This window comes from Lathyrus oleraceus, chromosome 1, assembly GCF_024323335.1.
Source record: "Lathyrus oleraceus cultivar Zhongwan6 chromosome 1, CAAS_Psat_ZW6_1.0, whole genome shotgun sequence".
NCBI classification, from domain to species: domain Eukaryota; kingdom Viridiplantae; phylum Streptophyta; class Magnoliopsida; order Fabales; family Fabaceae; genus Lathyrus; species Lathyrus oleraceus.
Genome location: NC_066579.1, coordinates 53,059,651 through 53,131,739, shown reverse-complemented (window position 1 = coordinate 53,131,739; position 72,089 = coordinate 53,059,651).

Here is a 72,089-nt window from a genome sequence, read left to right as displayed (position 1 = left end):
TCTTTGGTTGCAAGTGGGTGAATAGTAGTGGCATACGAATGGATAAGTCTGGATTTTTGCAAGTTGATCTTACTAGGGTGGGGTACAAAGATGAACCTTTTATTCTAGCATCTCAAGCTAAACAAGTGTTCTATGTGAATGACCCGAAGAGTACAAAATGGTTTATAGTGCTTTTCTCTAACAAAGTGACTGATGATAGCGGTGTCGATCAATGTGATATTGATGTTGAGAATGAGTCATGCATTAGACGGAATGAGTTGAATAGAAATGATGAAGTTGAGGATCTTATACCGGATGAGTCATATATAAGAAACGATCATAATGAGGGAATTTGGATCAATTCATCCGTACGCATTGCTAAGAAACAAGTGATTAATATTCCAACAAAGAAAAGAAAGAGATGTTAGTGACTTAGGTAAATTATCCATGGTTTCTTTATTTTATTTTTTTCAATTGTTTTGATTATAAGTTATATGTGATAATGCATGATTTCATTATATTTTTGTTTTCAATTGTTTTGATTATAAGTTATATGTGATAATGTTTGATATCGGCTGAAGAATGGGAAGCTTTCAAATCCAAAAGACAAGACCCGGTTTTTCAAAGAATAAGTGCTACAAATCGGGAAAGAGCATCAAGTCCCGCATATCCGTACCGAAAAGGACGTGTCGGATATGGACGCTTAGAACAATCCATGGTAAGTATTTATAAAATTGCGATAACAAATTTGTTCATCATATATTAGTTTTATCTGATCAAATTGTATGACTTAATGTGTAGCTGCAGAAGGAGGAAAGTTCAGAAACATCTCTTCCTGCACATGTTTTGTGGAAGGAAGCCCGTGTGGGCAAATCTGGAGTTCCTCAAGAAGAAGTTTTACACGTATACCAGAAATGTGTAAGTATAACATTTTTTCATTAATTGAATAACATTTTTATACACAAATATTTGACAAGTATACGGTATTCATCTGATTTTTCAGGAGGAGCTATCTCAGTCTTTATCTCCCGATGATACTAAGGGCATACTTAGTCGGGCATTAGATGTCCCTGAGTATTCTGGTCGGGTGAGGGGTAAGGGATTTGGAGTCACTCCGACCTCCCTGAGTATTAAAAAAGGAAAGGCTCCTAGTAATCGGGAGCTTCATGCAAGATTGGAAGCCATGCAAGCTGAGCTTGATGCATTGAGGAGAGAAAGAGAGGCTAGCGCCTCAACAGTATACAGAGATGCTTCGGACAAAGACAGTATCAATTGTACCTTTCAGCCGAACATTCCAGAGGTAATTACATATAATTGTCTTAAATTGAACTATTTGCTTAAATTATGTATTTGACATATATACACATTAACGATTTCTTGTTATTATTGGTTTTAGGGCATTTCCCATTGTCAGCTGTATTTGTCGTCACCATACTATCGGATGGTTGGCAAGGGAAAAGTGCATAACGTTAGCGGAGTATTACTTCACACTAGAGAGCTCCCTGCTGGATGTTTGAAGGTATCAGTTGATATTGCAGTTGAGCCGAATGCAGCATTACCATATCCTAGCGATGATTCGGATGCAACAACGGTGCACGAAGCAGTAGGTTCGTTTGTTGCATGGCCGACAAACCTCATATGCGTAGGATATGAGGTATGCTTAAAACTTATGTTAACTTTAATGTGTATATTCAAAGTTTAAAATTTATGCTTAAAATTTTACTTAAATATTTTCCTTGGTTATGTTAAATAGACTCCCACAAAATCCAAATCAAAAGATAATGCGATTCCACGGCATACCGAGTCCACGGTTTCAAGAAAAGAGGTAATATACAATTATATGACATATATTCATGGAAGTTGTTACATTCTTAATTTGATCTAACTATTTATATGACATGTAGCTTCAAGAAAATGAGGTTAGCAATGCCTCCGCACAACAAAAAAAGGAGGTTAGCAACGCCTCCGCACGGGTAAAAAGTTCTGGTGCTAAGAAGACCGTAGCTAGGAAAAAACTTACCACCAAGTATAGGTCGTGCCTCAGGACATTTCTAGAGATGACCGATATACCGACCGGAGGTGTTCGGACTGTACATATGGAGGTAGGGATTTTCGGCTTTGATTACGACCAAATGATTGGTAATGAAGACTTCATGCAAGTTTTTAGTCATGAAGAAATCGGCGTCACCGTTGTCAATACATATATTAGGTAAATCCGGTCTACTTTGTTTTATTAATTAAACAACTTATGTTAATGATGTTTACTTTATGTTAATCCGGTTTACTTTATATTTCAAAAGAGGTGTTAATGATGTTTTTATATTAGGTTTTTGTATGACAAATTGATGCGCCCCAATGGTTTGGACGTGTCATTCGGATTCTTAGCACCCGCGACCGTCAACTTAGGTTTAATCTTAAGTAGACCGGATACCGTGACGGAGTACGTTCTTCGGATCCTCATGGACAATAAAGATGCGGAGAAGTTGTTTTTTATACCGTTTAATACCGGGTTAGCATTTCATTCTAAATTCATCTATTATAATTATTTTCCAAGTTACCATCTAACATTTGCCTAATCATTACAGTGGACATTGGTTGTTGCTCGCAATCAATCCTATCCGAGAAATTGTGTATTATCTTGACTCGTTAGGAAATGATTGGACAACATACCCGGATATGAAGGTCCTAATTGACACGTAAGTGAGAATGTTCAAAAAATTTCTTAGTTTATGTGAATTGTTCTAATTGCTTCATTTTTATTTTATTAGCGTCCTACAAGCTTTTCGGGTCCAACGAGATATCCAAACCTCAAGGAGGGGCGCCAACTCCATTACATGGATTAAAGTGGCGGTATATTTTTAATTACCACATTTTTTATTATATTAGTGATGACACTTGATAAAACTTAGGATTTATAATCCATATTTTTTTTTTCATATGTAGTGTCCTCAACAACGTAATCAAATAGATTGCGGGTATTTCATGTTGAGGTTTATGCGAGATACTCTTGCTTTGGGCCGATTAAAGATTCCCACCGATGTATGTATTTCTAACTTATGAGTTATTTTTATATTTACACATATCTCATATAATTAAATAGTTGGAATTAATTCAAAATATGTTATATTATTATGTAGTACTTTGATGAATTCAAGTGTGCATTTTATACAAAGGATCAAGTGGACGAAATCAAAGAGGAGTGGTGTCAATTCATGATAAAGCTCAATGTTTATTCATAAATTTGTGTAATTAATGTGTACATTTGTAGTATATGTTATGACTTGTAAATGTGTACATAAATTTGTATATATTTTGATACATTTAAGGCAAAATTGGTTTGAATTGGTATATATATATATATTTGTTAGCCAAAAATTGGTAGAAAAAAGGCCAAAATGGCATATATAAAATGTGATAATTGTCTGTCAAAATCTGGTTGAAAACAGGTAGAAATTCTGGTTTATAAACCTGGAAAAAATGTGGTTTAAAACAAAAGCTTCAAAAATTTTCGTATACCTTAGACAGCGCTTTTGTAAAAAGCGCTGTCTAAGGGGGGGATTAGAAAGCGCTTTAGGCAAAAGCGCTGTCTAAGGGGGGGCTTAGACAGCGCTTTTTGAAAAGCGCTGTCTAAGGTATACCTAAAAAAATTAAAATAGGAGGGTCTTAGAAAGCGCTTTTGGCCAAAGCGCTGTCTAAGGGGGTGGGGCTTAGACAGCGCTTTTCAAAAGCGCTGTCTAAGGTATACCTAAAAAATTTAAAATAAGAGGGTCTTATAAAGCGCTTTTGGCCAAAGCGCTGTCTAAGGGGGGGGCTTAGACAGCGCTTTTAAGATTTAAAAAAGCGCTGTCTAAACCTTTAGCAGCGGAGGTTTAGACAGCGCTTTAAAGCGCTGTCTAAGGCTAAAAAAAGCGCTGTCTAAGGTCTTGTTTGTTGTAGTGTTTCCTTCAAGAAATTCACCAAAACCTGATGAATTCCAAATCGAATCTTGATGAACAAGATTCAATAAATCGATTGAATTTTCTTCTTGTTCTTCACTTTTCACTCGAGTGAACTAACCAACCTTGGTTTCAAGATTTCGCTACACAATTGATAATGAAAAGAGGCAAAATTGAATTGGGGAAGAAAGAATGATTGAGTTTTTTTGAATGAAGAAAGAAGAATAAGTTTCTGCAGAGTTTCTCTCTGCTCTCAAACTGAGAATTTTTATTCTTTTACAACTGCAAGTATGTGTTATGTTACAATAATAGGAGTTACTCCATGTTTATAGATTTGAGTTTACTTGCCCTCAAGCAAAGGTCAAAATACCTAATTCTATTAACACTACAAAATTGGGCCTAAGTAAAAATCCATGTCGAGGTTAACTCCTCGACACTTTGACAACTAGGTATTTTGACAGCAACATGTTTTGACACCAGTTGTGTCTAAGCTATCTACATTCATTATAGACATTAATTTCTTGAACACTTTGATTTGCACTCCTTTCGTCATGATATCTGCAATATATTCTCAGTTCTATAGTGTTCCAACTTCAGCTTCCCATTAGCTACCTGCTCTCGAAGATAATGAAACCTCATTTCTACGTACTTTCTTCATTCATATGCTATTGGATTCTTCGCCAAATTGATAGAAGACATGTTGTCGATCTTCATGGTAATTGCTCCAACCAAATTCACCATCCATGTTGCTTGACATGCACAAAGATAAGAAATTATGTACTCTGCTTCACACGGTGACAATGTCACTACTGGTTCCTTTCTTGAACTCCAAGCAATTGATGCACCACACAGCATAAACACATAATCAACAGTGGATTTTCTATCTTCAGCATCACTACACCAATTTGAGTCGGTGTATCTCACTAACTTGCATTCTTTTCCTTCATGAGCTACAAGAAACAAAATGTCATAGTCGAGAGTTCCTTTCATACACCTTAGTATCCTCTTCGTCGCTGCTAGGTGTGATACCTTTGGCTTCTGCATGCATCTACTCACTATACCTACATTATATGCTAGATCAGGCCTTGTGTAACAAAGGTATCAAAGTGATCCAATGAGTCTTCTGTACTGCATTAGATATATATCATCTTTATATGTTCCTTTTAAAAGTTGTAATCTGGGCTCAGTTGGAGTCGAAGTTGGGTTGCAATCTTGCATCTCAAATATCTTGAGTACTTTGCCTGCATATCTTTTTCGGTGCATCATCAAGTCTCTACCACTCTTGTAGAATTCGATGTCAAAGAAATATGAGAGATATCCCAAGTTTGACATTTCAAACTCCTCACCTAGGTCATGTTTGAAGTCTTCGATCTCATTCTTGCAACTTCTTGTTATCAATAGGTCATCGATATAGAGACATAGTATAAGTAACTCACTATTACTTCTTCTTACATATACTCCATGCTCAATTGTGCATTTCATAAATTCCTTATCCCTTAGGAAACTATCTATATTCTTATTCCAAGCTCTTGGAGCTTACTTAAGTCCATACAGGGCTTTATGCAGCCTGTATACCTTGCTTTCTTCGCCATGTTTCACAAACCCAACTGGTTGTGCAACATAAACTTATTCATCTAAGGGGTCATTTAGGAATGCATATTTCACATCCATTTGACATGTGTGACAGTTGTTCATATTTGTTAGACCAACAACTAATCTGATTGTTTCGATCCTAGCAACAGGTGCACAAACTTCATCAAAGTCGATTCCTTCCTTCTGAAGAAATCCTTTTACCATAAGTCTTGCCTTGTGTCGAGTTACCTCACCTTTGGGATTCAACTTCACCTTGTATACCCATTTCACACCGACTGCCTTCTTGTCTTGAGGCAATTTGACAAGTGATCGGATGTTGTTGACTCTGATGGACTCCAGTTCCTCATTCATTGATTGCATCCACTTTGAATCCTTCAATGCCTCAACTGCATTGGCTGGTTCAACATCTGCATAGAAAGCATAATGTACCAGCTCACCTTCAGCATCGATCACATCATCGATCACATCATCTGATGTAACCATACATTCTTGAAACCTTGCATGCACATGTCTTGTCCTTTGAGGTCTGCTTGTGCTTGCTTGACCTCTGACTTCTTCTTGTTGAACTTCTCTTTCGACTTCACTTGCTGGTTCTTCACATAAGATTCTCACTAAATCCTTCTTGACATTTTCAATTCAATCCCATTCCTTAAGCTCAAATATGACCACGTCCCTGTTGATCACCACTTGCTTGTTCAGTGGGTTGAACAACTTGTATCCTCTAGTCAAATGATATCCTATTAGGATCATCTGACTCAACTTGTCAACAAGTTTTCTTCTCAATTGTTCCAGCACATGTCTATGTGCTATAGATCCAAACACTTTCAGATGACTCAAGCTAGGCTTGATACCAGACCAACATTCTTCTGGCATAATTCCTTCTAGCTTCTTCGTCGGACATCTATTCAATATGTATGTTGCATTCGACACACCTTCTCCCAATAATTCTTTGGATATATGCTCGCCTTTGAACATACTTTCACCATATTCATGATGGTTTTATTCTTCCTTTCTGCAGTTCCATTTTGATGTGTAGTGTAGGGTGGTATTGCCTCATGCATAATCTGTTTTTTCTCACATAACATGTCGAAGTCTTTCGACACATATTCTCCACGACCATCAGTCCTCAGAATCTTGAGCTTTCAACCACATTGTCTTTCGACTATAGATTTAAACTTAGTAAATACCTCAATCATTTCACTTTTTGTTAGGGACCAATTAGTACTACTTTTTATATCATTTTATTGGTTCCTTTTACCAAGTTTTGATGTAATTACACACTTTTTATTCTTATTAATTCGTATAAATGCAATTACGTTTAATTTATTTTGTTTTGAATAGTTATTTCATATTTCTATTAGTTTTGTAGAATTTTTGGATGAGAAAGCTTTTGGATTGCAACATCATAATATGGAAGATTTTGGATGAAGCGTGCAAAGCAAGGAAGTTGAAGCAGCTTCAGTTCGCCCCGCGAACAAAGTTCGCCCCGCGAACTGAATGAGACAGCTTCAGTTCGCCCCGCGAACCCTGTGAATCCAGCAAGCTGATTTTTGGGTCAAAAGTGTTGTTTTGAAGGCCAACTGGTTTTGCCATTTTGGGGTCTGCCTTGGAATAGCTTTTCTGCTTTGGATGGAAATGATCAATTAAGGAAATGTCAACTCTTTTAGGAGAGAAAAACACATTATTGAGATTCATTCATTACTATTCACACTTTGACATTGAGAGATTTTGTAAGAGAGAAAACAGAGTTTTTCTTCTTTAACATTCTGTTTTGTAACAATGATGAAGAGGAGCTAAACTCCCCTTTTGTCAAGATTGGAGGTAGTAGCTATTCTCATATGTTTATGTATTCCATTTGATTTATATATATGATAAAGATTGTTGATATATTGAATATTGTTTTTGCCCTAAGTTGAAAACCAGATTTGAGTAGTTGTCGAGAGAGATTATTTGAGTCTTGACATAAAATAGATTTTCAAGTAGTGAATAAGTTGTAGAGATAGATTTATTCATTACTCTTCTTTGGTATTAAGCATTAAAGATTGTTATATTGATAGTTAGGTGGAGAGGTCGTCTAAGGATCAATATAGTAATTATCACAATATCATTTAGACATAAATGGCTTTGAGAGGATACTTGAACATCATCAATAATCTTGAATCTATTTATTTATCATAAGGAATCATAAGCATTTGAAATAGTGAACTCCAATCTTGCCAAGCTTTTATATTAGATTAAAACCATTTTACTGTATTTAGTGACATTTACTCACAAGATAACTTTCCAACCGAAACAACCTTGTTACTTTCTAAACTTACAATATTTGGATTATAGAACGGCGGTAATATCAACCAATCTCTGTGGATACGATATAAAAATATTTGCCGAAGATATACTTTTCAACACTTTTATTCTTTATCAGGTAAGTCCATAGTTTTTGACTGAAATCATCTATGAAAGTGACAAAGTATTTGTTACCTCTAATCGAATCCACCTGGATATGACCACATACATCAAAGTATATGATTTTGAGAACTTCCTTCGACATGCTCTCTGCAACCTTACTGAAGTTGTTCTTGTGTTGCTTCGCCTGCACATATTCCTCACACACTTTGTTTGGAATGTCAATCTCTGGTAACCCTGAAACCATATCTCTTATTTTCAGATCTCTGATATCTTTGAAATTGAGGTGGCAAAGTCTATAGTGCCATACCCATTCATCTCTAATAACTATAATTGTAAGGAACTTGTGCTCAATCACATTAAGTTCAATCCTGAAGGTTCTATTTTGAGACATGGGCGCCTTCAAGATTAACCTTACACTTGATTTGAGAACTCATCTTGTCTTTGATCGACACTTTGTAGTTCTTTTCGACCAACTGCCCTATGCTGAGAAAATTACTTTTTATGTCTGGTATGTATAGTACATTGGAAATTACTGACCTTTTGTCATCTTTCCTCATAATCAGAACCTCGCCAATATCTTCAACTGCTAGAGTATTGTCATTTTAAAATTTTACCACATGTTCTTCATTAAGGGTTTCATGTTGACAAACCAATCTTTCATACCAGTCATGTGTGATGAGCATCTTGAATCCAAGTACCATATTCCTGTAATCTTTCTTCATCTCTTGTTGTGACCATTAACAACATCTCTTCTTCTTCATGCTTTGTAAACTTTGCATCATTATCTTGATTCTTTTGTTTATAAGACAATCACTAGAATAGTGACCATACTTCTGACAGTTGAAACACTGATTATGACTTTTGTCAGGTTTTCGACCACCACCTATTCCTTTACCTACAACACCGCCTCTTTGGTTACTTTGGTATTAGGACTTTCTCTGATTCAACCAACCTCCTTCTCGCTGATATCGACCAGTCGAATTATTGTAGCCTCATCTACCTTTGCTATCGAGCCACTTACCTTTACCTTTATTTTCTCTTACTAATTATGCATGCAAATCCATATCACTATTCGACTTACATGCAGCTCTTTCAGCCATTATTTGTTCATGAGATTCAAGCGTCCCTTGAAGCTTTTCCTTTGTCAATGTTGGCAAATCTTTCGAATCTTCTATGGCTACTACGACGTGATCGAACTTTGGAGCTAATGACCTCAAGATCTTTGAAACAACTGATCTTGATATCAATATTTCTCCATATACCTTGATTGGATTCACCAGTTTTGTAACCCTAGTGAAAAAAATCAGTTATGCTTTCATTGTCTTCCATCTAAAGCAATTCATACGTTCTTTTGTGAGTTTGTAACCTCACTTATTTCACTTTTTTTTGCGCCTCCAAACGATTTTTCAAGAATTTTCCATGCTTCTTTCGCTGATTCAACATCATTAACCTTTTCAAAATTGTCTGCATCAACGCATTGATTAATCATAAATAGAGCTTTATAATCTTTCTTTTCCAATTCTTTGTGCATCCTTTTCTTCATTTGTCGTGTTTGGTGCAAGCGGCGTCACTCCCTCATTCCCAAGATCCCAAATATCTTGATAGCAAAAGACAACCTTTATCTGCTTGCACCAATTCTCGTAATTCAAATTCTTCTGAATTAGGAGACTCACCGAAAATGGCCATTCAGATGATTCATCATCATCGTGTTTTGCTTTCCACAAATTGCTCATCCAGTGCTCTAGATAACAGATGTTGGAAACTCACCAAATTCACTTCAAGAAATTCACCAAAACCTGATGAATTCTGAACCGAATATCGATGAACAAGATTGAATCAACCAATTGAATTCTTTTCTTGTTCTTCACTCTTCACTAGAGTGATTCAGCCAACTTTGGTTGCAAGATTTCGTTGCACAATTGATATGAAAAGAAGCAAAATTGAATTGGGAAAAAAAGAAGGATTAAGGTTTTTCAAAGGAAGGAAGAAGAAGAATTTTTTACAGAGTTTCTCTTTGCTTTCAAACTGTGAATTTTTATTCTTTTGCAACTGCAAGTATGTGTTATGCTACAATGATATGAATTACTTCCTATTTATAGATTTGGGTTTGGTTGCTCCTCAAGCAAAACGTAAAATACATAATTATGCTAACACTACAAAATTAGATCTAAGTAAAAAAATTATATCGATAACTTCTCGACAATTAGATGTTTCGACAGCAATATGGTTCGACACCATGAATTGCATTTTCAACAACGAGAACACTTGATAGTAAATATGTGAATTTGATTCATCATACCATATTCTATTTATTTATTTTTTAAAGGTGAAATTTTAGTCCATAGACTAAACACAAAAGAAACAAAACAAAAGAGAAACTCATTAATTAAGATACCATATTATAATTTTACATCCACTCAACAAAGTTCTTCAAAAATATGTACACAAATATCTTTTTAAAAATAAAAATGGCAAAAATGATTTTAGTTAGGAGATAAGGAGAAAGTGAATGGAGAAAGGGTTGTTGCCGAATTAAAGTAAGAAATAGAAAGAAGGTGGAAGTAGGTGAGTGATGAGTTGGTACCAAAGAGAAAGATATAAATAAAGAAACATTGTGTTTGGCATGAAACACTATTTCATGTGATATATGTTATAAGTCCATACTAATTATTCTAGTTACATATTTTTTATTAAGTAATTGTATATTTAATTCTTGTTACGCAATAGTGCATATTTATAAAGTGATGGATTGTATTAGAATAATGTATTGTTGAAGAAATGGCACATGGATGAGAAAAAGATGGGGAATAAAAGAAATGAGAAATGGAAGCATGTGCAAGAGAGGAAGTAAAGACACGCATAATGTGCATGTGATTGGTGAGTTTAATCAGATTGGTCCCCACGTGTCAATTTATTAATAACAACAATAATCTCGTGGTGTGTCCCTCTATTATTTATTTATTTTATGTCAACTTCACCTATTTCTAGCTCTTAAAAACTACTATTGTAAAACTTTTCTAGATTTTGACTCTAGTAAATTTTTGAATATTCATTTTAAATATCTTTAATCGATATCATTTCTTCTTACTCTATGCTATTTAGCTTGAGTTTTCTTACTTAATTTATGAAAGATCTTAATTTTCCTTTTAGTCGCTTATCTTTAGATTCTCCTTACTTGATAAAGTGCCCTCTTTCATCTTAAATTTCACTTATAAAAAAACAAAATTAATCTCACGAAATAGCTAGTTATACTATGGTCATGATTTGCCCTATTTATAACTAATATTTAGAGGATATATTGATTTCTTATGAACATCTACAAAATTAACATGTAATAAATTATTTTCAACATCATGTTTGAGATAATCTTTTATGCTCATTGACTTGAGATCAATTTTAATAAAATAATCTGAAATAATTATTATTTTAATTTTTTTTCAAAATAATCACCTTTCAAAACAGATGTGTCAGATGAATTGGCGCATCCATTTTTCATTAGGAGGAGGCGCCAACATCCCTGGCGCATGCTTTGGGAGCAATGAATGCTGACGCCAAGTGTGTTAGCGCATGCATTTGTCATGTGGTGTATGCGCTAATTCATCTAGCGTATACACCTTTGTGTTAATTTTTTTTAATTTTTATTTTTTTTATTAAATAATGAAATATAATGTTAAAAAAAAAATTTATTCATGATATAATAAATGTTATAGCGATTGACAGAAATTTAATAACCGGTCTGATCGAAACGTCTCCCTGTTCCACATCCAAGTGCGTTAGTTTGTCTTCGAGGTCTCCCACGATTTTCCTGAGGTGTTTGGGGTCTTTGCGTGTTGACCTGATCCAATGATGGCTGGTGTGAAGATCCGGCGGAAGTTCCAGCGATATTTGATAGATGTGTCATCATTTGTTCCTAATAGTCGGGGGGGGCTCTAGTCAACGACGATTCCGTAATGGAGTTCGATGTCCATGTCATCGTAGTTAGGTCGATGTGGTTGGGTGGATTATGAACGGTATAGTTGCCCGAATTGGGACATTGAATCGTTTTGGAAACAAAGTAATGGTTCCTGGGGTGTACTATAGTTAAACAATGGTTGAGTGTTTTGGTGTTGGGATGTTTGAGTGGTCATTGGTGGGGGGCTACGATGAAGTGACCCATATGAATCATCTGGGCTATAGACGGTTATGGTTAATGCATATGGTTGTTGGTGGGTAGGGTTTGATTCTTGGTTTTGTGGTTACATGGCTGGCATGAATGGATTGCGATGTTGGGTGTTTGGTTGTTGGGTGGATGACATTAATGGGTTGCGAAGTTGGGTGTTTGGTTGTTGGGTGTATGTGGTAGGTTGATGGTGTGAGGTTGGTTGTTGGGTTTAGGTGGTTTGACATTGGTGTTGGACGGGGACTTGTTGTTGGGCGTATGATGACGAAGCTAGTTGGCGTGGATCAATCAAATATCGTTGCTCAGACATAAATTATTGCGTTGTTACTGACCTAAACCATGGCATATATTGTTGAGTTGGTCTTGCACCATGGATGACTGGTTCGTTTAAGATGTGTTGTCTTCGATTCCTCCATTGATGACACGTCTCTTTTGCGAAGTCTCTCCAGTCGGAATAATTCCATTGGGTATCAACTCTTTTTTGATGTCAATCTCTCAAACACGTCGAAGGTTCTGGAATCTGTTGATGCATGCCGAACTGCAGTTTTACCCGGTCACTCTGGTGCATCTCCACAGTAGTGAACCGGATAACTGATGTCTTTGTTGTCCAAACTGCAGCATCGTCATGGTTAACCTGATGATCAAGACCCAAATATGGCCTCTAGATAAATTGTACAACAATACGACACGATTAGATGATAAATAATTTGATAAGTATTTTTAAATTAAAATAGAGTTGTGTATGAGTATTACATCGTCTAGACCAATGTGGTCCAATAGATTGCGATAGACTACTATAGCGTGTTTCAGACATCTATTGTAGTTCATCCCTCTAACTGACCACCTAGATCATAAAAAATTGAAAAAAATTATTTACAAATAATTGTAATATAAAGTATAATTAATCAAATGGTAAAGTGTTAAACTTACTTTGTTGCAAAAGGGAACATGAATGAGTTCTCGTTTACCGGGGCAAGTGACGACATTCTTGACCAACCACATGCTTGTAGCAAATATGCACATGAATAAAAAGTACAAGTATTTTTTTTTTGGCATTTTTACACATTGCACTATATAGATGGGCCAACACAGCTGAACCCCAACTATATGTGCTTACCTTATTAATGTTGCGTAGCAACGGTAAATACATAATATTTACTGTATTACCAGTACTTTCTGGAAATAAAAAATTATCAAATAAAATCATAATATAACACCGAGCTTTAATTATTTTTTCGTACTCGACTGATTCTTCGGACAATATTATACTCACATAATATTGTTTAAGATATTTTAAATTTATACCTTTCCCTCTAGCTTGACTGGATGACTCTCCCTCAGTTTGGTCGTCACACAAAGGGGCACCCAATAATTCATTGCAGATAGAGTTGTCTCGATTAACTCTACCATTCACGGCCTTACCATCTATACATAGACCCAATAACATGTATACGTACTCAAGTGTGACAGTACACTCACCGAAAGGAAGGTGAAATGTGTGGGTCTCGGGTCTCCATCTCTCCAACAAAGCAAGAATAAATTTGTAGTCCACCGAGTACGAGACTATGTTGAGGAGATTTCCAAATCCACATCCTCTAATATATGGTTCTACCAAAGGGTCGTGGGGTACATATTCATGTACACGACATCGAAAACGCTTTGGGTCCTAATAAAACATAAGTAAGAAATACAATAAGAATAAGTAATATACAATAGAAACATAGATAAGAAAGATATACGAAATAAATATGAAATAAGTAAAAAGAGAGTGATAACATACAAATGTCAAGATATTCTCAAGTGTTCCTCTGTGTTCATCACCCATAGTTAACAGAGACATAATGCTGCAGAGGTTGAGTGTTGTAGAGCTTGAGTATGACAGAGAAAGAGTGTGGTAAAGAAAGAGTGCAGGTGATTAATGTTGTAGGTGATTAGATGTTATGATTTGAAGCCCTATTTATAGATGAGAAAGTCTTACTAGGTTTGCAACCTACGCAACATGTGATTGGATGCATGCATGGCAAAGTGTAAGAGGAGCCATAGCCTTAGGCGCATGCATGAAATATTCACATACAAGGTCACATGTGCCAAGAGAAGTGAAGCATGCATGTTAATATTCACATGAAATGAAGAGGCGCCCATGCTAATGGCGCCTAGGTTACTTTATGCATGAAGAGGCGCCCATGGTATTGGCGTCTAGGTTGCTTTATGCGCCTAGGGAATGAGCGCATGTTTGGACTATTAGGGCAGAGATTCCTTGTGTGCAGGCGCATGCTTTGTGTGTGCAGAGATTCTACCAGGCGCATGCTTTGTGTGTGCAGGCGCATGCTTTGTGTGTGCAGAGATTCTACCAGGCGCATGTATTGTGTGTTCTTGTCTCTGCATGGATTATTTTCATTGCATTGTCTTGTCTATGCAGATGAATTGTGTGATCAATGCATTCAACGTCTACCCTATTTAAGTGCATGAGAATAACATATCAATGTATTCTATTTCAGTACCCATACAGATCAAAATAAATACTAAAGTTAGATTTAAAAAAATGTCTTCCTCACAACATTACATGATCAGTGCTCATATCGAAGGTAAAATATTTGAGCATCAGTTATTCGATTTTTGTTTTCGCAACATAGAGGTAACTCGGTTTATAATAAATCGACGATCAAATTTTTCACATCTGAAACAAAGAATAGAAAAGAAATTGCAGTGCAGTCCTGTGGGCCAAATCATCTATAAAAATTCGGTTTGGTTTGCTGAAAACCAGGTGAAGTTTTATCAGAAGAAGATTCAAGATGATGACGATGTTCAACATATGTTTGTCAGTCACGAACAATCTGGGTACAACGATATTGAGTTGTATAAATTACCACAACAACAACATGTGTCTTAGTTTATTGATCAATCACAAGTGTTTTGTGAAATTGATGACGACGAACAAGCTGAGGGTAATGTTGTAGATGACGATGAAGAAGAAGCCGAGATCATGGTTGATTCAATGGTGAATGCTGATGAGGAAGAGGAGCCATTACCAACTAGTCATGTATATTGTCCACCTCAACACATGACAAGGTTGAATTTGGGTTCCGATGAACCTTCATCAGATATATGGTACAATCCTTATGTGCAAATGCAAGGATCTTTGAAACAAGGAGACACATTTCACACAAAAGAAGATTGTGTAAAAGTCATTAAAAAGTTCGACATGGAACTATCAGCTGCTTTTAGAGTTGATAGAACTAATGCATTGAGGTACAAAATTTATTGTCCGAATGAGCACTGCCTTTTCAGGTTGTCAGCTTTGTACTGGAAGATGAGCGATTCTTGGGAGATTGGATCCATGGGTCCAATTCACACATGCATGCTGACAAACCCAGTGCAATACCATTGGAAACTAAGCTCTCAGCTAATATGCGATGAAATATTGTCTGTCATTAGCGACAATCTGTCGTTAAAGGTGAGTACAATAATCTCGCATATTGTAGCACAATACCAATATACTCCATCATATAGGAAGGCATGGATAGCTAGGATAAAGGCTGTTGAAAAAGTGTATGACAATTGGGAGGAGTCTTACAAACAACTTCCAAAATACATGTTGGCTCTAAAACAGTATGCTCTAGGGACTATTGTCAAGTTAGAAACGTTGCTCGCGTATACACCAGACGAGACGTGTGCTATTGGAAATGGAATATTCCACCGTCTCTTTTGGGCGTATCAACCAGGCATCATAGGTTTTTCTTTCTGTAAACCTATTATACAAATTGATGGTACATGGTTGTACAGGAAATACAAAGGAACGTTAATGATGGCAGTGGCACAAGATGGCAACAACAACATTTTTCCAATCGCCTTTGCCCTTATTGAAGGGGAGACTGCTGAGGGATGAAGTTTTTTCCTAAGAAATCTCCGATTGCACGTTTCACCTCATCCTAACTTATGTTTGATCTCCGACAGACACCCTTCAATCATCAGTGCATATAATAACATTGATAATGGTTGGCAAGATCCGCATTCGATGCATGTCTTATGTATTAGACATATTGCTCAGAATTTTATGCGGGAGATCAAAGACAAAACATTAATGAAGAAAGTTGCCAACGCAGGTTATGCATTTTCAGAACCTTCTTTCAAACACTACCGCGAAGAAATAAGATTGTCAAACGCAGATGCAGTACGGTGGACCGACAATATTCCATTAGAGAAATGGACTAGGGCATACGAAAACGGTCAACGTTGGGGCCACATGACAACAAATATTGTGGAATCAATGAACTATGTGTTCAAAGGCATTTGTAACCTACCTATATCCGCTCCAAATGGAGTTCAGTGTTGCAATCTGGGAAGTTGTTTAGTGATGCTTCAATGAAATCCATTAGACATGAAGCTGTCAAAGCAAACACACATGTGGTCACGGTATTTGACCATACTAAAGGTTGATATAGTGTATCCGAGTCCATGGATCATAATGAGGGAATGCCAATGGGACAATACAGAGTCGAACTAGATAGAGGTTGGTGCGACTGCAGAAAGTTCCAAACCTTCTGTACGCTTTGCTCCCATGTCATTGCGGCATGTTCAAAGGTTCGAAGGAATCCATCCTACTTGCTCTCTGATGTTTACAAAGTCACCAGCATATCAAATGTTTATAAAATTAGTTTTTCCGTAGTGGCAAAAGAGGATTACTGGCCAAAATATCAAGGGGACATCGTCTGGCACAACAAAGTTATGCGAAGGAAGAAAAAGGGTCGCTCAAACAGCACCTGCATTCGAACCGAAATGGATACGGAGACCAAAATGGTTAGATTATATAGTTCATGCCGTCAGCCAAGTCACAATCGTACTAACTGTCCTAGTGTTGGAACGAGTACAACCAAATAAATTTACATGTACCTCTGTTGCAATATATGAAAAACTAAATTTATTTCATATTATAAGTTTGTGAGGAAATACCATTACATAAACAACAACACAAACAATTAAAACAACTACAATACAATAATTAAGCGATTACAACCATCAAAACAATTTTGAACATGTAATGCATCATCCTATGAACGTCTCGGTCAGTCTTAATATACACTCATTCACACACTTCTCCATTTTGGTTGAACGTGGACACAAGCCATTGGATTCTTCTAATCCTTTCACTATCTCCAATTTCTCCATCTAATCAATTGTTCAACATCCGATTAAGACGTTCAAACAAATCTATATTCCAAATTTGAATCTTTATCGGAGACTCAACGACAGAAAAGATTAAATCGGCATTTCGCTTGTGAATATATTCAGACATGGTTAAAACTCAAAAGCTTGAAGGAGAGTGAAGTTGAATGAAAGAAAATGTGATTGTAGGGTAAGAGTTATGTGAAAAATATTGCATACAGGGCTAGATATTTATAGAGGAGTAAGAAAATGCATGCACCAAAGGGCTAGGCGCCTCACATGTCAAGACATGTAGGCGCCAGAGGCATTAGTGCCTCTTCATGAGTCATAATACATGCGCCAACACACTTGGTGCCAGCATTCATCGCTCCCAAAGCATGCGCCAGTGATGTTGGCGCCTCCTCCTAATGTAAAATGGATGCGCCAGTTCATCTGACGCATCTGTTTTGAAAGGTGGTTGTTTTAGAATTTTTTTTAAAATAATGATTATTTTGGTTTTTTTTTAAATAGTGGTTATTTAAAAAAAATCATATTATTTTATTTTGTCAAAATATTAAAATTAATATTATTTATTTATTGATTAAGTAGAAATTTACTATATTTCTCAAAATAAAATAGATAACTCAGTTATTAACTTCTAAATTGGTTATAACCACTTAAAATTTCTGAGTCTTTATTTTCTCTATACATAGATATATATAGGGTTGGACAACGGGCCGGGTTGGGCGGGTTCGGGCCCAAAACCACCACCCAACCCAAACTGCGGGTAGCTTTTAAAGACCAATTTCCGCCCAAATTTAAATATGGTTTTAACGGGTTTCGGGTTAATACATACGGGTATTTCGGGTTAATAGACTAATCCAATATTTAATCCCAAAAATATTTTTAAATTATTTCTTAAAAAATTCTTTAAATTTTATTTTACCAATGGATATAAGCTAATCTAAAAATTCAATAATTGTTCACATGACCAATGGATATAAACTATCAATGTCTAGTTTAGATGATTAAATATAATATAAATCTAAATTAATACCACATTGAAATATTTTTGTTATGAGTAAATGTTACCAAATACATAAGTTGGTATTGTCATATGTAAATGCTAATTTTTGACAGGGTGTTTGACAAACATTATCATTTCCAAGAACCTTCACACAAGTTGTTGCCAAATCCTGTCAAAATTAAATTACATTTTAGTCACACTAAAAGAAACCACATAACCACATAAACAGAAACATGAAATCGACCACAAAATTCGAACCTGTTAAACCACATAACCACATAAACAGAAACATGAAATGGACCACAAAATTCGAACCTGTTAAACCACATAACCACATAAGAGAAATTGAAATGGACCACAAAATCTGAACTTGTTAAACAAAAATCAAATAAGTATATTAGGACCACTATAAAACAAACATGAAACAAAACAGGGACCACTGTTAAATAATAAAGTTTAAATAGCTTACTTAAATAGAACCAAGAATCACAGCTATATGATAAACACTTATGTTATAAGCTGCAGATTATGTTGCTTATCCAAACAGGGCCATATTCCAAAACTCAAACTTACTTTAACTACTGGAATTGTTGCTTATCCAACTACTGGAACCCAGATTATGTTACTTAAATATTACCACACTCTCTCTTCAGTAAATATATACAGCTGCAAATTACCAGTCCAAAATGATGGTTACAGTAACTTTACACTTCCCTTTCATTTTGCTGTCAACAACTTACTCTAACTACCGTGTATTTTGGGCACACGTCAAAATATCTTATCATCAATTAAAAGTGACCATTAACTAAAGTTTTGAAAGTAACATAAGCTGCAGATTATGTTGCTTATCCAAACAGGACCATATCCAAGGATGAGTTCCAGAGCCTCACTTTTTTATGCAAATCTGAAATTGAATCCATGGGCCGTATAACAGCTGGAATTCTGCGATTGCTTAAGCTAGAATGTTCTGTTGGCCAGTCTGTAATGGATCAGCTAGGCAATCTAGGTATGGCATAAGTTTTTAATGTATGCAATACTTCATATTGACCTATTAAAATGATAACTACAGAAAGCCTAAAAACAAGAATGTTAAATCATAACCCTTACCTTACCTTGCATTTGCTGCAGCCCAAGCTGTTCCTGCACGACCTCTATTGCTGCTCATTTACCAAGTTGATCCTGGCTATATGGCGTATGTTGCTGCTCATTTACCAAGATGTTGCAAAATGTATCAATTGATCCTGGCTATATAGCGTATCGTCACAGTTTTACCAAGTTGTTCCTGCATGGTCTCAAAATGTTCTATTGACACAATTAGCAATACTTCATCTAACTAATGGACAACCGACCATGACATTACCAACTTCAGTTCAGAATTAATTAGTAGTAAATCAAACTAAAAAACCATTAATGATAATTAATACAATAATATATTATTTGATGCATACCAAAATTTGGCTAGCTTGAATATCTTCAAAATCCACAGAACAAAATATATATTGTTTGGCCATTGAGTAGTCACAAAATATAAGTCACATATGACTTCAAAAAACATAGTTGAACTGAAAAATTAAACAAGAAAAATATTAAGCTTTAAAAAGGAATAAAGTAATAAGTAAATCAAATTAATAAAGTAAATATACCTCCATATTTTTCAAGCACAACCAGAAGGTTGTGGCTGAGACGGTAAAGATCCTCTTCTTGTTGTAGAAGAAATTTCTTCAAATTCTGAAATAATGAAATAAATATTTTTTTAGAAAGATATAACAATTATGAAATAAAGATATAACATTTTTAAAAATAATTTTACCTGCTATAATATCTTCAGAAAGCTCAAAATCTTCCATGAGGTTCAAGTCTTTGAAATAGGTAAAAGACGACTTTAACCAATTCTGGGTGCAAATTAATGTCTCTGCCATTTCAGGTTTTAGGGAGCTCCTATAAGTTTCTAAGATTCTCCCTTCCGTACTGAAGACACTTTCTGATGCAACTGTAGACACTGGTGTGGCAAAAATATCTTTAGCTATTGTAGATAAAATAGGATATTGTGTTGAATTGTGTTTCCACCACACAAGAAGGTCAAATTTAGGATCCCTTTGACACACTTACTAGAGTAAAAACCCTCAAGCTCATTTTGTTGATCAATCGAGTCTTGTTCCTCTAAATGTTGCTCAAAAGTATCGGCTCTAGCCATTAGTAAAGGATGGCCAGCTGTTGTTTCATCACTGGAAACATTGTTTTCACCACTACCAAGAGGTTGTCTATTACGATTTTGGTCATAAGCTTGCTTATACCAATCATACAATTTATGTAAGCTCTCTTTTATAGATTTGATCAACCTGGTAGCAAACACAAATCCAACTCCATACATATCCTTAAAAGTCTACTCAATATAACTCAACTTGTATCTTGGATCCAAAATAATTCCAAAATAAATCAACTTGTTCATCTTAGTAGCACACCCCCAATATCTATTATACTTTTCCATCATGTCCCCACCCACACTTGCAAAAACACCATTCAAGTTCATAGTAGCTTGCTTCAGCTCACAATAGATCGCAGACACTTGGTGAAAAGCACTATGCAAACTCACACTTTGAGAGGTGGAAAAACATTAGTTGCTTCATAGAATAACTTTAAAAAAGAGATAAAAGCTCTAACAATGTCCCAATCATCACTACTAGGAGGACTACCTTTTCCAAAGAACTCCCTACAGCTCGACTCTTCATACTCAAGCTTATCAAAAGCAGCTTGAAACTTCTCTACAGCCTCAAGCATCAAATATGTCACGTTCCAACGAGTTGAAACGTCGAGATATACTAGTTTTTTATAAGTTATTCCAGCAAATTCAATGCATTCTTTAAACTTGGCTGCCCTATGAGGTGAGGACTTGACAAATCTAACAGCATCCCTAACACTAGTAATAGACAAATGCTTATCTTTCAAACCCTCATTTACCACCAAGTTCAATATGTGAGCAACGCACCTCATATGAAAACATTTTCCATCCCCCATCATCCCATTCATAGTTGATATTTTTCTATGCAAATATGCTACAGCTACATCATTTGAAGTTGCATTATCAACAGTTATGGTATACATATTCCTAATTCCCCAATCCCTTAACACCTCTTCAATCTTCCTACCTACCGTATCACCCTTGTGGTTTGGAATAACTGTGAAGCTTATAATTCTCTTTTGGTAGTTCCACTCGTTATCCACAAAGTGTGCCGTAAGGGTTAAGTATTTTTGATTTTGGATAGAAGTCCAACAATCAGTAGTAAGTGCTACTCTATTGCAGTCAGACTTAAAGAAGGCTTTTAGTTTTTGTTTCTCATCCAAGTGTAGCTGAAAATAGTCTCTAGCTACTGTACGCCTAGATGGGAGAGTAAATTGGGGCTGCATTACTTTAGAATAGTACTTAAAACCTTCCCCCTCAAATGCACTAAATGGTTGTTCATCTAGAACCACAAAAATTGACAAAGCTTTTCTACAAGCTTGCTTGTCAAATTTGGAGCTAACATGACCCAAACTAGATCCTTCTAGAGAGGGGTATGTAAGAATAGTTTGGGTGGGATCAGTGGTTCTAGGCTTCTTTTCACATTTTAGAATGTGATGGTTCATGTTGGTGGTGCCATGAGTCCTAGGGTCACATAGGTATTTTTTGTGGCAGTGTTTACAAGCTGCAGTTGGTGTATCAACTAAGTCATCTGGTAATCTAATAAAGTGCTTCGAACAAGCAGATGATTGCCTAGAACCACTTGCACTAGCTTTCCTCTTATTTGTAGGTTGGGTATTAACTAATTCTGCTCCAACAACTTCAGTTGTTGCTGTTGAACCAACTTTATTCATGACAAATTGAGTAGGTATAGTTTGATTAGGCTGACCCATCACTGAAAAATGAAGGAGCCATAATCAACAAACCATCACAGGAAGATAATTAAATAGCCATACAATATACATCCAGAGTTTCAGAATCACAAGTTTCAGTGGTACATTTCTCCTTTCAACATACACTCTCTTATTAGACGCTTGCAAGTTTCACGAGTTATAAGAAAAGTTCTTGTAACAATACAATATACATCTCACAAGTCATAACCATAAAGCTAAACTATAACATTACAATACAATAAGGACATGTCATTTTGAATCTGAGTAGAGTAAACAAAATATACTTTATAGAACAAAATTTAGGGAATTATACATGAATTGAAGGAAAAGCAGGTTGCAAAATTTAAAATAGAAATCAAGTAAAAATTGGCTATTTGAAAAAAAGTTATTAACAGATAAAATAACATGAAATAAATGATAGCTATTTGAGTTGAAAATGAAATGTACTTAATTTCTACAATGACTTAAGAATGTTTGGATTAACTTACTTCAGCTTATTAACCAGCATAATTTACTTTTAATTATAAGTTCAACAAGATAATTTATAAAAACAATTTGAAAGGTCCTAAGAAAAGCACTTAAAGTATGAAAAAAAGCAATAAATAGTGCAAGTTGTTACTTGTTTTCTGCTTTAGACTTTTCACTTTCTTCTTTCAACATACACTCTCTTGTTAGACGCTTGCAAATTTCACGAGTTATAAGAAAAGTTCTTGTAACAATACAATATACATCTCACAAGTCATAACCATAAAGCTAAACTATAACATTACAATACAATAAGGACATGTCATTTTGAAACTGAGTAGAGTAAACAAAATATACTCTCTTGTTAGACGCTTGCAAATTTCACGAGTTATAAGAAAAGTTCTTGTAACAATACAATATACATCTCACAAGTCATAACCATAAAGCTAAACTATAACATTACAATACAATAAGGACATGTCATTTTGAAACTGAGTAGAGTAAACAAAATATACTTTATAGAACAAAATTTAGGGAATTATACATGAATTGAAGGAAAAGCAGGTTGCAAAATTTAAAATAGAAATCAAGTAAAAATTGGCTATTTGAAAAAAAAGTCATTAACAGATAAAATAACATGAAAATAGCTGATAGCTATTTGAGTTGAAAATGAAATGTACTGAATTTCTACAATGACTTCAGAATGTTTGTATTAACTTACTTCAGCTTATTAACCAGCATAATTTACTTTTAATTATAAGTTCAACAAGATAATTTATAAAAACAATTTGAAAGGTCCTAAAAAAGCACTTAAAGTATGAAAAAAAGCAATAAATGGTGCAAGCTATTACTTGTTTTCTGCTTTAGACTTTTCACTTTCTTCCCATGCTTTGACTAGTGACAACCTCTTTTCTGTTGCAACTCTTTCAAGCACCGCATCTGAACAAGAATGAAATGTCATAACTTGTAATGTTAACATATGAAGCACATATAAAAGGAAGAATCTAAATCATATATATCATCAATGTAAAAACGTTCGATATTAATCATAACAACTATAAAAGTGACACATATAACTGATCCTGATAGTGAAAAACTATTTACACCAATATCATATATAAAACTAAACTCTAGAAGAAAAGCAGTGCCACAAATAATAAAGGTAGCAAATTCATTCCCGAGAAGGGGCATACCTCTGTTGATAGAGTCATAGAGCCCTCTTGTGGTTTCTCTTCAGCAGCTTCTTCAGTCTCTGTCGGTAGTGCGGTTGTCGTGAATGATGGTGGTGGACTAATGATGGGTGGTGATCGTTAGATCTAGGATTTCATGATGGTGAGAGTTGAAGGTGGTGGGTGGTGAATGATGGTGGTGGAACGATGTTGAGAATTGAAGCTAGAAGATTTTCATGGAGGTGCGGCTGTGAGTGAGAGAACAAGAAAATGCTTACTGGTATTGGGTGTGAGTGAGAGAACAGGAAAAAAAAAGAATGAACTTTGACTGGAAAGAATTATTAACCCTAGAAGGGTATCTCAATTGGGCGGGTTAGGGTATCCGCGGTTCAGAATTTTGAACTCGACCCGCCCATATAAACCCAATTGAAACTGCTAAATTTAATCACTGGCCCGATAGACCATTTGAACCCGCCCATTTCGGTTTTCTTTTTCGGTTACCGGTGGATTTGGCCGGGTGAACGTTTCCTGTCCACCCCTATATATATATATATATATATATATATATATATATATATATATATATATATATATATATATATATATATATATATATATATATATATATATATATATATATATATATATATATATATATATATATATATATATATGTGTGTGAAAAGAATCTCTACTACTCTTGAATATTGATTAAGGTCCTACCACTTCATTATTATAATAGTATTTGTAATTTGGTGGGTTTTGGCATTTGGTTCACATGATTTTACACGACACGAGTGACATCACTATAAAATAAGAAAATGATAAACAAATGCTCTAGAGTACAAGTGCTTTAACCTTCTCTCATTAAATATTTTAATAATAACATACAATCATACATGTCTTGTACTAGTTTTCTACATTTAAAATAATATTAAGACCAAATGAGTCTCATGACCTATTTAGAGGGTTAAGAAAAAGTTGAACACAAATAACAATAATGTTGAATACTAAAATAACAATATAAGAGATGTTTGTCTATTATTCATCAACCAATCCAAACTCAAGTTCTTGATAGATATAAGTTGAATCTTTACCAATTAGAGCTACTATTTTAATTTGGACTTTGAATATGTTTTTTGTTTTTTTTTTTAAATATATAGTCTTCTACAAAAGAAAGTAAGAAGAAAGAAAATGAAAAGAAAGAAAGAGAGTGGAAAGTGAAATGAATTTTTAGCTGTTTGGTATGAGAGAAAATGAAAGGAAAAAATATTAAAAAGTAAGGAAGAGAAAAAATTTATATTTGTAAAATGACGAAAATAATCCAATCAATTTTCATTAACTTTAGAGAGAGTTGTTTATATATTAATTAAACAAAAATTACCGTTTTTTTTAAGTTTATATGCTAAAATTCTAAAAAAAAATTTACAATTTTTAAATTTTTTTATCAATATTTTTAAAATAAAAAAAACTATAAAAATATTTATTAATATTTTTGTTTTAATTTTTAAGAACTAAATAGCAAAAATAAAGTCAATTATACTAAGTGATTCAACATATTTTAGTTTTTTGATATTGTATTTTTATGCTAGTAGTAATATTCTATTTACAAGTTTTTAATATTGATATTAAATGGGACCACTTTTGTCTTTTCACATAAAATTTGGTGCCAGAATGATGTGGGTCTCATATAAAACTTTCTTTCCTCTCTCATTTATAGTGATACCAAATAGTAGAAAGTGAATCTATCCACTCACTTTCTTTCCCTCTGAGCAAACATAGTGTTAATCTCTATAAAAAAAATTATATTTTCATTTCAATTAAATAGTTGGGTTGAAATCGATTCTTCACCCATAATTTGATCACGGACCGTGACTATAAATATTCAAACTTAGTTCACAATTTGGCGGGGATCATTTAATTTTCATAAATTTTAGACATCTAAAACCCTCAGACATTCATACATGTGAGTAATATTCGAATTTTAAAATCAGTTTATTCACAAAATCCTCAGACATTCATACATATAAAACACTTTTATTTAAAATAATTTATCTTAGAAAATAGAGATAAACAAAGATGAAACAATGAAATAATTAAAAAGTTAAGATATAAAGAAATAAGCAGCATACTAAAAATAATAACAAAAATAAAAGAGAAAGGAATAGAAATATTACACAAAATATCTATCCTGATTCGGTCTAATTTGACTTACTCCAATCCTTGAGAATTTTCCCTTAAGATTTCCTCTAAAACAATTTTGAGTTTTTTCACAAAATCAAGCTAAACAACCTTATTTAACAACTCGTGCTTTTGCACATGATCAACCCAACAAACTTTCACAAACAATCTAGATCTTTTAAACATGTTAAACTTAATAATCTTCCACAAACAACTAAAGTTTTTACACAGACTCAACTCAATAACCTCAACATGAGATTTTTACAGATTTATCTTACAACCTTCAAATCTATTACAAAAGAATCACAAAAGAACTCTGCCCTAGAATAAACAATTTTAGCATAACACCAATACACCACAACCCTCATATGAAGCTTTAAAGTGTCTTGGCACTAATACAACTATATTGAAAAGATCTTTATAAAAGAATGAGAGATTGAAGAATAGGAGATAGTTTCTATTCAAAAAAATTAGTGTGTTTTGAAATGAAAAAAAAAACCTCTTTTATACAAGAAAACAATATGACTAATTAAAAAAATGCAACAATCCATGGTTTTTTTATATCTAATTGATTTAAACCATGTATTAACTTATTAGCTTAACCCAAAAAAAACTTTAAATTTTGACGTCACTTATACAATAGAAAACTTTCTTAATAGATTCGTAGGTGTTTCAGTTTGTTTTAATTAATTAGAAACAAGGCTTAATTGGTTAACAAATATACTTTGCCTTCCTAATTGATGAAACAAACTTCTTAATCGTTTAAGCACTTTCCTGGATTGATTTTAAGAAGTTTTATAAAAAATATGAGAGATTTGAAATACTTTTTGTGTGGTGTGTGTATGCATAGACCTACTCTTGATGCATTACAACTAATTGATAAAAAATAATATATATGAGCAAAATTAGACAAGCTTTCACAACTTCACACTTCATGTTCTCATCTTCACAACTTCAACATCACAACTTTATAGCCGGAAGTTCATTTTCTTAATCTAAATTGATCTAACACTTGATTTAAACTTTATTTAACACTTTCAATTGGAAATTGAGACACTTGAACTTGTGTTTGCTTCTTTGATTGACGAGACTTTAGATATATCTTTCTTGCTAATTTATCATCTTCAAAATCAATGGAAGAAATTACTTGCACAATATATAGAACCACATTATGTGGCATGAGTCGCTTGACCCTTACCATTTCATTTGGAACGTGGGTCGCACAACACAATACTCTATGGGTCCCGCATAATGTACATAAAGACATATTTTTCCACATCATAGGAGAAAACCCATCATTTTCATAACTTCATGGAGGAAACCGCTCTTCCTATGAAGGATGGAGGATTGAGTCTTCGTATCCCTACGTTTCAGCCAAGAAATTGGGTTGGAGCCGACTCTTCAACCACACAACTTGGCTCATGTATCTTGGATATAAATATCCCAACCTTTAGGGTTGGTAGTGATCATTCATGTTTCACAAATTGAGCACACCTAAAATCCTTTTGCATTTATACACGGGAGTAAGGTTTCACCTCATTATACTCATCACAAGTACAATTGGCGCTTATTATAGGGCCTCGGTAAAATTGGCATAGTCTATATCTTCACTTAACATTCAATTTCCTTAATCACCTTTACACCATGGTAAGACGAGACACCACCACCACCACCAATAGTAGCGGCGACATCGACAATAAAGTCATAACATTATACTTTTTCTAACTAAACCTTGCAAGGTAACATTATATTTAAATTCACTACGCCAAAAACTGGAATAGACAGCGCACCTTAGAGGGCGCTTTATTACAAAAGCGCACTCTAAAGTGAAGCGAAAAAATAAGGAGCGAACAACTGGAATAGACAGCGCACTTTAGAGGGCGCTTTTGTAATAAAGCGCCCTCTAAGGTGAAGCGAAAAAATAAGGAGGAGATAGAGGGACAATAATACAGGGCGCTTTTTAGAAAGCGCCCTCTAAGGTTACCCTTAGAGGGCGCTTTTAAAAAAGCGCTCTATAAGTCCATGTGCATTTCCAGTTTATAAAGCGCTTTTGGAAAGCCTTAGAGAGCGCTTTCATAAGCGCCCTCTTAGGCCCCCTTTAGAGGGCGCTTTTTTTCCACAAGCGTCCTCTAAGGTCCCCTTTAGTAAACATTAAAATTATAACATACTTCGCGTTTTGTTATTTCACTCTCTGTTATTTTCGTTCTTTTTCACGTTAGGGTTCTCACTGCTACGATTTTCGCTACTTCTAAGGCGTTCTCCTTCCACCTCTGTTAGATCTACGACGTTTCCTCCTTCTATTAATTCGTTGTTAGCTGTTCGATTTTGACACCATAGGTATTTTTCTAATCTTCATATTACTTGGTTTCTCTTCTGACGTTCGCTATTGTTCATTTTTTGTTTCATTTTTCTTGGTTCATACATTTATTGAGTATTCTCAACAATAATTATTGTGTTGCAATGCTAGCAATGGAGACTAGGCATTATGGGTTAAATTTCACCAACTGTTCCATTTGTTTCTCGATGTAGAAAAAGGAGGCAGCAATATCTAAAACACCTTCTACCAATCAAAGGTACACTATGCAGCTTATGAGTGTATTTATTCTAGCATACATAGCGTAGCTAGTAACTTAAGAAGTTTAGGTATGGATGTTATTTGATAGAGTAAATTAGAGTCGACTATTCTTCTGTTAGCTTTCAGTTAGACCATTATACAATTCTACATATATATTTTCTAGTCAATGTTTATCTTTTGTAAAAACTATATGATGATATATAACTATGCTACAAATTAGTGCATACCACTAATGCTTAATGCATGGTTCATACATTCTCATGCTATTGAAGTCAGAGATATCTGAAAATGTTGAGAAACTAACTCAATAAACCAAAATTGTTTTGGTTTTGGGTTGTTGTTGGAGACATGAATGCCCTGCACAGAGACTAACTCAATAAAGCGAAATTGTTTTGTCTCATCCCATTTTTGGTTTCTCTTCTGAAATTGTTTTTTGTTTATTCTAATTAGTAATGGATAATACATGGATGTCTTCCAATCGATTGTCGAGAGAGTACGAGAATGGGGTATCAGAATTCGTTAAGTTTGCCGTTGCGCACGCCGAAGACCCCAGTAGAATGATATGTCCTTGCTTGGGTTGTTGTTATGGGAAACGGGTTGACGCAGTTCAGTTGACATCGCATCTAATGAGGCATGGAATTGATCGAAGTTATACATGTTGGAATTTGCATGGTGAGAAAAGTAACGAGAATGTTGAACTGGGGGATAGTACGACCTATGCCTCAAACTATAGTGGCGCAGATACATACGATTGTGATCGAGTTGAAGAGATTGCAGAAGCACTTGAAGGAGATCTTAAGGATTGTCCCGAAATGTTTGAAAGGTTGGTAAGTGATGCAGAGAAACCTTTGTATGATGGTTGCACTAAATTCACAAGATTGTCTGCGGTATTAAAGTTGTACAACTTAAAGGCGGGCAATGGATGGTCGGATAAAAGTTTCACAGAGTTATTAGCCCTTTTGAAAGATATGCTTCCTGAGGATAATGTTCTTCCCAATCGAACATATGAGACCAAAAAGATGTTGTGCTCTATTGGCATGAGCTATGATAAGATACATGCATGTCCAAACGATTGCGTTTTGTTTCGAAATGAGTATGCATCGTTAAATGAGTGTCCTAAATGCGGTGTCTCGCGATATAAGAACAAGTTGTCTCCAGCAAAAGTCTTGTGGTATTTTCCTGTTATTCCGAGATTTAGACGCATGTTTCGTAGTGAAACCGATTCAAGACACTTGACTTGGCATGCAGATGAAAGAATTATAGATGGAAAGTATCGACATCCGGCAGATTCACCATAGTGGTTGAAAATTGATAATGATTATCCTGAATTTGGAGAAGAATCAAGAAACCTTCGCTTGGCATTATCTACTGATGGAATGAACCCACACGGTATCCAGAGTATCTCACACAGTACATGGCCTGTGATTATTATGATTTATAACCTACCTCCATGGCTATGTATGAAGCGTAAGTACATGATGTTGTCTATGTTGATTTCTGGACCTAAACAACCAGGGAATGACATAGACGTGTACTTGAAGCCCTTAATCGAAGATTTAAAGATTTTGTGGGAGACCGGTGTGGAGGTTTATGATGGATATAGGAAAGAAAGTTTCAACTTGAGGGCGATGTTGTTTGGCACAATTAATGATTTTCCAGCATACGGAAATCTATCAGGGTATAACATAAAAGGTTAATGTGCGTGTCCTATTTGTGAAGATAAAACAAATTGGAAGCGCTTGGAGTTTGGTCAGAAGAATGTCTTTCTCGGTCATCGGAGATTCTTAAATTCAAATCATCACTACCGTGGATGGAGAAAGGCGTTCAATAAAGAGACATAACAAGGCAGAGCTCCACCTATATTGACGGGTGATCAAATTTTTGAAAAGGTGAAAGATTCGGATACTCAGTTTGGCAAGCCTTTTGCCCACACACTTGTCAAAAGTGGGTGGAAGAAGAGGTCAGTTTTTTTTGAATTGCCGTATTGGAAGTCCTTGTATATGAGACATTTTCTTGATGTTATGCATATTGAAAAAAATGTATTTGAAAGTGTTATTGGCACGTTACTCAATATACAAGGAAAGTCTAAGGATGGCCTTAAGGCAAGAAAGGACTTGATAGCGATGGGAATAAGAACTGAATTAGGACCCTTGAAGAAAGGAAAACGAACATATCTACCGCCTGCTGCTTATACTCTATCTAGAAAGGAGAAAAAAACATTGTGTAAGTTTCTAAGTGAAGTTAAAGTTCCAGAAGGGTACTCTTCAGATATTAGAAGACTTGTGTCTATGAAAGACCTCAAGTTAAAGAGTTTAAAGACCCATGATTGCCATGTTATAATGGAACATTTTCTCCCAATAGGTATACGTTCTATTCTTCCAGAAAAAGTAAGAAGCTCTATAACTAAGTTGTGTTCTTTCTTCAAGTCAATTTGCAGTAAGGTGATCGATCCTGCGATCTTACCAATGTTGCAAAAAGAAATCGTTATTACTTTGTGTGAGCTTGAAATGTTTTTTCCTCCATCATTTTTTGACATAATGGTACATCTAGTTGTTCATCTTGTGAAAGAGACACAATTGTGTGGACCAGCTTATATGAGATGGATGTACCCTGTTGAACGTTATATGAAAATATTAAAAGGGTACGTGAAGAACCGAAGTCGACCAGAAGGTTGTATTGTTGAAAGATACGATTGAGTTTTGTACTGAATATTTGTCTAATGTTCAGTCAATCGGACTCCCCAAGTCTCAGCTTGTCGAAAAGAAAGAAGGAAAAAATCTAATTGGAAATAAAATTGTGGCAGTATCAAGGGTCGAACGGGATCAAGTGCATTTGTATGTTCTGCACAATGAGAATGAGGTTGAGTCGTATGTTGAAATTCACAAGGATGTTCTCCGAGGTTTAAATCCCAATAGAAATGAAAATTGGATAGTACGAGAGCACAATCGATGTTTTATACCTTGGTTTAAGGATCATATTTATTCAAAGTATTATTCAGATCCCGCTTCAATAACAGAAAGGTTGAGATGCTTAGCATATGGTCCAAGTTTCCATGTTTTTTCTTATAGCGCATACGCGATTAATGGATACACATTTTATACCAAAGAACAAGATGATAAAAGTACTATGCAGAATAGTGGTGTCACCGTGGTAGCTGAAGCAATGCACATATCAAGTGTGAAGGACTTAAACCCCAAATTTGCAAATCTGTCGTATTTTGGTGTTATCGAGCGCATTTGGGTGTTTGATTATGAGAAGTTTCAGATTCCTATATTTGGTTGCAAGTGGGTTGAAAATAATAACGGCATTCAAATGGATAAGTCAGGATTTTTGCAAGTGGATCTTAATAGGGTGGGATACAAATATGAGTCTTTTATTCTAGCCTCTCAAGCTAGACAAGTGTTCTATGTCAATGATCCGAAAAGTACGAAATGGTCTATAGTTCTTTTTTCCAACAAAGTAATTGATGAAAACACTGGAGATCAAGGTGATATTGATGTTGAGATTGAATCGTTTACCAGAAATGATCAAGATGAGAATATTATATCAAATGATTCATATATTAGAAATGATCATAATGAGGGTATTTGGATCAATCCAACCGTCCGTGTTGTTAAGAGACATGTAGAACATATTCCAACCAAGAAAAGAAAGAGAACTTAGTGAAAAAGGTACAGGTCAAATGATTTTAATTGTTTTCTTTATTACATGTAAAATGGCTTTTATTACAGCAAATCGAGTCAGTTGCATCAAAAAAAAAGGTATAAACACAATTATATGATATTTATGCATAGAAAATGTTAATTCTTGATCTTATACTCCACCTAACTAATTTTATGATATTTTAGGTTCATGCTATTGATATTGAACAAAAAGAGGTTGTTGCTAAGAAGATTGCGGCTAGCAAAAAAAACATACATCTCAGAGATGCTTTTGCTACTTAGTTTTATTTCTTTTTAAGTTATGAATTGGTTGTATATTTAGAATCTTTAGAAGTTAAACGATTATATATCAGTGGATTGTTGTATATGTATGGATTGTTGTATATAAGGCTTGTTGAATGCAATGTGTGAAAAAGGGCTTCAAATTATACAGTTTTAGGTGTACTGCTTCAATATACAGGTTGTCTAAAATAAATAAATAAATATAGCGCTTTTTAAAAAAAAAAAATTAAATAACCACCCACTTTAGAGGGCGCTTTCCAAAATAAGCGCCCTCTAAATCCTTTAAATTTCCACTTTAGAGGGCGCTTTCCAGTAAAAGCCCCCTCTAAACCCTTAAAAGTTTCCACTTTAGAGGGCGCTTTCCAGTAAAAGCGCCCTCTAAACCCTTAAAAGTTTCCACTTTAGAGGGCGCTTTCTTTAAAAAGCGCCCTCTAAAGTGGCCCTTAAAGGGCTTAAAGAGCCACTTTAGAGAGCGCTTTCACCAGGAAAAAAAGTGTTGTCTTTACCTATGCCAGCGCCAGATTAGAGGGCGCTTTAAAGCGCTGTTATAAGCCAAAAAAAGCGTCCTCTTTTCCCTTATTTGGCGTAGTGATTTAAAAAATAATTTGGTGAATCATTATTAGGATAGAATTTTGTTTTATTTTATATTTAAACAAAATGATACATTATTTTAATAATGATTCAATTTGTCTTTTTAAATTTAGATATTATTAAATTCAATTCATTTATGACTTGTGACAATCTACAATTTTTGAAATGTTTGAAAAATTAGACTTTGATCCCAAAAGTTGTTGTAGAATATTTGGAGACAAAATCTTCAAAGTTCTTTGGGATATTGGCTTTGTGGAAGAAATATGGTAAAGAACAAAATTGATTCATATGGATATTATTGTTCTTCCTCTCAATCATGTCAAGATATTGATTCATGAAGATCAAACTAAACACCCTCAGGAACTAGAACATAAAGTATTAGAAAGTATTGACAATAAAGAATATTCTATTTGGTATTTATTTAATACTCTCAGATATTATTCTCAAGGCCTCTTTCGATTATCACAAAAGAGTTATATTTAAAGTAAAGTGATTTTGATATGAAACACAATAAATTAATGGATGCCTAAATTGAAGAGGGAAACTGTTTGGTATCAATTATAATTAGCTTAAAAGAAAATTTGGAAAAATTTAGTGTTTCCTTATGCTTTGGCTGTGAGAGTATATGATCTTATTTTATACGCATATGGAAATTATGTATATAAAATTGTTTAGTAGATATTCAAGTAATTCAAACTTGAATTGTTTTAAAAATGATACTATAAGGTTCAGAATTAACGTTGTCCATACAAAAGAGTTCAAAGCAAAAAAGGGTTTGAGGCAGGGTGACCCCATTTTCCCTTTGCTTTTTTTTCATAGCCATAGATTATCTTCACTTAAAGTTGCAACATCTTGATAAAGTCCCAAATTTCAACTTCTATTTCAAGTGCAAGAAGCTACACATCATTAACCTTTGTTTTGCTGATGGCATGATGTTATTTATCAGAGGGGATGTCAGATCAGTTGAGCTTGAGATGAATACTTTCAATGATTTATCTAAGTCAACAGGTCTAATAGTAAATCTCACTAAGTGCAAAGCTTATTTTGGTGGAATGGAAGATGATATCAAAGAGACAATAAAAGATCTCATCTCCTTTACTTAAGGCCCCATCCCTTTCAGGTATTTAGGGACCCCTTACTAGCAAGAAATTATCCAATCAACATGGTATGATCTTGGTGGAAAAAAATTATTATGAGAATTAGGAATTAGAGTTCAACCTTATTTATCTATACAGGTAAGGTTCAACTGATTAGGAGTGTGCTTTTTACTATAAATAATTATTAGCTACAATGCACGCCCCTTCGAAAATTAAAGCAATTTGCAGGACATTCCTTTGGACTGGAAAATGAAAGATCACCAGAAAATCCCATGTGTCTTGGAAACAAGTGTGTGAACCAACGAATAATCGAGGCTTGAACCCGATCTCTTTGTAGGAATGAAACCAGGCTAATATGGTTAAATTGTTGTGAAATTTAAGTGGCAAAACTGATAGCATGTGGATCAAATGGATCAATTTCTATTACATCAAAAGAAACATTTTCATGAATGTTCATATTAATGTAATTTGCTCATGGATGCAACAAAGCAGGGAATGTAAGAATGTCACCAGATGTAATAAAGCATGAAGTTCAAAATAAGGAAGTTTTGTAGTGCTCTCAAATATAGTCACCAAAAGGTTTTGTGGAGGATTTTTTTATGATAATGTAGTGAAACCAAGGGAAATGTTTGTGATATGGCTTGCATTCTATGATAGATTGGCAACAAAAGATAGGTTGCATATGTTTGGTATGGTGGATAACCATAGTTGTAACTTTTCTGCACTCAATCGGAAACTCTAAACAACTTGGTGTTTGTGTGTCCTGGGCTAAGAATAGTGTGGCAACATGTTCTTGAATACCTCCAACATTATCACACCCCAAGAGAGTGGAAGGATGAAATGTTACGGGTCCTAAATGCTAGCAAAGGCAGAGGTTGAAAGGTTCTACTTCTACAGACGGTGTTCACGGAAACAATATATCGAGAGCTGGAAATATAGAAATTATAAAGTTTATGGAAATAGTGTAAGTCAGACACACATAAGCGATAAAATCATAGAGGTTTTAAATTATTGGTTATGGACTAAGCCCAAAGTGCATGAACATGTAGCTAGATTAATGATGGGGTAGTTTGGGTTTAGGTTGTTAGTGGCTTACTTTTGCTTCCTGGTTTTTTTGGTTGGATCAATTTTAGGATCTCGTTGTTGATATCTACTTTTGGTTATATCAAAGTTATAATTTCCAAAAAAAAAATGATACTATTAGGATTGTTAAAGAGAACAAAAAGAGATAATGTTTTCAAATTAGATATCTAACAATATGAAAGTCATTAGTATGTTCGACTGTGATGGTTTAGATATCTATATATAATGAGCACTTTAGTATAAAAAATGATTGTAAGTATTTATACACTCAGTTGCAATCAATAAAAGGTTTAGAAAAATCACCCAAATTATATTGTTACATAAGGTTGTCACATAGTGTTTCAACGAATTTTTTTATAAAGTACATTGACTTGTATCTTTTCATTGTCGATAAATATAACATATAGAGATGGACTAGATGCTAGCTTACTGAATAATCATCACATAAAGTGTTTCATATGGTTGTTGTCCCTAGGATATCTTATTAGATTAATGCGAGTATCTATTTTCGTATGTTTTGTGATTTTGTTTTAGTATCAATATAGACTTTATATTATGGTTATTTGAAGAATCAAAATTTAAGAGGTTATTATTGCTTAACCATTTCTATATCATTTATGAAAATATTGATTTTTTTAATTCAATTTGATCTCACTAAAGATTTCAGTTGGATAAGTTGGAAATATACATAATTTAAAGACCACATTGCATGTAATTTTTATTTCACTCATCTATATCTTTATATTTCTTCAAGTACAATAATGTGTTGATCGTCGGGGTTTAGTCGCATTATACATAGTAATGACAGTCACAGTGGTTCCATTTATGATGTATGAGATGAACTAATTTGTAAAGTGGAAATCAAAAGATAAATAGCATTTGGATGCACGCCTAAATAATTATGATATAATTATCAAGATATATTGTCCAAGTGGGAGATTGTTGAAATATTTTGTTGAATTTTTTAGTTATTATTATTATTGCTATTATTATTATTATTATTATTATTATTATTATTATTATATTTCAATATTATTATGTGGATATATATTTTTTAATTATATTAAATATTTATCAATTATGTAACTTATTTTATTAGTGATAAAATTAAGAAATAAGATTGATTAGATTTATAATTAGATCATTAATTATATATTTAATTAATTGATAAGAGCTCAATACGAGGGAATGCTAGTATGTCCCATTTCAGAATAATAAGAAACTTAATTGATCAACACATTATATATAAATTATGATCTCCAATATATTGAACATGTTGTAAATTGTCTCTTATCTCCATCTGAAGAGTTACTAAGGCATGAGAAGTATGGGTTGAGGAAAAATCGCAACAAAATGGATGCTCGTCATTCATCACTCTTTCTATATATTATTAGATTAATATTTTTTTCTGTCTAAAGAGTTTTTGCTTTAGATTCATCCAAGTATTCCTATAACCATTGATATATCAACATGTAGTAGATCCTAATATTGTTTATACCCATATTAGTATGCTTATTTAATTTTTTCACTAATATATAATTATAGTTTAAATCTATATAATGAAAATGTCTCATGTGATTAATTGTTTAATTAATTCCAATAACATGATCAACTCTTATTTTAAATTTAGGTTGGTTTATGGACAATTTATTGAATGAACAACAATGTCTGTGAGATAAAGAAAGAGAGTTTGAATAAAATCTTATTCCTTTGATAATGTATTAGTTACAATTGAGATGACTCTAGCTTTACATGTATAAATGATATATTTATCAAATTAGTTACAAACTCTAATTTGAACTTATTTATCTGGATCTATGTGCTTTCAGGTATAGTCAATAAACGATCCAAGATGGTGAAGCTTATGTATTAAAAAGGTGCAAGTCTACTACTAACTGCTTAGTTTTGACGAAGATAACACTTGAAGTCAAGCAACTACTGAAGATAGTTCAAGTGGTCAAAGACGCATAAGATGGTTGATCAAGTTATCCTCCTAAATTAAGTTATCTAGTTAAAGTCAACACTATAATTCAATTACATTCAAGTGAAGGCTCAAGTTTCAAGGATCAGTGGTTTAACCATTCAAAACTCTTAGACGACGGTAATCAACATGAAGAGATATCAAGCCTAATTAAGAATACTCGAGGTTCTTATGTGATACTAAAGTTAAAGATAATGATGTCAATACTTGAAGCTTCAGAGTTGTAAAAGAGAGGAAATGTGAAAGCTTTTCTAATCGTATTCGCTTGAGTGATCAATGTATTGTAAAGATACAAGGGCACTTTTTAAAACATTATGGCTAAATCACACACACGCACGCACACGTACACGCACACACACACGCACGTGCACACGCACGCGCACGCGCACACACACATGCACACGCACACACGCACACACACACACACATGCACACACACACATACACACAACATATACATACATACACGCACACGCACACACACACACACATGCACACCCACACGCACACACACACACACACGCATACACACACACACACGCACAAAAAAACCATTGATAAACCTATCATGTTTTAATAAAATCACCAAAAAAATTGTTTTTAAGGCATTTCCAATTGATTAGGAGAGAGTTCAATTAATTAGGGGACGTTTTCTAAACTGTATAATCGATTAGAAGTTTGGCATAATCGATTAGATGATTCATAATTGAGTTTATAATCGATTGGGACAATCTCTTAATAATTTTAATGACTCTATATCAAAACCTTCCATTTTGAGTCACATTAATTGGTTATTTGCATTGCCTAATCAATTAGAGAATTAATTTGGCCCATAGACTGTTTCCAAATTTATACCACACCTTGGCCTATAAATAGAGAGTTTCCATATCACTTTTTCACATATAGGAAATGTGAAAAATCTCACTTTTCATTTCTCTCATCACCTTTATTGTTTTCTTACATAATTTAGCCGTAATGATTTGAGAGTGTTCTTGAGTCTAGTGAGAAATATTATTTTGGGTAAGGGCAAAATTGTAAATTTACCAAGAGTAGATGTTTCTCTGGAGTAAATAATTTTTCCTTAGGAATTAGGTATTTTTGCTGGGACCTAAACCATTTAAAAAACTCTTATTTGTATTTATGGGATTTGTCTTAGTCTCTGTTTGGTTCGTGAGCTCCGCCATTAAAGAAAATGCTCTATTTATGTTCCTAAAGATCAACCAATTAAAATATCCACAACGGTTCTTGAGCTCAGCCCGGTTAAAATATCACTTGGTTTCTGAGTTCAACCTAGTGTAAAAACTTAGTAAGTTCAAGATCACCCCGAAAAAAAATCTCGCTTCGGTTCGTGATTAGCATGTGTAAAACTGCAGTTAGGTTAGGAAGATATCCAACTAAAAACTCCATTTTTGTTTAAGATTAACCTGTGCAAAATCTCAATTTGGTTTGGAGACTAATCCCTTCAATCATTGTTCATTGTTCGGCTAGATGTTAGCCTAAAACTTCATTTCCTTTGTATAAGAGGATTCATGGGCATAACCTTCCAAAAGCTCTCAAGCATAGTCTCAAGATCAATTCTTGAGGGGCATGATTAGGATTTCTTGGATGAACTTGCATAATTCTCCAGTGTTATTTCTCTTCTCTTATCTCCTTTATTTTTAGTAATTTTCTTTACTTTAAATTTTTGCTGCATTACTTATTTAAATATTTTGATAAAATATTTTCAAACTCTGATTTATAAAATGATTTTTTTAAATCAACGATTTTTAAACCTCTGCAATTTACCCCCTTCTTGTGCACATGTACAAAAATTTATACATTCTAATTTTTCTATCTAACTCTCTAACCATCTAACAAATTTTCTAAAGATCTATACTCCAATATTCCCCCATTAAATCATGGAGTTTCAAGTGAAGCTACTTTGAATTTGTTTAAGCCAATGACAGATTGGTTGGAAGCGATTTTGTTAGCATATAAGTGGTCTACGAATGACTAGGGACATCTTGAATTTGCAACTTGCTTGCTACCACTCTTTCATGGACGAAATGTATATTAAGTTTGAAGTGTTTTGTTCTAGCATGTGGAATCAGATTGTAACATAACATAACTTCACTAAAGTTATCACATAGTAACGTATGCACTAACTAACCAATATGAAGTTCAGATAAGAGTGTTTCAAGCCACAATAAGTCAGAGGTTGTATGAGGCAAAACTCAATACTCTACTTCCGTGCTTGAATGTGCAACAAGTGATTGCTTCTTTGAGCTCCATGACACCGAATTATGTCTAAAATAAACACAAAACCTTAAAGTTAATCTTCGATCACCACTGTAACTTTCCCAAACTGAATCACTATAAGCTCTTAGTGAAAACTTCTACAAAGGATTGTTTGGTGCAAGTGTCAAACCACGAGTGACAATCCCATATAAATATCGTAGAATGAATTTTACAACACTCTAATTAATTCATCTAAATAGGATTTTCCTTGTATTAACTAGCTTTTTTTATGCATAAAGCAATGTCACGTAGTCTAAGAGTAACATGTTGCAAAGCTAGAAGTATGGATCCATTGAGGGAAGGATTTTCTAGTGTCTCATTGTCATGTTTGCTCAACTTTCAATGGCTAAAAATAGGCGTGATCGCTCCATTTGAATCATCCATGTTGACCCAGTAAATGTTTAAGGATGCCAAGCTTTTTCAGAGTAAACTTGTCATGGAGTTTGGTGATTAGGTCATGTTCCATCATGAAATGTTTCATGACTCATAGTTTTTAGAAACTACATTAGCAATCCTATCATTTTCAGTTCTGAACATAGGAGATATTTGAGGATTTACAACCATTTTGTGGAGTTTGTGAGAAAGGATGTTACCTTCTACTTGTTGATTGCACAACAAGAAAATTATTTTCTTAAAGTTTGATTTGAAATTTTGGCCAAACGTATTTGCATAGCTTGAAAACGCAAGTTGCGTTGAAGTAGCTTGAGATGAGTGAGTTACATGTTGTGAATCATGAGGTGAATTTTCTAATTCTACCATTGAAGACTTCTTTGAAACTTGATGCAGAGCCTGATTTTCAGAGATTAGAACCAGAAAATGAAGCTTATTTGAAGCCTGAATCTTCAACGAAGAATAAAAAGATGATGATGCAGCGTAGGTATGTCCTTTCTACGCATATAATACCATATTGAATGAACAACAATACATGGGAAAAAAAGAGGAATAAGAAAATACAAATGAATTCGGTGCATGCGTGAATAATATGTTAGATGAATCGATTGATAAAAAAAGATAATAAATTAATATTTTACTTTTTGTCTAACGTATCTCTAAAATACTTTATTTAGTTAAAAAAAATTAAAATCATCATTGTAACAATATGTTAATAATTAGATAAAAGACTAAAAAAAGAGAATTTATCTTACACTCTCAAAATTTGACGAGTCACCTTTCATACCTAAATATATTTGTGAATTTTACGTTTTTAAAAAATTCATGTTAATCGAATTTGTTGAAATTTTATCAGATTTTTTTTGGAATCTATGAATTTTTATTATTTTTTTTTTAAAATCTATGAATTTCTATCGAATTTTTAAAAAATAAATGTAAAACATATTTTTTACATTTTTTTTTTAAAATACGTGTGAAATCATATATTTTTCTATACCGATTTTTTTAAAAAGAACGGTCTAAAATCATACTTTTTAAACCATTTTTTTTAAAATTTCATATAAAACCATACTTTTATGGAATAAAAAAAATGATTTTTTATCAATTTTTTCAAATATGTTAGAAAACTACGAATCATACCGAATTTTTCAAAAAATACGATAGTGTTAATTTTATTTTTCTCATCGAATATGAACTACTGAATTTTCAAATATTCGGATGATTATAAAACATTTATTGGATTTATTAAAAAATTTGAAAGTGTTAAATTCATTTCTTTGAAAAAACGGTCAAATTGCATACCAGATTTTTCATTTGAACTTTTTAGTTAAAATTTTGAAAATGTAATATTGGCATTAACAAGAATTGAGTGGTGCTAGGTCAAATCTCCGGAATGGAAAGGATAAATTCTCCTTTAAAAAAAGAGGAGCTTTCCTGAAGTCTAATTTTAGAATACTTTATACTTTTGATAGTAATGAGAAAAAATTATATACGAAAATTTTTGGATACGGGTGAAAATTATGTAATTTTACTGGATATTTAAAAAATAAATATGAGTTTTTCGGAGTTTTTTGAAAAATCTGGTATTATCTGAAAAATTGTTGCATGTTTACCGAACTTTTTGAAAAATCAAATGCACTTATACCGCATTTTCACAAAAAATCTGGAATTTTTGGAGATTTTTTACCGAACGTTTTAAAAATACGATTCCACATGTACTCCAAAGCATCTTAGACATTCCAAGCAACCCAAATCAAGTCTCATGCATTCCATAGCAAATTTCAAAAGTCCAAAGCAGCCAATGCCAAGTAAGTTTCCAAGCCAAGGAACCAAGCCTGCATTAAACAACCACACAAAGTTGCAGCCAAAAAAGACCTAGTCATTCAACACATACCAACATCTTCCTTGCTCGGCCTACTGCAACCATTGGCCTTGCATTAAGTCACCATCATTCCAAGTCCATAACATGCAGCACCTCACAAACATTGGCCTAACCTTGCCTTGCCCTGCTACATCAGACCAACCACATATGGAACACTCAAGCATCATCATATAATAACTCAGTACAACAACAACAGGCAACAAAAATGCAACATCAATAACATAGCAATGGCACACCAAAAGATCCAATAACCACCTAAGCTAACATTTAGCAATGAGCCAGTAAATGATGCAAATAACATGTAGAAGCAGAGCACGATTCAAACCAACATTCATTTTACATTAAGCCTGCAGTTAACAGCAAGTTGAAATAGGATGGGGTGATGGTCTTTGGTTGAGGTTTCATGGTGGCTCCGATGCCGGAGAGGCCTCCGGCACGACAGAGAGAGAAATGGACTGAGAGAAGAGAGAGGATCGCGTTTGTACTTGGTTCTGAGTTTTCTTTGCCACGTTTATCATGTGCCTTATTTCCATGTCAATTCATTAATCTAACTCATTCCTAGCCATGTCATTGATGACTCATTGCCACATCAAATTTGCCTTATCCATCTTCTGTTGAATGTTTTATCCATGTGGGCCTCTAGTGCTTGGGCTTTGGCCAGTTTTTGCTGAACACTGCATCTTGTTGCTTGAGTACCACCGGTTCCATTTTAGAGTTTGTTTGGGCCTTCATTTCTGGGCTCGGGGGCATGAATCAAATTTGCACCCTATTTTGGGTTCTGACCCCATTTATTTTGGTATTTTTCTTGTTTTTTGTACATAAGTTTTATTGATATTTTTGTGTTATTTGTCATTATATTTTCATGATATTTTTACAATGAAAAACATGATTTACTTGATATTTCTGGTTGATTTTTATTAGATTTTTTGTGGAGTTTTTTTATTCATTTTAGATGTGGTGATTGATTTTTAGTATGATGAACATGTTTGATACCATGAAGTCTTCGTCAATTTGAGAATGTTTAGATTAAGGTTTGATGGATCATCTTTGTACTTTGTTGATTAATTCTTTAATTGTTGAACATGAGGTCCGTTCCCTTTGTTTAATTCATAATCCATGCTTAGGTTAATTTTTTATCCATATGTTTAATTTCATTTAAGTATCCATATGTATAGACTTTTTTAGTTTAAACACTATTTTTCCATCCTCAATTACCCTTTTCAGGTTTAAACACTGTTGCCTTGGTGTAAACACATCATTCTTATTTCCCTTCAGGTTTAAACACATCATTCTTATTTCCCTTCAGGTTTAAACACCACGTTCCAGTTTAAACACCATTGTTTCAGTTTGAACAATTGTGCATGGTTTAGACACCATTGACCTTACTTTGGTTGAGCATCATTACCATTCAATTGGCATGAACCCTTTTTTGGTTTAGAAACCGACCTTTCGATTTAAACATCATTCTTCAGGTTTAAACACCATTACCTTGGTTCAAACACCATTTTTCAAGTTTCAACACCATTGCCTTGGTTCAAATACCATTTTTCAAGTTCAGAAACCACCATCCGGTTTAGACACCACATTTAGCTCATCCTTTAGTTTAAACACTATTTACTCGGTTCAAACACCATATTATCACAACCCTCGGTTTTGACACTACATTATTGCAACCATCGGTTCAAACATCATTATCTGGTTCAAATACCACTTTGCCTTTCAATAAATTCTATATCACTTTACTCCATTTGATCACTTCAATCAATTCCATTTGGTTCAAACACCACAAACACCAACTTTATCCAGTTTTCCTTTCTTTGTCCGTCCTAGTTCCATGAACTATGAAGCTTTGACTTTCTCATTGCACGGTGAGAGTACGTAGGCACGAGGATGTGAATCCTTAGCGAGCACCTTCCTTCATCTTCATATTTCATTCCATCTCTTCTTTCATCTCCCATGATTTAGTTCCATGAACTACGGAGCTCTGAATTCCTTATTGCACTATAAGGATACTTAAGCATGATGGCCCTAATCCTCACCAAGCACTTTATTTATTCTCTTTCTTTTCCCATATTCTTTTGTGAGTAATCTTTAGATGTAACACCCATCTGAGTATAGAATAATCAAAACGGTTTCTGTTGAGTACAACGGATGTGAGGGGTGTTAATACCTTCCCCTTATGTAACTGACTTCCTTACCCTTTTTCTCTTCCTCTAGGTTTTATCGATGTTTTACCCTTCCTGTAGGAATAAATAAAGTTCGATGGCGACTTTGTTGTATCTTCGAGCGTGTGATGCGTTCGGGTATATTTCTGCTAGCTTCAAGCATCTGGTCCTTCAACTCCTTAAATAATGAGTAGAAAAAGAGACGTTGGAGACTTTCACAAAAAGGTTGGATAACCTTTGTACTTAATTAGACACATCAAGAAATCACCTTTCAACAAGAGGGATTATATGTTGAAGCTCAAACACCCAGGAAGAGATTCTTCCTTAAGTCTTCATGTGATCAAAAGGTTTCTGAGTTTGTCAGAGTTTCCTTAATATAAGATATTTTGCATCAGAGATTGACTTTCTTCATACTTCACTCCTCCAAAGGCAGAGATCCCTTCAAAGTCCACTTCTTGACTTCTGAAGTTTCAAAGTATGGATCACCAGAGGTTAACTATCTTTAGAGTTGACTTCTTCAAAGTCTGGGTCTTCCATCAGAGCTAGAGTTTTCAGAAGTGGTCTTCATAGCTAGAGTTTGATCTTCATGTTTTGATTCCTCAAACATCTCTTCATTTGTTCTTAGTTTAATATTCATGCATACTTGAACAAATGTTATCATACTCAATTTCTCTTTAAATACTTTGTTATCATCAAAACCCAAGGGATACTTTGTTATCATCAAAACCCAAGGGATATGGTATCAATCAATTTTGTTTGAACAATATTTGGATGTGTAGCCTATGCTCACATTAGGCAAAACAAAGTCAAACCTAAAGCTCTAAGATACATGTTCGTTCTTGAGGGAGTTAAAACCTATAGGTTGTGGTGCCTAAAACCAGGTCACATAAAGTGTATCACAAGTCGTGATGTTGTTTTCAATGAAGCAAAAATGGATTTCAAGAAAACTGATGATACTGGTCGAAATGCAAAGATCTCTAAAAATGAGCTAGAACAAGAGTTTTCTGTTGAGGTGGATTAATTGATGTTGAATTGCATAATCCAGGTGAAATCGAAGAAGAAGCACAAGGTGATGATGAATCTAAGGAGACTTATAATGACTAACTATTGGATGGGACAATGCAAGGAAAGTCATCAAGCCACCACACATACATGGTTATGGAGATCTCATAGCATTTGCCTTAATCTCTACAAGTGAGGTTCTTGATGAAAAACACATAGACTACAAAGAAGATATGAGGAGTCAAAATAAAACTGAATGGCTAAAAGTCATGGATGATGATATGAAATATATTCATGATAACAACACTTAGGAGCTAATCTAGAAACCCGCAGGGGCCGAGTTAGTCAGTTGTAAGTGGCTTTTTAAGGTTAAGGAAGGAATCGAATGAGTGATGTCGAAAATATTTAAGGCATGGTTAGTTGCTAAGGGGTTTACTCATAAAGGAGGATTCGACATTAATGTTGTGTCCTCACCTATTGTAAAGCATATATCCATTAGAATGTTATTAGCCATGGTGGCAAAGTTCGACCTAGAAATTGAATAGATGGATGTGAATATCGCTTTCCTGTATGGTGATCTAGATAAAACAATCTTGATGATGCAACCTAAAGGGTATGCAAAAAGAAACAATGAGGATTATATATGCAAGTTGTTATTATCCATGGTGGCAAAGTTCGACCTAGAACTTGAATAGATGGATGTGAATATCGCTTTCCTATATGGTGATCTAGATAAAACAATCTTGATGATGTTGTTGGTTCTATGTGTTGGCATCAATTTTGGTAAAACCTAGAGTTTTCACAAGTTGTCACAAGTGTTGTCTTGACATGAGATAACAAATTCCTGCAGGGTGTTGCACCCCAAAATTTGCCCTCTATTTTTAACTCTAACCAATTTTTTTGTTTCACATTCATTTGCATCATCTTCATAGCATAACATTTTTTTTCTGTCTTAATATTAGCCGGAATAATTTCTCGAAATTTACAAACAGACTGGTCAAATTAACTTTTTAACTGTGCCTAAAATTAGTCAACAAAAAAATGTCAAGTTTAAGTTTGCAAATGTCGGTAACATTAATCTGCGGTTCACGTGGTTTAATTTGACATGCTAAAAATATTTTTACGACTATTTTTGGTCATATGTTGATCAGTCTGAGCAGTTTAAACGGTCATAATTTTTATCTCAAAATCCGACCAAACGCTGTATTTTTCCGAGTCATTTATTTCGCGCTGATTATTTTGACGTGTTCATTTTATTTTTTCGAGCATTTTGGTGCCCGACTTTTTTTTTTTGAGTCTATTTATTTTTATATTGGGTCTAAAATAAATAAATAGGTTAATTAATTTTTATTTTAATTTTAACTATTTTAATTATTTAACTTTATTCAATTTTTAATTTAATATTGGGTTTCAAAATAAACTTAGGCCCATTATCATTAACCTAATTTGTTCCTATATATATTTACTAGCATGACTGATAGAGGGAGGTCAAAAGACAGAACAAAAAAGAGAAACTGAGAGTGGCTGATCTATACTATCGTACACACAGTTTGATACATGCGGTTTGGTTAAATATATCAGGATATCGCCGTTTTGCTTTTTTTTTTATGCACATAAGTATAACAGGTATAATAATTTGGTTCATTGTATTATGTATTTGATGTGTTTGTTTTTATATAAGTTTTACATGTCTCATAATATATAATATAATATAATAATAATTTTGTTGTTAATAAAAATGCATATGGATCATATAATATATAATTTATAATATGTAACTAGTGTGTTAAATATATATATATATATATATATATATTTCTATTTTATGTTATAATTTGATTATGTTTTCGGATCGGATCGTGTCAATACGCCGTTTTCACATATACATGTATGAGGCGTGACATTTGTGTTATCCGATCAAGTTGCGATGATCGCAATTTTGCGTTAGCAACGCCGTTGTTTTTTTTTATTCATATTTTATATATATATACATATATTTAGATCTGCACATTTTTTTTTCATAACTAACTACCCTGATTTTTCCTAAACCCTGACAATTTCGCCACAAACTCTAAATTTCAAACCTAAAACTTTAACCGTGTTATTTCCTCTAAACCATAAACATTTTCTTAAACCTTAACAAACCTTATTATTATTTCCTATTTTCGCTCATATTTATGTTATTCATACACTGTAACTGCTTCGCCCTTGTAATATTTTCAGTTTTACTTTTCGCCATCTTTATTATGTAACTGCACCAAAGCGTTGTAATAATTAGGATTTTATTTTCTGCCATTTTATTTTTCTGCCATTTAAATTTCTGTCATTGATCCTATATTAACTGCGTGGTTTAGTAATGTAGGGCGTGAAAACCTACTAAATTAATTATTTAATATTTTTCTACAACCTTTATATTTTTTGTAAATAAATAATAAATACTAACTATTTTAATAACTTTTTTTTATTACTTACTTATAATAATAAATCCTTATATATTTTGTAAATAAAATCCAATTGACCATTTTTCTAATTGAATAATAATAATAAACCTATTAATCTAATAATTTGATATTTTCTATAATCTTTATTTATTTTTTAAATGACTAACTTAATATTTTTCATATAACTCTTTTATTTTATAATTTGTACATTAATATATTTTAAATTCTTTTATTATTACTAATTTATTTTAAACTCATATTTTTCTAATAACTTCTAAAAAAATCTAACTTGTTTAACCTAAAATAATTTCTTTTAAAATTCTAACTTTTTTATTATCACTTTATTATTATTGTTATTTTATTATTGCGTTATTACCATTGTTTATTTATTATTTTATTATTATTTGCTTTTATCTATTCTATTTTTGCTTCATTATTTTCCTTATTTTAATTTTGTTTTATTTATAATATTAGGAACAAATGCATAGGTTGTAAATTTATTCTTTCTCGCCTGATTATTATGTATCTGTCCCATAGTCATGTAATAGTTTAGGAATTTATTTTTCTTGCTTTTATTTTTGTAAATATTTATTGCGTGGTTAGTAATTTAGGGAGTACAAAAAACTAACTGTAAATAATTGAACTTAGAAAATTAAACTCAAGACAAATATCTGAAAAATAACACTCACACACGTAGGTCGATCTTTGATCGCCATCTGTACTTCCTAGGGTATTCCTCTTGGTTGCCTTCTTTAAATGGTCAAGTCCCTCGAAAATAGGGGTGTCTTAAGCAAAGTCTCTTCAAACAGAAAAATCATCAAGTCCCTATAAACTTAAAAGATCAAGTCCCTACGAGGTTGCCTACGATATAATGATCTTGTCCCTTCGGTAAATATGATGATAGTCCCTACGAGTTGCTAAAGACACCCCTTATGTTGCCTTCATTGACCATACGATGACCCTACGCCCGTCCCTTAAACACCTCCAAGGTAATGACTACCTATTCCTTAATAATAGGGACAGTCTTACCATTGAAAGAATATACGAGAACACGAAAGACTTAATCTAGAGTAGGTATCTCATAGTTACTTACTCACATTTTTCATAATTACTTTTACATCTCTCAATTTCTAAACTAGGCTTTGTATACACCCATACGAGGGTCATTACAAAGTACTTAAAGAAATTTTTCTAAATCACACACTACACTCTTGCAAACAAACAAAGTGAGCTAAGTAACTAAGAGCCCATGGATAACCATGGATATAAAGGGTGCTAATACCTTCCCTTTGTATAACCTACCCCCCGAACTCAAAATCTTTTTAAGGTCTTTCCTGTTCTTTTATGTCCTTTCCTTTTGGATAAAATAAAAGTCGGTGGCGACTCTTGCTATCCGCAACATTTAACTAAAGTCAGTTCTCCCACCGTGTTACAGAACTGGAGACTCTGTTGGGGAGTTAATAAAAGAGGGGTACCCTTAGGAATTAGATCACTTTAAAATTGTTTGCCTTGTTTGCTTTATACTTATCTGTTGGGTGCTCTTATGTGTGAAAGACCCTAACCCGGATCTAGTGTACCTTGGTAAATGGCAATAGACCAAGGAAACTGTACGGCGTATATCGATATGGTTGATCTGGTGGCCATAGTTAGTGTGACTTCTTGGTTGGTGCTTATGTTCCTTAAGCAAGTTGAGGATAATATGAGGCTGCCATATATTGTCAATACACTAACTGACTTTTAGAACCCTAGTCATCCCATCTTGGCCTTTAGAAAGTAGTGAGATAACCGGCTTTGGTGAAGACTGAAGTTGGTTGATACTCGATACTACACTCATTGAGATCCTAAACTTGGAGGGTTTTGGTTGGTAAGTAAGTTGCCTACTGAACAACCACCCTTGTGAAGGATCAATGATTTTGAGATCCCTTAGAACTTGGTTACTTTTGTAGGACAGGATGAATCAACTAAACTTCAGGGGAGGGTACTTACCTTTAAACCTCATGCAAGCCTTCAAACCTAGGGCTATTGTGTGACTTGTTTGTGTGTGCCACATGTTTGTGATTGAGCATAACATCATAGCATCATCATGCATCATAAGCATAGCATTTTCACTAACCATTTCAAGGACCAAAGGATTTATCTTTGTTCTTTGTTGCAGGTCATGGCTTCTGCTCGTAGGAATACTATCCGGATCAACTTTGTAGGAATACCTCCTAAGCTTAAGGAATTGGTCTCTCAAGTTTCTGAAAACTCCCAGTTCATCAAGAGGCATGGTCACCTACTGGATCTAGTCACTTCAAGGTTCAATGAAGACATGATGAGTGTCCTGTTTCAGTTCTTTGACCCTAAACATCATTGCTTCACATTTCCCGACTATCAGCTGGTTCCTACAATGGAAGAGTTCTCCAAGCTTCTGGGTATACCTATTCTTGATCAGAAACCCTTCACAGGCTTGGAAAAAGAGCCTAAACCTGAAGTCATTGCTGCAGCCTTACATTTAAAGAAATCAGACATTGTCCTAGAAACAAGGAGTGGAGTTAAGGGTATTCTTGCAAAGGTATTGATGGAGAAAGCTCAAGTATTCCTGAAGGCTATGAGTTATGATGCTTTTGAGGAGATCTTAGCCCTATTGATTTATGGCTTAGTACTGTTCCCCGATCCAGACCAGTTCATAGACGTACACGCCATCAACATATTTCTGACTTGCAATCCAGTGCCTACATTACTTGGAGACATCTTACACTCTCTTCATACCCGTACTACGAAGGCACGAGGAACTCTGACGTGTTGCATACCTCTATTATCTAGGTGGTTTATTTCTCACCTTCCTCGATCAGTGATGAAGAATGAACAAGGGTTCAGGTGGTCCAAGAGGATTATGTCACTTTCTTATTCAGATATTCATTGGTGCTCTAGATCTATGGAGAATGTTACCATCATTGACCGTTGTGGGGAGTTCCCTAATGTGCCACTCCTTGGCATAAGAGGGGGCATTACCTACAACCCTTCTTTAGCTCTACGTCAGTTTGGTTACGCTCGGACTGATGGTCTTCATGACATGCTTATTCAGGGTATTATGCTCGACTACGACAACGATCTTCAATACCGTCAAAGGTTCATACGAGCATGGGGTAAAGTGAACAAGATTGACAGCAAGACTCTGGAACCCAAGTACACTATTCCTATGGAACCATATCTCAGATGGGTACGATCTCGTGCTCAGACTCTTATGATGCCATATCCTGCTATCCTGCCAGTTACCATGGAGCCTGTTGCTGAAGGAGATACTTCTTACATCATTCTTCATCCAGACATGCCCACTGACATGGAAGAGTTACAGAGGTCCTGGATCCAGTTGAAGGAGCAAAGAGATACTTTTGAGACTCATTACAAGGCAAGTCAGGAAAGAATCCTGGAGCTAACAAAACAACTTCACGAGGAGCGGAATCTTAACTCATACCTCAACACAAAGAGGAAACGTCCATGGGAGACTTAAAACCCCATTTTTTGTATTCATTTCATTTTTATTGTAAGCCCAAGGGGCAAACAAGTTTATTACTAATAAAAGTTTACTTTTTGGTGGTTTAAACAAATTTAAATCCTACGTTCCTTGAAAACATTGCATAAGCATCTACATACCATATTATTGCATCACAGGTTTCTTATGAACAGGTATCTTATCTTCTCGCTGTTTATTTCAGCAGAAATGGCTCTTGAAGAGACTGTCAAAGATCTCCAGGCTCAGAATGCACAATTCCAAGAGTTGATTCTGAACTTGTCCAAGGGGCAAGATGAGTTGAAGACATTGCTGGCTAAGAAGAAGAAGAGGACTAGAAGATCAGGAGGCCTTATCAATCTGGGAAGAAGATTCAAAGGCCCTATCAAGACAAAGGAACAGGTTGATGATTATGAGTCTGAAAATTATGAGAAAGAGGGAGGTAGTCTCCATGATACTGTGGGAGATTCTGATTCTGAAGCAAATTATTATCATGATCCTAATGAAGATAAGTACAAGATGTTGGTGGATAGAATGAATGCTATGGAGTTACAAAAATCTTCTGGGCTGGATTTTGAAGATCTGAGTTTAATATCTGGAGTGGTTATACCTATTGGTTTCAAGGTTCCTGCTTTTGTGGTGTATGATGGTGTCTCATGTCCCAAGCTGCATTTAAGATCCTATGTCCGGAGGATTCAACCACATACTGCTGATAAGAAGTTATGGATTCATTTCTTCCAAGAGAGCTTGTCTGGAGCTCAATTGGAATGGTATTATCAATTGGAGAGTGTCAATATCCGTGATTGGAATGATCTTGCTGAGGCCTTCTACAGGCAATACCAATACAATGCTGATTTAGCACCTACTCGCATGCAGCTACAAAGCATGTCAATGGGTGCTAAGGAGAATTTCAAGGAGTATGCCCAGAAATGGAGAGACCTGGCTGGCAGAGTTCAACCTCCTCTGACTGACAGGGAGCTAGTGGATATGTTTATGAGTACGCTGAATAGTCCTTTCTATAGTCACCTCATTGGAAGCTCATCATCTGGTTTCACTGAGCTGATAATGACTCGAGAGCGTGTGGAAAGTGGTATAAGAAGTGGTAAGATACAGGTGGATGAATCTTCATCAAGCACTGCAAAGAAGCCCCCTAGTGGAAAGAAGGAGTCTAATGTTGTGTATGGTCAACCTGGCCGTAACAGAAGTCACCAATCCGTAGGAGCAGTTCACATTTCTAATCCTACTTCTGCAACACCAGAGCTACCACAGAGTAATCAACAGAAGCCTAGAAGACAATTCACCAAGATCAACATGTCACTGGCCCAAGCCTTGCAACACATGTTGAAAGGGGAACTCATTACTTTGAAGGACCCTCCTCAGAATCCTAATACTTCCTCTCCTCGGTACAATCCTAATGCACGATGTGCCTATCATTCTAATTGTCCGGGACATGACACCAACAATTGTTGGGTGCTGAAAAATAAGATTCAAGATCTGATTGAAGCTGGGGAGATTGAATTTGACCCTCCTGGGACTCCAAATGTGATTACTGCTCCCATGCCCAATCATGAGAAGACTCTTAATGTTGTTGATGAAGTTTCATATGTTTCCTCGGTAGCAGATGTGACTACTCCCTTATCTATTATCAAGAAGAAGCTGGTGCAGGCTGGATTCTTTCCAGGTTGCAACGAGGACTGTTTTTATTGTGCCTACTGTAACACCCCGATAATAATAAAATAATTATTTAAATTGAGTTAATAATTTACTTATTAATTTAATTAAATAATTGGAAATTTTATTATTATTATTTTGGATTATTATTATTATTTGGAAAATATATATATGTTGGAAATAAGAGAAAGAATCCCATTTGGTAAAAAGAAAGTTTCACGTGAAAACAGAGAAACGATCGTAAAAGAGGAAAAGGGCAAAGAGACAGAGCAAGGAGCTGAAGAGCAAAGGTTGAAGAACGGAAAGGCTTGAAGCTCAAAGATTCGCCGGATTGTTAAGGTAAGGGGGGTTTATCGTCGATTAATGGGTATTTTGGGATAATATGTCATGGGTAGTGATAAGCCGTTAATTTGACCCTAATTGGGATTTGTAAATGTTGAAATGTTGTTGGACGAACCGTGTTGAAAGTTGAAATTAAATCGGTATTTGTGTGAGTAATGTTTTCCCGATCGTATAGCTGTTTACGGAATCGGAATCGGAGGTCCGGAAGTCTTCCAACGGCGGAATTCTGCATTCTGCCGTGTGTTAGCGCAGGAATTGTTGTTTGGTCTGCGTTAACCGGTTAACCCAGGGTGTTAACCGGTTAACACTGTATTGAAATGTGAAAATATTGAGTTTTTGCCTGCGTTAACCGGTTAACCCAGGGCGTTAACCGGTTAACACTGTTGCGTTTTGCCAGAAAGTGAGTTTTGCCTGCGTTAACCGGTTAACCCAGGGCGTTAACCGGTTAACACTGTTGCGGAGTGAAAAATTATTGTTTTTAAATGTGATGTACCTAATTGAGGGTTGGCCTATGTTGCCTATGGTGTAATAGGGATAAATTCCCGCTGTTTTGAGCAGTATATGCAATATTGTAATGTACTAATATTGTGGTTGTTGTTTGGCATAATCTGACATGCTTATGTGATGAAAGATTGATGATGTATAATGATGTACATGATGCTGTGAACGTATATATTATGCATGTATGTGTGAATGGACTGTTGTATGGCTAAGAGTGTGAGCATATGTTTATTCTCGAATTATTGTTGATGTTGCATTGCTAGATGATTAGCATGCATGGCATAGCCTTCGAGGCTGTAGCTAATTCCCATAGTGAGGAATTAGTGAGTGAACCATTGTGGGTTTGTTGTTGATGTTTGCATACTAGATGATTAGTGTGCATAGTCTAGCCTTCGGGGCTGTAGCTAATTCCCATGGTGAGGAATTAGTGAGTGAGTCACTAGGTCTCAAATGAGTGGGACTAGTGAGCTTAGTAGCCGTATCTGGAGGGATCGGTGAGCTTGAACTATATGTTCGAGAATAGTCGGTACCGCATGTGTAGAGTCTCATTGCATAAAAATATGTATGGCGTATAATATGAATGGATGTATTCCAATATTATACGTGTGTTGTGTTGTTGTTAAGTATGATTTGAGATTATACTGGTATTGTATATTGATGTTGAGTATGATGTTTAAGCCAATGAGCTATTACTGAATGTGTATTGCAATTAGGGTGATTGATGTGTTAATTACTTGGCATTACATGTTGTTTTATAATGCTTATTATATTGATTGAGGAACTCACCCTTACAACTATTTTTCAGGTAACGAGAAATGAGTTGAGTAGAAGCAAATGCTTGGAGTCTAGTGTAGTCTCCCTAGTGGGTCATGCTCTGATAGATGTAACATCGGGCGGGAACACTTTGATTATTATTGTTGTTGTGGTTGAACTAAATTACATGTGATGTTACATGTTTTGCATGATTGAGTTGATCTCTATCCGCTGCGTAATTGTGCAAATACTTTATATTTAAATTAAATAAAAGAGCATGATTGTTATATTGTTTAAATGGTGTGGAATGTTTGTGTGACACCCTTGGTGCACTATTACTCTGATTATATGTTTATTATTTTAATTAATTTTTGGGGTATTTTAGAAGGGTGTTACATTAGTGGTATCAGAGCATAGTCGGTCGTGTCGAGTCGTAATTATTCTGTTTTCCCTGTACGGGATAGGAGTTGTGTAACCCTATCAGTACTTATTGTTTTAGTTTGTTAGGTTTTCAGAAGCAGAGTGGCATGAAGAGGCCTAGTGGGGGAGACTCTAGTGCTCCTGCTAAGTGTTATAGATGTGGTCGGGCTGGACATCGGGTCCATGAGTGTACCAGTGCTGAGATGAAGTGTTTCAAGTGTGGCAAAGGTGGTCATTTGGCTGCAGAGTGTCGGTTGAAGACTGTAACTTGTTTCAACTGTGGAGAGTTGGGTCATATCAGTCCACAGTGTCCTAAGCCGAAGAAAGAGAATCAGTCAGGAGGCAAGGTCTTTGCTTTATCGGGTTCTGAGACTTCTGCAGATGATCGTTTGATCCGAAGTACGTGTTATATTAATGGCTTTCCTCTTGTAGCTATTATTGACACCGGTGCTACTCATTCCTTTATATCTTTGGATTGTGCTGTGAAACTTAAGTTAGAGATATCTGAGATGCTTGGAAGTATGGTTATTGATACTCCTGCGAAGGGTTCAGTGACTACTACTTCAGTTTGTTTGAATTGTCCCTTGAGTATTTTTGGTAGAGACTTTGGGATAGACCTTGTGTGTCTTCCACTAGTGCAGATTGACGTTATCTTGGGTATGAACTGGTTGGTGTTTAACCGAGTTTATATCAACTGTTTTGATAAGACGGTGATATTTCCTGAGACTGAGGAAGGGCAGAGTCTGTTTCTATCAGCCAGGCAGGTGAATGAGGAAGTGGCAGATGGGGCAGAGTTGTTTATGTTGTTGGCAACTTTAGAGGCTAAAGATAAACTAGTGATTCGTGATCTAGCAGTGGTGTGTGATTTTCCTGATGTGTTTCCGGAAGAAGTGAATGAGTTACCGCCAGAGCGTGAAGTTGAGTTCTCGATTGAATTGGTACCTGGTACTAGACCGATATCGATGGCTCCGTACCGTATGTCTGCTGTTGAGTTAGCTGAATTGAAAAGTCAGTTGGAAGATTTGTTGGATAAGAAGTTTATTCGTCCAAGTGTGTCACCGTGGGGTGCACCAGTGTTGTTGGTTAAGAAGAAGGAAGGTACTATGAGGTTGTGTGTGGACTACAGGCAACTGAATAAAGTGACGATCAAGAATCGGTATCCTTTGCCGAGGATTGATGATTTGATGGATCAGTTGGTTGGTGCGAGTGTGTTTAGCAAGATAGATTTGAGATCTGGGTATCATCAGATACGTGTGAAAACTGAGGATATTCAGAAGACTGCTTTCAGAACGAGGTATGGACATTATGAGTATTCTGTAATGCCTTTTGGTGTGACTAATGCGCCTGGAGTATTTATGGAGTACATGAATAGGATTTTCCATCCGTACTTGGATCAGTTTGTTGTGGTGTTTATCGATGACATTTTGGTGTATTCGAAATCTGAAGAAGAGCATGCTGAGCATTTGAGAGTGGTTTTAGGAGTGCTGCGAGAAAAGCAGTTATTTGCTAAACTGTCTAAGTGTGAATTTTGGTTAGAAGAAGTTAGTTTTCTTGGTCATGTGATTTCAAGAGGTGGTGTTGCTGTTGATCCTTCTAAGATAGAAGCGGTATCTAAGTGGGAAGCTCCGAAGTCTGTTGCTGAGATTCGAAGTTTCCTTGGTTTGGCTGGTTATTATAGGAAGTTCATTGAGGGATTTTCTAAGTTGGCGTTACCGTTGACGATGTTGACTAGAAAGGGGCAAGCGTTGGTTGGGACTCAAAATGTGCAGAAGGTTTCTAAGAGTTAAAGAGAAGGTTAACTACTGCTCCTATTCTGATATTACCGAGTCCGTCGGAATCATTTGAGGTTTACTGTGATGCTTCATTGTTGGGCTTGGGTGGTGTGTTGATGCAGAATAAGCAGGTTATAGCTTATGCTTCGAGACAGCTGAGGGTTCATGAGAGGAACTACCCGACGCATGATTTAGAGTTGGCAGCTGTGGTTTTTGTTCTGAAGTTGTGGAGGCAGTATTTGTACGGGTCAAGATTTGAGGTTTTCAGTGACCATAAAAGTTTAAAGTATTTGTTTGATCAGAAAGAGCTGAATATGAGACAGAGGAGATGGTTAGAGTTTCTGAAGGATTATGATTTTGGTTTGAATTACCATCCGGGTAAAGCAAATATAGTGGCTGATGCATTGAGTCGGAAATCATTACATATGTCTATGTTAATGGTTAAGGAATTGGATTTAATCGAACAGTTTAGAGACTTGAGTTTGGTGTGTGAGAGTACTCACAATAGTGTTAAATTGGGAATGTTGAAGTTAACGAGTGGTATTCTGGATGAGATCAGAGAGGGTCAGAAATCCGATATGCTTTTGGTTGATAAGTTGACTTTAGTGAATCAAGGCCAAGGTGGTGAATTCAGAGTTGATGAGAATGGTGTTTTGAAATTTGGTAATCGGGTGTGTATTCCGGATGTTACCGAACTTAAGAAGAGTATTCTTGAAGAAGGACATCGTAGTGGTTTGAGTATTCATCCTGGAGCTACGAAGATGTATCATGATTTGAAAAAGTTATTTTGGTGGCCGGGAATAAAAAGAGAAATTGCAAGTTTTGTTTATTCCTGTTTGACTTGTCAGAAGTCAAAGATTGAGCATCAGAAGCCGTCTGGGCTAATGCAACCGTTGGCTATTCCAGAGTGGAAGTGGGATAGTATCAGTATGGATTTTGTTTCTGGTTTGCCGAGGACAAATAAGAATTTTGAAGCCATTTGGGTGATTGTGGACAGGTTGACAAAATCGGCTCATTTCATTCCGATCAGAATGGATTATCCGTTAGAGAGATTAGCCGAGTTGTATATTGAGAAGATTGTAAGTTTGCATGGTATTCCGTCGAGTATTGTTTCGGACATGGATCCTAGATTTACATCGAAGTTTTGGGAAGGTTTGCAGAGAGCTTTGGGAACTAAGCTGAGATTGAGTTCTGCATATCATCCGCAGACTGATGGTCAGACTGAGAGGACCATTCAGTCATTAGAGGATCTTTTGAGAGCTTGTGTTTTGGAAAAGGGAGGCGCTTGGGATTGTTATTTGCCTTTGATTGAGTTTACCTACAACAATAGTTTTCATTCGAGCATTGGTATGGCACCGTTTGAAGCTTTGTATGGTAGGAGATGTCGGACGCCTTTATGTTGGTATGAGTCCGGTGAGAGTGCTGTGGTTGGACCGGAGATTGTTCAACAGACTACAGACAAGATTAAGATGATTCAGGAGAAGATGAGAATTGCTCAGAGTCGTCAGAAGAGTTATCACGACAAGAGGAGGAAGTCACTTGAGTTCCAAGAGGGAGATCATGTGTTTCTTCGTGTTACTCCGATAACTGGTGTTGGTCGAGCTTTGAAGTCGAAGAAGTTGACACCTCGATTTATTGGTCCTTATCAGATTTTGGAGAGGATAGGGGAGGTAGCCTATCGTATCGCTTTACCGCCGTCGCTTGCGAATTTGCATGAGGTTTTTCATGTGTCTCAGTTGAGGAGGTACATTCGTGATCCGTCGCATGTAGTCCAAGTAGATGATGTACAGGTGAGAGATAACCTGACTGTTGAAACATCACCTATGAGGATCGAGGATCGAGAGTTGAAGCAGTTGCGGGGTAAAGAGATTGCCTTGGTGAAGGTAGCTTGGGGAGGACCAGCAGGTGGCAATGTGACTTGGGAACTGGAGAGTAAGATGAAGGAGTCTTACCCAGAGTTGTTCGCTTGAGGTATGTTTTCGAGGACGAAAACTCTTTTAGTGGGGGAGAGTTGTAACACCCCGATAATAATAAAATAATTATTTAAATTGAGTTAATAATTTACTTATTAATTTAATTAAATAATTGGAAATTTTATTATTATTATTTTGGATTATTATTATTATTTGGAAAATATATATATGTTGGAAATAAGAGAAAGAATCCCATTTGGTAAAAAGAAAGTTTCACGTGAAAACAGAGAAACGATCGTAAAAGAGGAAAAGGGCAAAGAGACAGAGCAAGGAGTTGAAGAGCAAAGGTTGAAGAACGGAAAGGCTTGAAGCTCAAAGATTCGCCGGATTGTTAAGGTAAGGGGGGTTTATCGTCGATTAATGGGTATTTTGGGATAATATGTCATGGGTAGTGATAAGCCGTTAATTTGACCCTAATTGGGATTTGTAAATGTTGAAATGTTGTTGGACGAACCGTGTTGAAAGTTGAAATTAAATCGGTATTTGTGTGAGTAATGTTTTCCCGATCGTATAGCTGTTTACGGAATCGGAATCGGAGGTCCGGAAGTCTTCCAACGGCGGAATTCTGCATTCTGCCGTGTGTTAGCGCAGGAATTGTTGTTTGGTCTGCGTTAACCGGTTAACCCAGGGTGTTAACCGGTTAACACTGTATTGAAATGTGAAAATATTGAGTTTTTGCCTGCGTTAACCGGTTAACCCAGGGCGTTAACCGGTTAACACTGTTGCGTTTTGCCAGAAAGTGAGTTTTGCCTGCGTTAACCGGTTAACCCAGGGCGTTAACCGGTTAACACTGTTGCGGAGTGAAAAATTATTGTTTTTAAATGTGATGTACCTAATTGAGGGTTGGCCTATGTTGCCTATGGTGTAATAGGGATAAATTCCCGCTGTTTTGAGCAGTATATGCAATATTGTAATGTACTAATATTGTGGTTGTTGTTTGGCATAATCTGACATGCTTATGTGATGAAAGATTGATGATGTATAATGATGTACATGATGCTGTGAACGTATATATTATGCATGTATGTGTGAATGGACTGTTGTATGGCTCAGAGTGTGAGCATATGTTTATTCTCGAATTATTGTTGATGTTGCATTGCTAGATGATTAGCATGCATGACATAGCCTTCGGGGCTGTAGCTAATTCCCATAGTGAGGAATTAGTGAGTGAACCATTGTGGGTTTGTTGTTGATGTTTGCATACTAGATGATTAGTGTGCATAGTCTAGCCTTCGGGGCTGTAGCTAATTCCCATGGTGAGGAATTAGTGAGTGAGTCACTAGGTCTCAAATGAGTGGGACTAGTGAGCTTAGTAGCCGTATCTGGAGGGATCGGTGAGCTTGAACTATATGTTCGAGAATAGTCGGTACCGCATGTGTAGAGTCTCATTGCATAAAAATATGTATGGCGTATAATATGAATGGATGTATTCCAATATTATACGTGTGTTGTGTTGTTGTTAAGTATGATTTGAGATTATACTGGTATTGTATATTGATGTTGAGTATGATGTTTAAGCCAATGAGCTATTACTGAATGTGTATTGCAATTAGGGTGATTGATGTGTTAATTACTTGGCATTACATGTTGTTTTATAATGCTTATTATATTGATTGAGGAACTCACCCTTACAACTATTTTTCAGGTAACGAGAAATGAGTTGAGTAGAAGCAAATGCTTGGAGTCTAGTGTAGTCTCCCTAGTGGGTCATGCTCTGATAGATGTAACATCGGGCGGGAACACTTTGATTATTATTGTTGTTGTGGTTGAACTAAATTACATGTGATGTTACATGTTTTGCATGATTGAGTTGATCTCTATCCGCTGCGTAATTGTGCAAATACTTTATATTTAAATTAAATAAAAGAGCATGATTGTTATATTGTTTAAATGGTGTGGAATGTTTGTGTGACACCCTTGGTGCACTATTAATCTGATTATATGTTTATTATTTTAATTAATTTTTGGGGTATTTTAGAAGGGTGTTACACCTACAAACCTGATAGCTGCTGGAAGTTGAAAGATGGTATTCAACGCCTCATGGACAATTACACTATATTGTTTGAGAGAACTCCTTCTGTGGAAAGTATGTGTGAACACCTAACTCGAGGTAAGAAGTTTGAAGATGTGGATATGGTTGATAAAGTGCCAGTGAAGATTACCTCCAAAGGCCCTGTCAAGATCACTTCCAAGGGTCCTATCAAAATTACTGCTGAAGGCCTGGTGAAGACTGTTGCTGAAGTTAGAGTGCCTCCCATGATTATTACCACTCCTGGCCCTATTCCTTATACTTCTGATAAAGTTATACCCTGGAATTACGGTTCTGGTGTTTATATCCATGGTGTTAAGCAGGAACCTTTGACTGATACACCTGTTACTGATGATAACCTTGATGTTGATAATATTGCTGGATCTAGTAAGATCACCAGAAGTGGAAGAATTTTCTCTCCTCCAGCTACCTCAAAAAATACAGTTCTTCCAACTACTACCTCCACTTCTGAGCCAAGTACTGATGCTCGAGGCAAAGGTCCTGTGGTTGTACATGTGCAAGCTGAAGCACCGACTGCTGAAAATCTCTCTAAACAGATGGAAGAAGTGCTGAAGATCATTCGTAAGAGTGATTATGATATTGTTGACCAGTTGGGGCATACTCCCTCCAAAATTTCCATGTTGTCTTTGTTGCTGTGTTCTGAGGCTCATGCTAAAACCTTGATCAAATTCTTAAGGACTGCTCATGTACCAAATGAAATTTCTGTGGATCAATTTGAAAATTGTGTTGCATATCTGACTTATGATAATGGGTTAGGTTTTTCTGATGCTAACTTGACTCCTGCCAAAAGAAACCATAATAGAGCTTTACATATCTCCATTGAATGTAGGGGCACTACCTTGTCTCATGTGTTGATAGACAATGGCTCTTCATTGAATGTACTTCCCAAAGAGGTTCTGAACAAGCTCAGTCCTGAAGATGTTGTGTTAAGATCAAGTAATATAGTGGTGAGAGCCTTAGATGGTTCAAGAAGAGTGGTGCATGGAGAAATAGACCTCCCGATCAAAGTAGGCTCTCAAGTCTTCGATTCTACCTTCTATGTATTGGATATTCGTCCTGCGTACTCTTGTTTGCTTGGGCGCCCCTGGATCCACGGGGCAGGTGCTGTGACCTCCACTCTACATCAGAAGTTGAGATATCCAGTGAAGGGAAAGATCGTAACTGTTTATGGAGAGGAAGAATATATGGTCAGTCATGTGAATACATTTAAGTATGTTGAAGTGGAAAGTGAATATGTTGAGACTCCTTGCCATACATTTGAAGTAGTTCCTTGGGTCGTTCCCGCTATTGAAGCTCCTCCTGTGGTTAAAAGAGTTCCTGTGGTTACCAGAGTACCTCCTACAATGGCTTCCCTCAAAGATGCTAGAGCTGTGGTTGAAGAAGGTGGTTGTACTATTTGGGGCCAGCTTCCCGACATTCCTTACAAGTCTGACAAGTTTGGTTTGGGTTTCACTGCAGAGTCCCAGAAGGCTGTTCGTCGTGCTCGTGCTGTTCGTATCACCAATCCAGGGAACATGAAAGATCAACTCAATGTTGTGGGTGACTATAATGAAGACTACAATCTGGATAACTGGATTTTTCCTACTGTGGGTGATGAGCTCAACAATTGGAAGACTGAAGACGTTATTCCTATCTCCTTTAGTCAGGAGTAAATACTATTACTGTGTTATTATTTTTAAGTTTGTAATTAAACTTTTAAGCCTTGTGCCTTACCCGGGGCACAATGGTATGCTTGTTTCGGGATGTCATTTCATTTGCATACTTCATTCAATAAAAATCAATGGACGTTTCGTTTTCGTAAATATTGGGCTCTTTGTTTTTCTTTTATTTTATTTTCATCAGCAATGTGTTCTTACACACACCCACATCACTAAAATGCAGATCCTCATCCACTCTGGATCATGTTGATAACAGTTCTACTATTGCCAATTATAATTTCGAGAATCCGATCTATCAAGCTGAAGATGGAAAGGATGAAGATTGTGAAGTACCTGTAGAGCTTGCTAGGTTATTACAACAAGAAGAGAAAGTTACACAGCCGCATGAGGAATCAATTGAGGTTGTAAATCTGGGTACTGAAGTAGACAAGAAAGAAGTCAAAATAGGAGCAGGCTTGGAAAATAGTGTCAAAGAAAGATTGAGTCGGATGTTACGTAACTATGTAGAGGTTTTCGCTGGAAAAATCAAGAGATGATGTGGAATGATGAATGTCAAGAAGCTTTTGACAAAATCAAGAAGTATCTCCAAGAACCCATAAATCTGATGCCACCAGTTGAAGGAAGACCTCTAATCATGTATTTGACCGTGTTAGAAAATTCAATAGGGTGTGTGTTGGGGCAACATGACGAGTCTGGTCGAAAAGAGCATGCAATATACTACCTTAGCAAAAGGTACCGACTATGAAACAAGATACTCCCAGCTCGAGAAAGCTTGCTATGCTTTGGCTTAGGCTGCTCGCCGACTAAGACAGTATATGTTGAATCATACCACTTTATTGATTTCTAAGATGGATCTTATCAAACATACATCTGAGAAACCTGCTCTCTCCGGAAGAACAACAAGATGATTGCTGAACTCTGCACGCAGTTCAAAATAAAACACCATAACTCTTCTCCGTACCGGCCAAAGATGAATGGCGTCGTGGAGTCTGCTAATAAGAATATTAAGAAGATCATACAAAAGATGACAGTAACATACAAAGACTGGCATGAGATGTTACCCTTTGCTCTTCATGGTTATCGCACTTCAGTACGCACTTTGACAGGGGCAACTCCTTTCTCTTTGGTCTACGGAATGGAAGCCGTGTTACCAGTGGAAGTTCAGATTCCCTCTCTAAGAATCATGAAGGATGCAGGCTTGGATGAAGATGAGTGGATTCAGACTCGACTCGACCAGATAAATTTGATTGATGAGAAGAGGTTGGCAGCTGTTTGTCATGGTCAGATGTACCAGAAACGGATGATCAAAGCTTTCAATAAGAAGGTTAAGCCAAAGGTATATCAGGCTGGTGACTTGGTAATCAAGCGTATCATACTACCACAGGGTGATCCTAGGGGCAAGTGGACTCCTACATATGAAGGACCATTTGTGGTCAAAAGAGTATTCTCAGGAGGTGCCATGATGCTTACTACTATGGATGGTGAAGACTTTCCACAGCCTGTAAACGCAGACATAGTTAAAAAAAACTACGCATAAAAAGAGACCCGCTAGGTTGACTGGCCTAGGCAAAAATAAGGGCATCCCGGCAAACCAAAAGGGTTCGGGCAAAAATTAGGGATATATATATAAAAAAATATACACCCGGCAAGTCGAAAACTTGAAAAGGCGGCTTGGGCAAAAAAGGGTATCCCGGTGGATTGAAAACCTGAAAGGGCAATCCAGGCAAAAGTTAGGGATTAAAGCGTATGACTATGTCTCGTTTGGATCACTCATGTAACTTCAACTGATGGTGCTACCTAAATCAAGTTCAAACAGATAAAGATCAATCCAATCGTTTCTGTCTCAACAACAGAAGATGAGATATTGGAAGATAATGGCAATAGTAGAATTGAAACTCAATAGGATCATTTTTCACATAGCTGTTTTCTTTGTTTTATAAAAAATTTACGACGAATTCCTCTTACTAGGATTTCTGTCTCCTTGTACAAACTTGCCTATGTATAGGTCACTTTGTGATATAAATAAAATTTCATCTTTGAATCCAGATTTACTTTTACTCTATTTACATAAGCGAAAACGTCCATTGGTTGTGTTTGAATGTATGTATGCTTTTGAATACGATTGATGTTTACCAGAAATGCATAAAATGCAGTAATAGTATTTACTAAGGACGAACGAGGGTAGTAGTTCAACGAAGCTTCGCCGGTTTATCCCCACTATAAATCCCCAGTAGAGCAAATCTATCTTTATAGATGCTTCGAATTACGTCTCCCCTTGAATTTATGTCCATCTCTTTTATCCTCAGTCGGGATACTCAGGAACTTATTCCTTCAATAGAAGTACGACGAACGAATACGGGAAGTGACAAATACTATACTATCAAACAAGACGGGAACGAGTTCCTCATATTCTTCAGCAACGAATCGGGATTTATTTTCCCTAGCCAGCAGTTGTTATACAAAGATATCCGGACGCTTCAGGCCGCATGATTCATACATACATCATTTACATCATACCATGGCATATCCATAAGTGCATAATACATTTACTTAGATGCACCATGCCATGCATGCATACATATTGCATAAACTAACCTTTTCCTTGCATGATGGTTATATACAGATAAAATACTATCAACAATTCACAACAGGTCAGAAACGATCTATACGAAGATCTAGTGCTGATACTTAATCATTACTCAAGGTGTCCTTGGATAGTAGGCAAACGGTCTATACGAAGATCTATTCCCTAGTCCAGGATGTTTTTAAGAGAGTTAATCCTGATACTCTTTTGTTCTTGGATAGTAGGCAAACGGTCTATACGAAGATCTATTCCCTAGTCCAGGATATTTTCAGGAGATTTCATCCTGACACTCTTTTGTTCTTGGATAGTAGGCAAACGGTCTATACGAAGATTGATTCCCTAATCCAGGATATTTCCAGAAGAGATGATCATCACGAAGATTTATTTCTACTGGTCTATTCAACAATTCAAAACAGTTCAGAGACGATCTATACGAAGGTCTAGTGCTGATACTTAATTCAGAAAGAAATCGCCACGAAGATTTGGTTCTGACACTTAAATTAAAAGTATGTTCTTAGATACGATTCAGAGACGGCCTATACGAAGACCTAGTACTGATATCCAGTATCAACATCAAGATATTATCACCTCCTGATATTATGGATGGCATCTATAAGCCCATCTACAGTTCTTCCAAGTGGCATCTTCAAGCCCACTTAAGCATATACAACCAGTCGTCAGTGTTACTTTACGCACCAGCGAGTGCAAATTTTTGGGCTTTTGTGTTCAATCCCCTTCAACCTTCCAAGTCACGAATGGCACACAGGCCAATCTAACTCCTCAGGTTTCAGAAAATTGAACAGGGGCAGCTGTTGCACCCCAAAATTTGCCCTCTATTTTTAACTCTAACCAATTTTTTTGTTTCACATTCATTTGCATCATCTTCATAGCATAACATTTTTTTTCTGTCTTAATATTAGCCGGAATAATTTCTTGGAATTTACAAACAGACTGGTCAAATTAACTTTTTAACTGTGCCTAAAATTAGTCAACGAAAAAATGTCAAGTTTAAGTTTGCAAATGTCGGTAACATTAATCTGCGGTTCACGTGGTTTAATTTGACATGTTAAAAATATTTTTACGACTATTTTTGGTCATATGTTGATCAGTCTGAGCAGTTTAAACGGTCATAATTTTTACCTCAAAATCCGACCAAACGCTGTATTTTTCCGAGTCATTTATTTCGCGCTGATTATTTTGACGTGTTCATTTTATTTTTTCGAGCATTTTGGTGCCCGACTTTTTTTTTTTTTTGAGTCTATTTATTTTTATATTGGGTCTAAAATAAATAAATAGGTTAATTAGTTTTTATTTTAATTTTAACTATTTTGATTATTTAACTTTATTCAGTTTTTAATTTAATATTGGGTTTCAAAATAAACTTAGGCCCATTATCATTAACCTAATTTGTTCCTATATATATTTACTAGCATGACTGATAGAGGGAGGCCAAAAGACAGAACAAAAAAGAGAAACTGAGAGTGACTGATCTATACTATCGTACACACAGTTTGATACATGCGGTTTGGTTAAATATATCAGGATATCGCCGTTTTGCTTTTTTTTTATGCACATAAGTATAACATGTATAATAATTTGGTTCATTGTATTATGTATTTGATGTGTTTGTTTTTATATAAGTTTTACATGTCTCATAATATATAATATAATATAATAATAATTTTGTTGTTAATAAAAATGCATATGGATCATATAATATATAATTTATAATATGTAACTAGTGTGTTAAATATATATATATATTTCTATTTTATGTTATAATTTGATTATGTTTTCGGATCGGATCGTGTCAATACGCCGTTTTCACATATACATGTATGAGGCGTGACATTTGTGTTATCCGATCCAGTTGCGATGATCGCAATTTTGCGCTAGCAACGCCGTTGTTTTTTTTAATTCATATTTTTTTTATATATACATATATTAAGATCAGCACATTTTTTTTTCATAACTAACTACCCTGATTTTTCCTAACAATTTCGCCACAAACTCTAAATTTCAAACTTAAAACTTTAACCGTGTTATTTCCTCTAAACCATAAACCTTTTCTTAAACCTTAACAAACCTTATTATTATTTCCTATTTTCGCTCATATTTATGTTATTCATACACTGTAACTGCTTCGCCCTTGTAATATTTTAAGTTTTAACTTGTAATATTTTCAGTTTTACTTTTCGCCATCTTTATTATGTAACTGCACCAAAGCGTTGTAATAATTAAGATTTTATTTTCTGCCATTTATTTTCTGCCATTTTATTTTTCTGCCATTTATTTTTCTGCCATTTAAATTCCTGCCATGGATCCTATATTAACTGCGTGGTTTAGTAATGTAGGGCGTGAAAACCTACTAAATTAATTATTTAATATTTTTCTATAACCTTTATATTTTTTGTAAATAAATAATAAATACTAACTATTTTAATAACTTTTTTTTATTACTTACTTATAATAATAAATCCTTATATATTTTGTAAATAAAATCTAATTGACCATTTTTCTAATTGAATAATAATAATAAACCTATTAATCTAATAATTTGATATTTTCTATAATCTTTATTTATTTTGTAAATGACTAACTTAATATTTTTCATATAACTCTTTTATTTTATAATTTGTACATTAATATATTTTAAATTCTTTTATTATTACTAATTTATTTTAAACTCATATTTTTCTAATAACTTCTAAAAAAATCTAACTTGTTTAACCTAAAATAATTTCTTTTAAAATTCTAACTTTTTTATTATCACTTTATTATTATTATTATTTTATTATTGCATTATTACCATTGTTTATTTATTATTTTATTATTATTTGCTTTTATCTATTCTATTTTTGCTTCATTATTTTCCTTATTTTAATTTTGTTTTATTTATAATATTAGGAACAAATGTATAGGTTGTAAATTTATTCTTTCTCGCCTGATTATTATGTATCTGTCCCATAGCCATGTAATAGTTTAGGAATTTATTTTTCTTGCTTTTATTTTTGTAAATATTTATTGCGTGGTTAGTAATTTAGGGAGTGCAAAAAACTAACTGTAAATAATTGAACTTAGAAAATTAAATTCAAGACAAATATCTGAAAAATAACACTCACACACGTAGGTCGATCTTTGATCGCCATCTGTACTTCCTAGGGTATTCCTCTTGGTTGCCTTCTTTAAATGGTCAAGTCCCTCGAAAATAGGGGTGTCTTAAGCAAAGTCCCTTCAAACAGAAAAATCATCAAGTCCCTATAAACTTAAAAGATCAAGTCCCTACGAGGTTGCCTACGATATAATGATCTTGTCCCTTCGGTAAATATGATGATAGTCCCTACGAGTTGCTAAAGACACCCCTTATGTTGCCTTCATTGACCATACGATGACCCTACGCCCGTCCCTTAAACACCTCCAAGGTAATGACTACCTATTCCTTAATAATAGGGACAGTCTTACCATTAAAAGAATATACGAGAACACGAAAGACTTAATCTAGGGTAGGTATCTCATAGTTACTTGCTCACACTTTTCATAATTACTTTTACACCTCACAATTTCTAAATTAGGCTTTGTATACACCCATACGAGGGTCATTACAAAGTACTTAAAGAAATTTTTCTAATCACACACTACACTCTTGCAAACAAACAAAGTGAGCTAAGTAACTAAGAGCCCATGGATAACCATGGATATAAAGGGTGCTAATACCTTCCCTTTGTATAACCTACCCCCCGAACTCAAAATCTTTTTAAGGTCTTTCCTGTTCTTTTATGTCCTTTCCTTTTGGATAAAATAAAAGTCGGTGGCGACTCTTGCTATCCGCAACATTTAACTATAGTCAGTTCTCCCACCGTATTACACAGGGTGTTTAAAATATAGTTATGCAAGATTTTGCTGAGATGTCAGACCCGATGTCAAGACATCTGTTTATAGAACATTCAGTCTGAATGTTATGTATTTTATGATTGCACTTTTTATGCTAATCTATGTGTGATTGATGTGATGATTGAACGCGTCATTCAATCAGTAATTAAAACCAGATTGACTTATTTTCCAACAAGATATAATCAGCTGTCATAAGAAGATATGAATGGAAAATAGTTTTAGGGTTTTATGATGTCCAAGCCCAGCCAAACGCTTCTATATAAAGGGCATGGAAAACCTGGTTTTAATACACAAGAAATAACGAACGAAATAGTGAGAGAGAATAAGGGTTTTAGTCTTGTGTGGTCGTGTGTATTGTGAGCCATTCATTCATCCATAAATGATTGAATTGGACTGACTTTTGAGTTGTAATTTGTCCACTATAAGCTTTGAAGCATGAGTGTGTGTTTACTTGGTTGAAGCTTTTAAGCAAGATCAAGTATGTGTTCTTGAAGAATGTCTTCTTTCATTGTAATATTTGTTTTTACATTACTGCTATGATTGAGGGGGAGTGAGTAGGATCTCTTATCTAAGAGTTCTTAGATAGAAGTCACACGGGTAGAGATTAGGTGAAAAGACTGTAACTTGAAGTTGTTTACTGAGAGTCTTTGAACTAATTTTGTTTAGTGGATTTCCTTCCTGGCTTGGTAGCCCCCAGACGTAGGTGAGTTTGCACCGAACTAGGTTAACAATTGCTTGTGTCACTTGTATTACTATTCTTTATCTTTTATCTTGTTTATATTGTTCAGATATTAGTGTCATGACATTACCTTCGACATCTCATATCTGATACCAAAATTTCAATTGGTATCAGAGCAGGTATCCTGCTCTGGTTCTGGGTGAGATCTAAGGACGTTACTTTCTGGTACTATGGATAGAGACGAAGGATTTGTTCACAGACCACCAATTCTTGATGGATCTAACTATAACTACTAGAAACCTCGAACGGTATCCTTCCTGAAATCTTTGGATAATAAGGCTTGGAAGGTTGTTCTAACAGGCTAGGAACATCCAGTTATTACTAAGGAATGAGAAGTTACAACTGATAAGAAGGTTGAGGAACAATGGACCAAGGAGGAGGATAAACTAGCCCTTGGAAACTCTAAAGCATTGAATGCTATATTCAATGGGGTTGATAGGAACATCTTCAGACTGGTGAACAACTGTGAGGTGGCTAAAGATGCTTGGAATATTCTCAAAACCACTCATGAAGGCACCTCTAGAGTGAAGATGTCTCGATTGTAACTGCTCACTACCAAGTTTGAAAATTTGAGGATGAAAGAAGATGAAAATATTCATGACTTTCATATGAATATCCTTGAAATTGCTAATGCCTCAGGAGCCCTGGGTGAGAAGATGTCAGATGAAAAACTAGTGAGGAAAATACTCAGGTCACTTCCCAGGAGATTTGCCATGAAAGTGACAGCCATAGAAGAATCTCAAGACATTTTTAATATGAGAGTGGATGAGCTAATTGGATCCCTCCAAACATTTGAGTTGGGAATGTGTGATGGATCTGAAAAGAAAGTAAAAAGCATAGCCTTTATGTCAAACACTAAAGAGAAAGAGGAAGAAAGTGGTTAAGATATTGATGAAGATTTGGCAAATGATGTAGCATTACTAGGGAGGCAGTTCAACAAACTTCTGAAAAAGATGGATGTAAGGTCTAAGTCTAATGTCAAGAACATCTCATCTGACATCAGTAGGTCTAATGATGCTGGAAGAAGAACAAGATCTGATGAAAAGTCCAAACAAGGAAAAGGAGTTCAGTGCCATGAATGTGATAGGTATGGACACATTAGAGCTGAATGTGGGGCCTACCTCAAGAAATAGAAGAAGAGTCTTGCTGCTACTTGGTCTGATGAAAGTGAAACAGAAGGAGAGTCTGCAAATCTTGTGATTGCCTTGACTGAAAGATGGGGTTCTGATGAAGATTTAAGTTATGATGAAGTAACCTTTGATGAGTTAGCCACTACCTACAGAAAGTTGTGTCACAGAAGTGAAGAGGTGTGTCAACAAGTGGAAAGTCAAAAGAAATTGATAACACAACTAGAGGATGAGAAGACAGGACATTTGGAAACCATCTCTAAGTTGAAGACTGAAGCAGTGTTCTTGAACTCCAAACTGGATGAGATGACAAAGTATGTCAGACTGCTAAACAATGGATCTGACACCTTAGACAAAATTCTCCAGACTGAAAAAATGGCAGGAGACAAGTCTGGCCTTGGGTTCAATGAATCCAAACCTGAGTGTAGTCACACTGGTAGCAAACCAAAGATGTCACATCATGTGTCACAATATCATAAGGAAAGACAACATAAAGGAAACCACCAAAAATGGAAGTCTGGGCTTGGGTTTAATGAATCCAAACCTAAGTGTAGTCACACTGGCAGCAAACCAAAGATGTCACATCATGTGTCACAATATCATAAGGAAAGACAACATAAAGGAAAACACCAAAGATGGAGATGTCATTACTGTCGAAATTTTGGCCATATAAAACCATTCTGCTTTAAGTTGTATGGCTATCCTAGTCCTTCTCATCATCAACCTAGACCCAAAAACCATAATTTTGTCAACAAAAAATAATGGGTTCCTAGGACCGGTGCTACTAACCTGATAACTCACACTTCCTTCAGAGTTTCAGCCAAATAAGACTGGTATTTTGACAGTGGATGCTCCAGACACATGACTGGAAGCAAAAACCTACTAATTGACCTTCATCCTTATGCCACTAGTTACGTAACCTTTGGTGGTGGAGCAAAGGGTGAAATCAAGGGGATTGGAAAGCTAAACTGCCCTATAGTCCCTAACCTTGACAATGTGCTACTTGTTAAAGGACTGACTGCAAACCTAATCAGCATCAGTCAACTATGTGACCAAGGTCTAAATGTAAACTTCACAAAAACTGAATGTCTGATTACTAATAAAGAAAATGAAGTGATCATGAAAGGAGTCAAGTCTAAGGACAACTGCTATATGTGGAGTTCCCAACAAACTGGTTATTCATCAATGTGGACTCTAGCCAAATAAGAAGAAGTGAAGTTATGGCATCAAAAATTGGGCCATCTGCATCTTAAAGGAATGAAGAGGATTATATCTTTTAAAGCTGTCGGAGGAATCCCAAACTTAAAGATTGATGAAAGAAGAGTTTGTGGGGAGTGTCAGATTGGAAAACAGGCAAAGATGTCACATCAGAAGCTCATACATGACACCACTTCCAGAGTGCTGGAACTTTTCCACATGGACTTGATGGGACCTATACAGGTGGAAAGTCATGGTGGGAAAAAGTATGCTTATGTGGTGGTGGATGACTTCTCCAGATACACCTAGGTTAATTTTATAAGGGGAAAATCGGATGTATTTGAGGTATTTAAAGATCTTTGCCTAAGACTTCAAAGAGAAAAAGAAAGTCGGGTTATCAGAATCAGAAGTGATCATGGGAAAGAGTTTGAGAACAACAAATTTGCTGGATTCTGTGCATCTGAAGGAATTAGTCATGAGTTCTCGTCTCCCATTACCCCTCAGCAAAATGGTGTGGTAGAAAGGAAAAATAGAACTCTCAAA